Source organism: Lepisma saccharinum, unplaced genomic scaffold (assembly GCF_977018435.1).
Source record: "Lepisma saccharinum unplaced genomic scaffold, izLepSacc3.1 HAP1_SCAFFOLD_677, whole genome shotgun sequence".
Taxonomy (NCBI): domain Eukaryota; kingdom Metazoa; phylum Arthropoda; class Insecta; order Zygentoma; family Lepismatidae; genus Lepisma; species Lepisma saccharinum.
The window spans coordinates 11,676-83,764 of NW_028143348.1; the positions used below are offsets into that span (position 1 = coordinate 11,676).

Genomic DNA, 72,089 nt, shown 5'->3' on the forward strand with positions numbered 1-72,089 from the left:
ATATAATCCCGATTTAAAAACTGCACTATTACACAAAATAAACATATCCCTTCTAATAGCACATTAAATCATTACCAGAATATTAAGTTTATTCCTGTATAGAGGAGTCCATTTTTACTTTTCAAATATTTACAGCAAAAATTAATCAATTTTCATAATTGATAACAATTGCATAACACACAGGATACTTCAGACTTCAGAAACTGTCGCGTAGGTATATAAACGGTAAATTTCGTGTTTAAGAGTCTATTTCGCATTTTACAGTTCATTTCGCATCATTTCGTGACAAAACAGGGTAGGAAAATGCACCTCACACCTTTCAGAAACCTTAAAAATTAACATTGCAATGTGTTATTTCAAATTTCGTTTTCTTTTTGTCAAAAACGAAATATGCATGCCTCTACCGATGATGCTACAGCCCCTACCAAAATTTTGAGAAAATCAGAATTTTCAAATAAACATCCGTTAAGAACTTTAAAAAATCAAAATGTGTAAATACGAAACCTCTTTTAAAGTGAGTCCCGATTACCATTTTTGTCTTTGAACACAATTTTAATAGACTGAAAAGCTCCAAAAATACGAAATATTTTATTATGCATCCTGCCCTCCAAAACGAAACCATGTGTTATCCACATTTACTATTCCGGCCCCTCCCCCCAAATAAAACTGCGTACACCAGAGTATTGAACATTGTTGCAACTGAAATACAAAACATTTTATTTCTCTTTTAAATCATAGTTACCCTCATATTTCACTTTCAAGGCAAGGCATCACTCTGAAAGACGCGTGTGCTTGGAATGCTGTGCTTTTCTCCATGCTACATGGAAATAATAATTCAAATTATTATTATTATTATTAGTGGTGGTAGTAGTAGTAGTAGTAGATGTAGTAATAGTAATAGTATTGTCCCAGATCTTTGACTGTGGTAAATTGGCCATTGAAATTTTTTCCACGGCATTTTTCATAATATTTCACAAGCTCAAGGGGGGGGTTTAAACCCCGTAACCCCCCCCCTTGCGTACGCCACTGTGCCGGACATGCAGAAGTCCCTGTAGGAAAGGGTGAGAATCTGATAATGGAATCGGGACTTACAGTGTGAGGTGCAGTCTGGCATTCGGAAAAGTTCGGAACCATTCGTGAACCTCCACGGATGACGTCAGCCACGGGACATCTGAAAGACCAGCAAAGGCATAGGAATTCACACTTCTTCGGTGTTTTCGGAAATAAATTTGTTTTAAAAATCGAATGAATGTTCTGGCGTGTATACCAGGTGTAGAAGTTTAAATCTGCTGTTTCGTAGTCAGAAAAACACATGGTTTGTTCCAGTGGCGTACGCAAGGGGGGGTTACGGGGTTTAAACCCCCCCTTGAGCTTGTGAAATATTATGAAAAATGCTGTGAAAAAATAATTTAAATGGCCAATTTACCACAGTCAGAGATCTGGGACAATACTATTACTATTACTACATCTACTACTACTACTACTACCACTAATAATAATAATAATAATAATAATAATAATAATAATTTGAATTATTATTTCCATGTAGCATGGAGAAAAGCACAGCATTCCAAGCACACGCGTCTTTCAGAGTGATGCCTTGAAAATAAGCACACGTTCTTGAAAGTGAAATATGAGGGTAACTATGATTTAAAAGAGAAATAAAATGTTTTGTATTTCAGTTGCAACAATGTTCAATACTCTGGCGTACGCAGTTTTTTTTTGGGGGGGAGGGGCCGGAATAGTAAATGTGGATAACACATGGCTTTGTTTTGGAGGGCAGGATGCATAATAAAATATTTCGTATTTTTGGAGCTTTTCAGTCTATTAAAATTGTATTCAAAGACAAAAATGGTAATCGGGACTCACTTTATAAGAGGTTTCGTATTTACACATTTTGATTTTTTAAAGTTCTTAACGGATTTTTATTTTAAAATTCTGATTTTCTCAAAATTTTGGTAGGGGCTGTAGCATCATCGGTAGAGGCATGCATATTTCGTTTTTGACAAAAAGAAAACGAAATTTGAAATAACACATTGCAATGTTAATTTTTAAGGTTTCTGAAAGGTGTGAGGTGCATTTTCCTACCCTGTTTTGTCACGAAATGATGCGAAATGAACTACAAAATGCGAAATAGACTCTTAAACACGAAATTTACCGTTTATATACCTACGCGACACTTTCTGAAGTCTGAAGTATCCTGTGTGTTATGCAATTAACGGAAAATTGATTAATTTTGCTGTAAATATTTGAAAAACAAAAATGGACTCCTCTATACAGGAATAAACTTAATATTCTGGTAATGATTTAATGTGCTATTAGAAGGGATGTGTTTATTTTGTGTAATAGTGCAGTTTTTAAATCAAATTTGGGATTATTTTCACATTTTTATAACCAAAATGTAATTTTATATACCGCTTTTTCACCGCTATAACAGCGAAATTTCATTTTATTTACAGCTTTTGAACCCGAAATTGACTCTGTTTTTATACTGAAATTTTGCTTTTTTATATACCAATTATTCAAATGACAAGAAGCTTAACTATTGTAAAATGTTTTGTTGGTAAGAACAGCGAGACAATCCAGATGTGAATTATCGGGGACATTTATGCGGGGAAGAAGCCGGAAAAATTTCAACCAATTTCGGGAATCTAATCCGGATCTCCCGCGTGATTGTCAGACGCTCTACCGACCAGACCACCGCAGCTCCTTGGATGAGTTCCATACTTTCATTATTTCAATTTATTTTAATATATTTTCTTGTTTTATGGATTTTTTCACCCTTAAAATGTCTCACCTCGTTGACCAGACAAAAAACAAAAAAAAAAAAAATGCACCCAGGATTTGATAAAAATGTAATGATTAGAAAGTAATTTCTTTCTATTGTTTTCATAAATGGTATATTTATGTAGATCTCTACTACATAATAGTAGTAGTGGTATTAGTAGTAATTCAGCTAATTAATTAATTATAAGTATTATTAATTAATTGTGATTATTATTATTTAATTAAAGTATAATAAATCAAAGGTAATGTGAATTTGGAGAAAGTTTTAGAAATAACCCCCCCCTTGACGAAATCCTGCGTACGCTACTGATTTGTTCATAGAAAGCAACAAGAAATTTATTCAAAGTACTTGCCCTTGCGAGCTACACATTTTGCCCACCTCTCGGGCAATTTGTGGATACCACGCCAAAAAAAGTCCCTCTCTTTCGAGGCAAACCACTCATCAAGCCATTTTCGAAAGTCTGCATACGAATCGAAGTGCTGCTCAGCAAGGGCTTGGTCAATTGACGAAAACAGATGGTAGTCGGAAGGGGCCAGGTCTGGTGAATAGGCAGGATGGGGTAGCACCTCCCAGTTGCGTCTCTCCAAGTAGTTTTGGACCAGTCTTGACGTGTGCGATGGGGTTTGTCGTGGAGGAAAATCAGCTTGTCATGTCTTTGTTGATAATCCGGCCTTTTGTCACACAGAGCACGGTGCAATTTGATCAGTTGTTGGTGGTAGCGGTGGGCAGTGACGGTTTCAACAGCTCAAACTAGACGATACCCTGTTGATCCCACCAAACAGACAGCATCGTCTTCCGGCCGAAGCGATTTGATCTCGAGGAAGATGTTGATGGTTGGCTGGGATCAACCCACGATTTCTTGCATTTAGGATTCTCGAAATATATCCACTTTTCATCGCCAGCCACAATCCGATGCAGGAAAGATTTTCTTTCTTGTATGGCAAGCAAGATTTCGCATCTCTCGAGCTGCCGATCGGTCAATTAATGCGGCACCCATTTTCCGATCTTTTGACAGGCGCGGTTGGCCCTATAGCGCACAGGATCAGTGAACCCCCAGTAATATACGATAATCACCTCGAGAATGAACAATGTCTTTAAATTTTCACATTATTTCGCTAAAAATTCTACACAATAAGTCATGTATTTGTGCCCGTAACACGGCGAACTCTCTTGCTGAGAAGAAGAAACCGCGAATCGGCCGCCCTGATACAGACCCTCAGCTGAACCCCCACAGGACAGCTCGTGCCATTGTGAAAGCTTCGTGCGGGAGCAGAAGCGCGAGGAGGGTATAGGACAAAATACATGGGAGATGAGATTTGCAGAACCTATGTTCAACCCAACGGTCATGCGCAGTTCGTTCTCTCGCAGAAGGCGCGGGACAAGGCTCCTTTCTCGCTGCTTCCTCCCTTCCAGTGTTGCTGCGTGCGGTTCAAGTTTGAAGCGCACACATTACATATTCAATCTTCTCTTGTATCATTTTTGCACCGAACTTCTTGGAATAAATGCAAGATTGTGTCAGAGATGGATGAGTGGAAACAAATAGAAGCTGGAATTAGATGCGATGAATTAAAATAAAGGAGATACATTACCAAAATACCTTGTGCATGCATTCAGAGGTTTTTCCTTAAAGGTGGAAACACTTCGGGTTCGCGAAAGAGAATGGCGCGAAGACGTGACTCGCTGTCGCTCGGTGTCAGTCTCAAGTTTTTTAGTTTTTGAAGTGCTTGGATACTTGTTGGAAAGTATTAAGTGATGCTGCGAGTGAAACGAGGGATGGACTTTACCTAGGTTATGTCATTTGATGCAGTGTAGGCGTTGCTGTCCGCGCAGGTAAGAAATGACCGATAGAAATGCACATAATTAACGTAAACAAACTTCCTTGTCCACTGAAAAAAAGCGTGTGCTGGTCGACCAGCCCCAAATTTGAACAAACCTGTCGCGTATAAATGAAAGGGTCTCAGGTTCGATTTCTAGTATGCGCATGCCATTAGTTGCCATTTCCCTTTAACAAATGTAGGACCAGTTCTGATTAGTCAGCATGCACGTCCGGAAGGGGAAAAGGGGGCCGCCCCCACCCATGGAAATTGAATGTAAACCAAAAATTATATATTACACGCATATAATTTAATTTCAGTCACAGTAATTTTTGGTAATTATTATAAAAGCGTTGCAGTAACTTTAAGACTGAAGGAGTGTTTTTTGCTCCTCTTAGGGAAAAAATATATTACTTGCCCCTACTTGAGGATGTCCATGATATTCCAACAAAACTCAACTTTTTTCATAAAGCACAATTTATTGTAGTTTCAGCCCTAAATTTATTCGCACACCCCTACAACAAAACCTTATACTCCCAGATAAAAAGAATTCTTGACAAAGCTTTTAAACCCTCCCCCATCCTTTTGTTGGGCGAAGGAAGTATATTTTGCGAAAAGTGAATATATGTCACATCACTTCAGTGAACCCCCGGGTAAATAATGCACGAGCCGCGCCTACTTTTGAACCTTTCCCATGGCACGTAGAGGCATGGAAATGGCTGCTTGAGTAACACCCAATTGCTCGGTAAGCATGTTGTGCATTTGGGTATCGTCCTCGTGCAAAAGAGCCTCCTGCAATTGATGGTCCTCATTCAACCTTCCTGGGCCGATTTTCACGCTTCTTGTCGCTCAGGTCAAAATTGCAGTCTTTGAACCGACGAAACCAATCCCTGCACGTTGTTTCCGATACAGCACTGCCTCCACAAGCATTGGATGCGATTCGGCAGAAGATTTCTTCAAATGGAAGCAGAAAAGCAGAGCTTCCCGCATATGCTCTTTTCTGGCACAAAACTAGACATGCTTACCACAGGAACACTGTCTGTTCTTGTCTGCACGTGCTGACGATGTGCACCGATTCGTGTTGATAGATGTCCAACTCATACAAACACCAGGTACGGCATGCCCATTGTGGCTTCATACGCTCACTAACACAATCTATGAGCAAACAGCAGATCGGGGGTTGAGCAAAGGTTTATTCAGAATTTTTTATTTGAGGGGTGTAAGTTTGTGTTTATGGGTGTGAAAAGGTATACTTAAAGAGCCAAAATGACCATAAATTTATCCTTTTATAAAAATTGTGTGGGGGTGTTAGGGCATAGTTGGTGGATAAATCACTGGGGCCCCGAGACATTACAACTTCATGTTCCATAATCCAAAAGTTTCACAAAAGCGATGCTACATACCAAAATGTAAATACAAATGAGAGATAAAATGTACTACTTTGCATAAGTTCAAATTAATTGATCCATGTCCAGGAAAGAAGCATTAACAAGACTCTAGGAAATACACAAAAAGTACGAACACACCCTTACTTTCTTAGTCACATTGGATGCAGATTGATTTGATTTGTGAAATTTTACTCCATTATTAGTATTGCTTTCACTTGTTACTATGTAATATGTTGCATTCATTTGCAATGCGTTTTCGTACCATGCCGCTGCCACCCTGAAAGGAAGACGAGTTGGCTGCACATGGCGACAACAGGCAGGTCAGTTTCGCATTCCTCAGCCTAGCAGTCTTCTCAGCTCCCTACTGCAGGCACTTCTGTAACCCCTGCAATGTTCTCTACGTTGTCCTGAAATTTTGTATAATCCTAGTAATTCATAATACGTACCTAATTTATTCAGTCTAAAAAATCAAGAAGCAGATACAGTATTACCTCAATTTTACTTTTATCAGAGAATGCTGAAAGAATTAAAATGCGAAATAAAGGAACAAAATCTGGGTTCCATTGCATTACGAGTCGACAATGACAATTCTAACTGGAAATTCTTCGAGACAAGCAATGAAAAGGAAGAACCACTATTTCTTTACTTTCCGTAAAGTTAAGACAAGGTGTGCAGTAATCTTTCACCATGGTTAAAACCTATAATTTTCCCACATTCATGCTTGTGGTGCATTACACATTATTCTTGGTATAGTTACACTGAGCCAAGGTACTTGCTTATACATTAACTGTTGAATACATCAAACTGAGTTAACACTTAATACAGGGTAGAGTTCAGGAGACAATTGTCCCCAATTGTGGTAACACTAGTACACCACTGAAAAAGTCATACATTCCAAGTTCCAAAAAAGCATGACAAACCGGAATAAATAATTTATGTTACATTATGCTACACATATGTGTATATTTATTCACCGCACAATTAGCTATGTAGTCGGGGAAAGTGTTTTTTTGCAATAAATTGAAATACAGTATGTTGCTCTTTTCTCAGACAAAAACAGTGTCAATTTCTTTGGAACTTTAGATTCACTTGGATTTGTCTATTTCACATTCTGTAACATGAATAACTGTAATTACTTTCAGTTCAACATAAAAAGGCCATTGCAACATAGTCCAACAATTGGTTGAATTTTTAGTCCTAGAAATGATCATGTAATTACTAGGGGTATGCATATTTAGTTTTTTACAAAAACACAAAATGTGAAAAAAAAAAAAACATTGCCATGTAAATTTTTCATGTTTTTGAAAGATGTGATGTGCATTCTGATACCATTTGTCACGAAATGAACTGCAAAATAAACTCAAACATGATATTTAGAGGTTATTTACCAATATGTAGAGGCACATATTTTTGGTAATTAAAAAAGCAAAATTTTGATACAAAAACAGTCAATTTCGGGTTAAAAAGCGGTAAATAAAATAAAATTTTGCTGTTATAGTGGTGAAAAAGTGCCATATAAATTGACATTTTGGTTTTAAAAATGTGAATCCCAAATTTGATTTAAAAACTGCACTATTACACAAAATAAACATATCCCTTCTAATAGCTAGAGGTATGCAAATTTAGTTTTTGACGAAAACACGAAATATGAAATAACATGCTGTAATGTTCATTTTTCATGTTTCTGAAAGGTGTGAGGTGCATTTTTCTACCCTGCTTTGTCACGAAATAATGCAAAATGAACTGCAAAATGCAAAATATACTCCTAAACACGAAATTTAGTTTATATACAGACGTGACACTTTCTGAAGTCTGAAGTATCCTGTGAGTTATGCAATTCATGGAAAATTGATTAATTCTGATGTAAATATTTGAGAAGCAAAAATGGACTGCTTTACACAGGAATAAAGTTAATACTCTGGTAACTACATAAATGTGCTATTAGAAGGGGTAAGTTTATTTGGTGTAAATATTAAATCAAATTTAGGATTATCTTCACAATTTTAAAACCAAAATGTCATTTTATATAGCACTTTTGATGTGATTATTCACCGCTGTAATACCGAAATGTTATTTTATTTACCGCTTTTTAACCTGAAATCAACTCCGTTTTTGTACCGAAATTTTGATTTTTTATTTACCAAAAATATGTGCCTCTACTAATAGCACATTAATATCCTGAGTGTTACGCAAATCACGAAAAATTGATTCATTCTTATGCAAATATTTCAGAAGCAAAAAATTAATTCCTTTACACAGGAAAAACTTAGTACTGTATTAAATGTGCTATTATAAATAAAATGTTAATTTTGTGTAACAAGTACGGTTTTTTAAAATCAAATTTAGGTTTTTATTCACCATTTTAAACAGCAAAATGCCATTTAATTTACCACTTTGGATCCCAAAACATAGCATTTTTGTGCTGATATCTTCATCTTTTATTTACCATAAATACCATATGTGGCTCTAGTAATTACACATTATTAATGTGAATATCCACCACCACCTGGTTAACTTCTTGGCTTCACAAGCTATTTTTTTTCTAGTGGCAGGTTTTATGACCTACAGTTTGACAAGAGTTCCGCTCAAGGACATGAACAACGACTACCAGGTAATGGTGTTAAACAACAAGGCTACTGGGTAGGCTCACAACACCACACTGATACCCAAGCCTTACCTGGGATTTCATAAAAGGATCTCCGTTGCACGGCATGTACTATAACCACTAACTCACTGAAGCTGGTGTTAAGACCATTTAGGTGACCATTTAAAACTTCCATATGAATTAACAACCACTTTTAAAATAAAAAAATGAAAAGACATTAGGATGAGTTATGTATTAAATGTATTTTTTCATAAGACAATGTATTACTATACATTAATCACAGTTTTAAAGATACTACAAACTATGCTATGAATACAATTTAAAACTATCACAATTTTCTGACACTTACAGTAACGTCGAAGAGAGGTAAATGTGAGATATTCAATTACCAAAGTTAGCAAGCAGATTTCTTTACTCGCCAACTATCAAATGAAAATATATATTTCTTTGTCCTACATAAAATACTTGCACAGGTTGGCACCAGATTACATTTTAAAAAAATCACTGTATGATCCACGCACACACACACAAACAGGTATCTTGTTTATTTATGAAATTTGGTGATGCTACAGAAATGCACGTCTCTGGAACAATTAAAAGAGTTCAGTACCAATGTCTATTTCTTGCTGACAGTGAAACATCCAACACTCATCACTTGGAACTTGCAAAATTAAGTCAAAAATCTGAATGCTTGAAGACAAATCAACGGCCTTCAACTGTAAAGAGAGAATGAAAAACATTGAAAAATATAGCAACATTTTCACATGAATCCATAAGTAATATCTATATTTCCAGTCTCATCTTTATCAGGTGGCATGAGGATCACAAATTTGATGTTTTCATATAAATTACTACATTTACGCTAGAAGCACATCAGAAAGAGAGTTCAAAACATTTTTGTTTCACAAGTTATCAAACATACAAAATCATCATTGTGCTTCTTCACTAAAAACTAAACTAGAATTCACACAGCATACGTCAACACAATCTCATGTTATCTTTTGAGCTATAAGGAAGGGATTACTTAAAAGAACTCTTCTACTCTTAATTACAGTGAATCTTTAATTTTACATTCTCCTGCATTATAAGTTGAATGTTGATGGTCCCAACGTAGCAAAATGTTTTAAAACTTCCATCAATTTCACATTTTCCAGCATTTCTTTCAGCTTATCCCCTGAGAACGTAAAATCGAGGTCCAACTGTATTTCCTTTTTTTTAAATAGATATCTTTTTTTGTTAATTTATATACATTTAAAGGTATTGCAGACTGGAATCACTAAACACTATATCAACTTGTTACACTATTATCAACAAATTCAATTGTTATTTTCTAAAGTTTTGCATATTTCAGTTCCTTTTTCCAAAATTGGGGGACAGGCATTTGCATGTCCTCCAGAATGGTCTTTTGTGATGTTTCCCTGCAATTTTGTCCCATTTAGTGTGCATAGAGCTGATGCTACAAGCATTTTTCAGGATTTTTTCTGAAAGATAGCAACACTGTTTCACATACACACTTATCCCCCCCCCCCCCGCAAGAAATATCAGCCTATTTCCAATGCAGCTTTGCATGGTTGTAGGAATGTACTACTGCTACATACTATGTATTTTCTGTTGACTGATCTATTGTGGTGGCCACAGGGTCATACTGAATATGAAATTTTGGGTAAAATTTTAAGATTTTCTTCGTTCTTTAACTTTCATTGTTAAATGTATAAATTTCACTCCACTAAAAGCTCTGTCCTGTCATTAGTCCTGGAGCTATATTTTTTTTGTACATAGCGGAAAGTTTGAAAAGCAAAAGGTCTGCACATTCTTCATAAGCTAAATACAATGAAACCCTGATTTTTATATTCAATCTTGATGGTCCCAACATATCAAAATGTTAAATCGAGATTGCAACATATTGAACTGTTTATTTAGCAAATATATAACAAAAAGAAATTAACATGATCAATGAAACTGATACTGGGATGGTCTTGTATGAAAAGACTAAATTTACACTAGAAGCACATCAGAAAGAGAGAGTTCAAAACATTTTCCTTTCACAAGTTATCAAACATACAAAATCATCATTGTGCTTCTTCACTAAAAACCAGACTGAAGAATTCACACAGCTTAAGTCAACAAAATATCATGTTATCCTTTTGAGTTAAACCAAATGGGTATTTAAAGAAACATTATTATTATTGTGATGGTTGACATACATTCTGAAATACTGACAAAGTTCACCAAAATTTTAAATTTCTAGATAAAACTATCACACTGAGGCATAAGCTAAATATTGAACTATGTACTTTTCTAGTTAAGAAATGGTAACAAAAAGGAACATGATAAAAGCTAGAATTCTTTGACTTAATACATGAATATTTCTGACACTAATTTTCACCTATCCTGGCACTGACATCCATCCACTGCTATGCGTGGAAACCCAGATTCATATCCCATGTCATAACAGGTGCTTGCTGTATGACTGCAAGGGTAAGCATGTTTGGCCATTGGTGGACCTCAACTACAGGCTCACTCTTGACTGTGATGACGTGTCCACAAACATTACTTGATCATTAGTAGTGGTTTCAAGTGTACGGACAACTTTACTTATGTTACAATATCAATGTTTTGGTGAACATGAATGACACTTCTATCACCATGCTTATCGAAAGTCTACACATAATAGTACGCAATTCGATCAAAAATATAACCATATTTTCAGGCAGAAGGGGTTGTTGTGGGTTGCATTCTCATGATAAATTTTTGGGTTGCATTTTATAATGGTATAAATACAAAATATGTCTGTTGTACCCCACAAATTCTTCACACTAGCATTACACACAAATTACTGTAAAGTATCATTCTGCATTTTAAACTGGGGTTAATAGGAAGGTTTCTACAATGTGAATTGTGCACAATTCCGAAATTGAAGGTTGGCAATTCTGTTCATGCATTACTGCCAAGTTAGGTTGCCACCTATAGAAGCACATCAGAGAGAGAGTTCAAAGAATTTTGTTTCATAATTTATCAAACACACATATCATCATCGTGCTTCTTCCACTAAAAACTGAACTGGAGAATTCGGACATATCTTGGCCAACAAAAGGACACATTCTTTTGAGTTAAAAAAAGAACATTCAGAAATAGTGACAAGTTGCAATAGGCACATCAGAGAAAGAGTTTTAAAAAAATGCGCACCATCCAGTGCATCTTCACAAGAAATTAAACTACAGAACAGTCAAAAGAAAACTTTTATCTTTTCGGATCTAACTTACTGGTAGCAACAGTAATCTGTACTGATACAGCCAAGTACTTACACACACACACACACACACACACACACACACACACACACACACACACACACACACACACACACACACACACACACACACACACACACACACACACACACACACACACACACACACACACACACACACACACACACACACACACACACACACACACACACACACACACACACACACACACACACACACACACACAAAAAACTGTACTTACTGTAAGATGATAAATCAATCTCATCTGGTAATTCTGTTATGTTTACATCAAATCTGTCTTGTACTTCATTCAATGTTTTAGCATCACTTTCATCACTCACAAATGTTATGGCCAGACCCTGAAATAGTAACAAGAAGAAATTAGCATTAAAAATAAATGCCTTAACTCATCATAATATGAATATTTACACCAGAAACACGTCAGAGAGAGAGTTCAAAAAATTTGTTTCACGAGTTATCAAACACACAAAATCATCATGGTGCTTCTTCAGAAGACAACTACTAGCTAGAGAATACATAGACAATCGTGCCAATCAAAACTTCTCTTGGATTTAAAAGGTAAAATGCACTTACTTTTGTACCAAAGCGACCAGCCCGGGCAACTCTATGCAGGTATGTATCTGAATCCTCTGGCATGTCATAGTTGAACACTATGTTCACTCGTTCTATGTCCATTCCCCTGCCAAACAAATTTGTGGCCACCAATATCCTCTGGAAAAAGAAGTGGTTTATCATGATTATTTTGTCTACAGACCATTTAAATCATATTGGGAACAATTATCAGTAGGGGCACGCATATTTAGTTTTTGACAACGAAATGTCAAAAAAAACACTGTAGTGTTAATATTTCATGTTTTTGAAAGGTATGAGATGCATTTTGCTACCATGTTTTGTCATGAAATAATGCGTAATGAACTGCAAAATGTGAAATAAACTAGTAGGGTTTATTTACTGACACGACACCTTCTGAGGTTTCAATTATTCTGAGAGTTATGCAATTCGTGCGAAATTTATTAATTCTACTGTTAATATTGGAGAAGCAAAAATGGACTCCTTTACACAGAATAAACTTAATACTCTGATAACTACATAAATGTGATACAAGTGAAATGTTAATTTTGTGTAATAAGAGTAGTTTTTATATCAAATTTAGGATTATATTCACAATTTTAAAACCAAAATATATTATTTTTATTTACAAATTTTCATCCGATTTTTCACTGTTATAACACCGAAATTTTATTTTATTTACTACTTTAGAACTCGAAATTGACCATTTTTGTACCGAAATTTTGCTTTTTTAATTATGCCTCTAATTATCAGGAAAAAAAATAGTGGGGAAAACTAGACTAGACAAGTGTTTCTTCTAGTTAGAATTTGTATCTTCAGTCTCTCCACATAACTACAACACAGGTAGAATTTTCACAAATAGAAACAAATATATGCAATATAATTGGTATGGAGTAAGGTGATAGTTTTGCTGATCTAATGCAATTTCAAATGTTCCTTGGTTCATTAACCTTCTTAGTGATGTGTGCAACAAGGTAACCCACCTTCTATTTGCCTTTGAGGGGAGAAAACCTGTATTGAGACATACAATTCGCAAACCAGAACATGTACATGGGACATTCCACAAATGAATTAATCTGAAAATTATTATTGCTTTGAACTGCATGAAGGCTTAAAAAGTTTGTGAATGCATATAATTTGCATATTTCACCAACAAAAATTAGTAGCATCTGCAGCCTATATGTTTCAGAGACAAACTAAGTCAAATTTTGCTACATTTATAAAGCATCACACACATTAACATATTTTCATTAATTCTTTTCATGCATTTAGGCTGTCATCATTTATTAAGAGACACCCTAAAGTACTTCATAATTTTATGAAATGACTTCATTATGAATATTTCAATCCAACTGAATGTCTAGAATCTGCATCATCAGCACCATAGTCCCAACTTAGTCCCACCACAGCTAGTGCTCACATGTAACAGTAAAATTCCCACTAATTCTTTTGCCCATTATTGGCTGATAAGAGCACCATTGATTTGCTTTTGGAACATTTGCAACTTTACATGTTTTTTCAGTTGCCAGTAAAAATCAGTCCAAAACTAATACACTGCATTCTAAATTTGTTAAGACAAAAATATTACCCTCCAAAATATATTCAAACATTGTTTTATCAATGAAATTTTTAGCATTATAACACACAGGAAGAGTGGTTTCAGATAACAGAGTGGTTTGAAATGTTAACATGAAATGTGCACACCAGATCTAAATTGAAGTAACCCTGCATTAAACTAACCTTCTGAAAGTCCTTGAACTGCTGATACTTTGCAAGTCTCTCCTCTTGCACCATTCCTCTGTGGATTCCAATGGCTGGAAAATTCTGTTCCAACAGCAATGTTGCCAATGCCATACACCTCTGGATAGACTTCACAAAAATAACAACCTAAAGAATGAAGATTAAAAAATGTTAGTATTAAATGCTTATTACACACACCTTTACTTGTGTCGATATAAAAGTTGGCTCTGACCAAGCAAACAATTAGTACTTCATTAGGGTGACTAGATTTTCTACACAACATGTGCAACCCCACCCCTGTCTCTCTGGCAAAGGAAAAGTTATGCTGCTTACAAGCACCCTGACATATTAGAAAATTTCATGTTTTCTTCTTAATTTTATTTGATTGTTGTTTAACATCTCTTTTCTGTCACTTTTGGCTAATTGCGACAATAAGGAAGTGATGATATGATTAGACACTCACAAACAACATCCATGCCCAGGTTGGAATTCGAACGAAAGACACCCGATATTCAACCACTGCCTTCTCATATATTTATTTCCTTTCTCATTTCTCTTTTTTGTTCCTACTTTTGCTTATTTTTTTCATTTTATAGATTAACCTTCCTATCTGCCTCATTCTTTATTTTTTTTGTTCCCTTACTTTCTTACCATAAAACATCCGTACATTGTGAAATAATATTAAAAATATTAGTCAATACTGATAATATATTTGTGTCTTGCTGCAGCTTTAGTAATCATCTCATCAATGCATCAAACATGTAAATCCCCAGAACTGTGCTATTTTCAATTTTCAAAGCACCCCTGCATATACTTTCAGTTATCACTCTGAACCTTGCGTATCATGAACAGACTGCATGCAATATCTGCTTCTAAGCAATAAATATAAGCTTTACAGTAAGAAGAGCGAAGCCAATGGGACAATTTTTAGATCTACAAGTATTTCTGTGCAAACTAAGTATACTATTAATTTAAGAGACCCTAACAGTTTAAAGGAAGGAAATAATTCATCTGGATGTTCTGCAGGATGCTGTTGGAAAATAGGATATTTGGTTTTTTGGTGTAGCATCGCAGACCGCAGGACCTTAAAAAAAGGACTGTTCTGCAAAAATCAAGATATCTGGTCAACCTATACTTTATGCTTGTTAAGTATTATTAAAGTTTGCATTGTCACATTTCTTTTTTTCAAAACAGGTTCCTGTATTCTTCCCAGCAATTTAATACACACAAAATGAGGGAAAATTTCATGACTACAGTTGGGGATGGTCCTTTCTCACAGGATGAGAAAATATTACAGAAAGGCAAAACCACTGTCATAATAATGAATGTGCAAACATGGAGCCTTTGGATAATTATGGCTTATATCGAAGAAGAGAATCTTAAAATTCATATAAATTGTCAATAAATAATACTGGATACTCGTTATTTTAGTTTCTTATAGGGATAATAGGACCTTATGGCTACCCTGAAGAATATCATCACTGAAAATTGGTTTTCAGTCCCAAATTCTGGCCAGTACAAACAGTGCAGGAGTTCCAAAGGTTGCTGAGGTTTACTTTTAAAATTCCCAAGATCTTTTCACTAAGGTTGATCATCCATTGTTTAATCATTAGATGGAATTTCATGGTCACCCTTTTGTTCATCACAAACTCCTTCCTCAGGTAATGACAAAAAAAAAAAAAAAACCCTCTTCCACAGTAATATTTCTTATTTTAAGTTGGCAGTCTCATGCAAAATTTACGTTAATTTCAGATATCTCTCATTCCTAGGTTGTACAGCAGAACAAACCCATTTTTTAAAGATAAAAATACCATCATTCAAACTTATCTACACACATTGAGAGAACCTGTATGATGGAATGAAAACTGACAACTTCAATAGCTACTGTACTGTTCAAAAAGCTCAAAACCAAACATGTAGATATATGTCATCAATAGGGGCATGCATATTTAGTTTTTGACGAAAAAACGAAATGTCAAAACACACATTGTAGTGTTAATTTTTCATGTTTTTGAAAGGTGTGAGATGCAATTTGCTACCATGTTTTGTCACGAGATAATGCGAAATGAACTGCAAATAAACTCTTGCACACGAAATTTAAGGTTTATTTACTGATGTGACACCTTCTGAGGTCTGAATTATATTGAGTATGGAATTTACAGAAAATTGATTAATTCCACTTAATATTGGAGAAGCAAAAATGGGGCTTCTTTACACAGAAATAAACTTAATACTCTGATAACTACATAAATGTGCTAGTAGAAGTCAAATGTTAATTTTTGTGTAATAAGTATAGTCAACTCTCGATTCTATGACCCCGGGTATAACGATCCCCTCGAAGTAACGACCCTTTTCCCAGGAACCGTGAAAAATTCAGAAAAAAGTTGAAAAATTTCGAAAAAAAGTTGAAAAATTGAAGGAAATGGGCCGAAAAATGCATTGTTTGTTTTCCACTCATTCCCTTCACGAGCACTCTACCGCTCACAATTGGGTCTGAACTAAAAAAAGACACCAGCACACCATGCTTGAGTGATATCCAATAGCACTTTACCTCTGCCCTCCCCTCCCTCAAGCACACCAATGTTACCCCGCACCCGACGGCCACTACCCAACGTGCCAGGCTTGTTTTGCCACGCTTGCTCTTGGATACGTGAGAAGAGAAGATCGAATGTGCTTGGATGTTATTTTAAATCGACCTTGACTTGTTTCCTTGTCCTAAGAGCTGCTGAAAACTCGCAGGTGAGGGGGAAGGGGGGGGGGGAGCAGCCCAAAATGACTGCTGGACTTGCAGTCTTTGCCAATGTGTATGGCAGGTCAAGCTCTTTCATCGATAAATACACCACCTTGAGAGATAAGATCGCCGGTATGTTCCAAAATACATAGTCTGGCCCATCAGTCCAGCTCTGAGCTATAGTTCAGTAGGTTCCCGTGAGTGAGCAACTCTCGGCCTTGTTATAGCCGACAACTTCCAGTACCCGCTTCATTAAAAACGTGTTCTTTGTTCCCTGCAACACTTCATAAAAAAAGCGAAACTGTTAGAGATAATCAAAACCACATAGGCAAACTAAAGATCGTCAACCCACTTAATGCGTTGTCATCCAGGTTCCCACAAAAGTTTACTTCGATCTTACGTGCATCATAACTCCCGTTTCCCACTTCATACATTTTCCTAATTGTGTCGATGTCGTAATATCTGCCAAAAAAGTGTTTTGTTGGCTGACTGACTTCTCCCTTTTTTCGTCAGCAAACATTGGGGGGGGGGGGGGGGGGGCAGGGGCAATGCCGATTGTTTCGGCTGCGATTTTCTTGCTCGTGTGTGCATACGGGCTGATTACAGGCGAGGGTGGAAGTGGACCACCCCTCTTCCTTTCCTTTGACGTCTAAAATGGGGCAACCAGTTTTGGATATATTCTTGAAAACTAACAAAAACCATAGCAGTAAAAAAGAAAGTAACCCTCCCCCCCTTTTCCCAGCTTATTCTCCGCCACTGGTGTGCACGGCAATGTTGATAATTGCAGAATTCAGTCTTTTTTTTTTTTTAATGCTGTCGTCTGCATAGGAAATATTACCCGTATTATTGTCTGTTGAATGGTAAAACGTAAAGCAAGGGTTATTTCTTTCTTCTTTACACTGCTGTTAAAAGTTCCATCTTCGACAGTTGCGTTATCTTTAAAATGCTGGGATTTTTCACTTCCGCCAGAAAACGTGACTTTTTTTTTGCGATGTATTTTACACAGCTGAACCGGAACTAAAATTACAGCTCCGCCTTTTTTTTTTGCCTAGAAAGGTTGTGTTGTTTCTCCGGAGAGATCTAATCTTACCAGTTAATCTTGTAACAGACAATGCTCCAGTAGACCCGTATAAAATCCAACATTCATTCTGCCCAATTATCTCCAGACTTTGGCTGGTGCCAGTGTGACTGGTGTCAATATTCTTAGAGTTTCTCTTGCAAAAGCAAAAGATTGTTTTCCTTTCCATAGGTCTCGGTGCAAACGGGTTTCTCATGAACTAGAATTGTAAGAATTTCCTGGAAAAGCAACGACTGTGCATAATTGAAAGAAAGTAACAATATTTTTAAATTATTTTTTCTGAAAATGTTTTCATGTTCTATTTTCCTTCTCACAACATGCATCCTGTGCATAACAGGTTGTATAACTACCAGGATACATGGTGTTACCATCTCCTAGGCATCTTTGTGTCCGTTTACGTTGAAAATTGGTGCAAATTCCAATAACAACCCTTTTCCCGGGAACTGTGAAAGGTCGTTGAATTGAGAATTGACTAGTTTTCAAATCAAATTTAAGATTATATTCAAAATTTTAAAACAAAAATGTCTTTTTATATACTACTTTTCATCCGATATTTCACTGCTATAACACCGAAATTTTATTTACCGCTTTAGAACCCGAAATTGACTCAATTTTTGTACCGAAATTTTGCTTTTTTATTTACCAAAATTATGTGCCTCATCATCAACTGCAATGATGGTCAACGGACAGCCTTGCAGTGGTTTTATTACCTATAGCGACAAATTTTATATTGCATGCAACCTATCCCATGCACATTGCAACATGCCAGGAAGGCACATGGGGGAATGTGGCACTTTCCTGTGATAAGTACCACACTTCGGCCACCTTCAATCTCACTCCAGTGTCGATTTATTAGAGGCTGGGTGAACCCCATGTATAACACCTGGGAAAATTCCTAACAGAAATCACCCGCATGGATGTCAGATGCCCTACTGCTGGAGAACTGCAGCCCTGTATAATGTAAAATTTGTAATTTGGTTGTGAAATATGAATCTGAATCAGAATATGAATCAACTGTTCCAGCAGTTTAAGGCACCTAAGAGTGGGGTTCGAGGTTATAGAGGAACCACACGTAAAAAAGCCTACGCATACCCATGGCTCCTGTGCACTGTACACCACATGGAGGGGAAGGGCAGATTGGAGCATGCTTCCTCATTGCCAGAGTTGAATGGAAGGAGAGAAAGCTGCACGGAGACTTTACGTCGAAGGTTCTTTTGTTTGTGGTCGCTCTATAGAAGAAGTCGTAAGAACAGATGAGAAAACAAATGGGTGGGATAATGAATCTGCAGGACAGAATATACAAGTGGAGATGAGATGAAAATGGGATGAGAACAAGCATGTGATAAGTGGGAAAGGTTTGACCACTACACCACACAAACTTTAAAAAAAAAGGATAATCACACTGCTGTCAACTAAAATCAAATGAACGATTGAATGAATCCTCCGAAGAATCTGCATTAATTAACTAGATGCATTGTGACACCATCACATTCAAAACACCAGGAATCCAATGCCAATGAGATCAACCTTCACACCCCTAATTAGCAAACCATATATTACTAACCTGATTGAATTCCAGAACATCCAACAACTCAAACAGTTTCTTATTCTTTTCGTTCTCCTTCAACTTCACATAATGCTGCTGCAAGCCATGCAATGTGAGTTTTGCCTCATCGTCAACATACACTTCCATTGGCTGCAACGAGAAAATCAACACAAATAAAGCATCTTCCCTTCCCACCCACAATTTCTATTCCCAATACTTTCTCCATTCCACTACTTGTCACTTCCAATCTGAAATAAAGATTTCAGTGCTATTGTATGTGTATATGTAAATATTTGAAGCACATCAGGATAAAAGAATCAGCATTCTTAATCAGTTGTCCCTTACATAAATTATGAAAAAAAAAAAAAAAAATTGGCACATAATTTAACAGCTTTAAGTTAAATTTCTTTAATTTTTTTTTTTCAATTTCTAGGGCAGAACAGTTGTCTCCCAACATTGTCAGAAGTTACAAGGAAGAATACAATATAAAAATTATCAGACGAAGCCTATTTAAAGTAGGTCTTGAAAGTTTTGTAGCACAAGATAGCTGATTTATTAAACTGGATTAGCTAAATGAATTATCTTACGATAATGTAACCAAAAAAAAAGGCAGTCAACTGGCATCAGACCTCTATGTCCATATGCAACAATGCTTTACCACTGAGCTACACAGTCAACATTCCCCTTACCTCACTACAATTTCCACAACTTTGATCTCTGTACAGGCTTACAGTGTCCATTACAGGTATACTGCAACCACTTGTCACTATTAACCTTTAAACCGCCGGGCAGGTTTACGGAAGTAACCCCTGTTTCGCAGAGGCTTTTCGACGCGATTTTTAAATGTGTACTTATTTCGAAAAAATGTTATAACTTGTAGACTATTGGACCAATCGGCTTCGGGTAAGTTTTGTTTTCAAGCTAAGACACCAGGGCATGCAACTGTGTACAATTCAGAACACCAAAGTGAAAAAGACTGGCTGGGGTGGGTCGTGCCCACCAAATTTCCATGAAAAAATCTGGACTTTGCCCCATCTTTCCCCACTCCTATGGGAAAAGGGTGGAAAATTTAGCTTTCTTTTCATAGTACGGACCTTTCGTAATGAAATGAGAGTTGTTTCATGTTCCTAACTGGCACAAAATGTAATATGAGCCAATATGTTGAAGTCTGCATGCTCAGCTCAAAAAACAAGGTTAACAAGGACTCCAACACGTGACCTGGGCATGTTGAAAGGGGGGAAAAAGTGCTCCAACCTTGATGTCAGCTTTTCCCAGAAAGCCTGTTAGTGTTTCCACCACAATATAAAAGTATCAAGGTGCAAATAGCGTGGGAATTTTAACTAATTCATCTTGTCACATATATGAGACAACGGCGACAAGAGCCTTACTTTGCGTGCCACATATATATGACAATGGCGGTTTAAAGGTTAAGACTCTTGGATGGACCCAACCGAGGGAACTAATTTACCAGGACTTACTACAAGACAGTTTGTGGTATACAGAGGACACATTTCACTTCTGTGACACGAACAATTTCATGTTGCTAGCTCAATTAGTTCCCTCAATTGCCGGGAAATTAAATTTCCAAATTTAATTAAACTTTCCACAAATCAAAATTTAATTATCTTGTAATAGTAATAAATATTGGCCCCTTTTTAAGTATGTCATGCTGGAAATACACAAAGCATTGGTTTTATTAAGTACAGTGAAACCTCGATTTTACATTTTTCAGGGGACCAAGCTGAAAAAAACTTCAATTACGGGAAAATGTAAAATCTAGGAAAATTTCGTAACATTTTACTAAGTTGGGACCATAAAAATTGAATGTATAATACGGAAAAATGTAAAATCGGGGTTCCACTGCAACTATTAATGTGCAATAAACTCTTATGCTTAACAGAAAAACCACTTGTTGAGATTCTGTACTTCAGTTTTCTTCAAAACAAATGTAAAAATTCGGTTCAATTTACAGACGAGTTGGAGAAATCTATTCCCTTCCCACTTCTCTACTGTATCCTCTTACAAGCATTCGAAATACCTTAGACACTAGGTGTGGTCTTACGATGTGCTTCAATACAGTGGAACCCTGATTTTACATTCTCTCTCATTATACATTCAATTTTCATGATCCCAATAGAGCAAAATGTTATATTTTTTTCCTACATTTTAGGTTTTTCTGGTTTCATTCCCATGAAAAGTGTTAAATCGAGGTTCTACTGCATGTATATATACTCCCAGACCCACATTAAATTTGCAAAAGAGAATTTAAAAAAATATTCCTTAATATATTACTGCACAAAGAATATAACAAGCCATTTCTAAGAATATATTCTCTAGTCAAATAAGCAAAGAAAATGTGTACACTACCTATTACCTGCACACAATACCAATTGTAAATTTCTACCTACGGTTCATCGAGATGCCTCCAAGAGAGCCACACTTAGACCAGCTTCTCATCAAGAGACGAAGCAGCATTGTACATGCTCGCTTGGGTACCAACATGCCCCATGAAATCACCCATGCTGGAGAAATGCTCCACCATTCCAGGTAGATTCGTTGCACGATTCACTTCTAGTCCTTTGAATTTCTTCAGATGCATTAACTACCTAACAAATTTGAATGCACTGCAGTAGTCCAAACTAATAAAAAAAAATGCCCAAACGCTACAATAAAACCCACCCACACGTATATACCCTCTTCTGTTCTTCCATCTTCTTTCTTGTATCTTCTTTCTTCAAATCTTCTTTTCTTCTCCGAAAACCCACCCCTATTTCATGTTTCCCTCCCTTGTAAGACCAATTAACTGCAGATGCTACAGTGCTGCATTACAACAGAGAAGGGTGGGATTTGAAAGCGGGTCGTGGCAATGGCACCATTGGTACTTCTTGCCAGGAAGTAAGATGGGATTTGTAAAGGAAACAAGAATGGTACTTCATGGAATAATCAGGATATGTATCCTCATTGTTGCTCACTCGACTCACCCCACCGAACAACTACTGAGATGGGGAACGATAGATTGGAAGTGAGATCGGGAACAGGAACTGGGTAGAAACTTTGTGACACATATTGGATACAAAATTAAGTGTACAAAAATAAATACGACAAATCTCACATCTTGCATGAACTTCTTGCATACAGGTCGAATATCCTTGCTGAGAGTTGCGCTAAACATCATAACCTGCTTTTCATGAGGAGTGCTTCGAAATATTTCCTGAACATCTCTTCTCATGTCTGGAAAAACAAATAACAATTTCATGTAATGAAAACTAGGTTATTAAAATTATATTTCTAAAATATGCAGATAACTACATCAACATTCAACAGAAATACAAAAATTTCAGTTACGAATCCTCCAATATAATGTAATCATTCTCAGTTGCAATTGGTGATCACTAACACAATAACATGGTACATTTTAGGGTACTTGATCAACAAAGCTGAAAAATGGAACATCACACCTGTGTGTCAGCTTTCGATACTTCAGTAACTACCAGACAGTAGGTCTTTCGTAGGCTTGTTCACAGCTACAAAATGCACATTCAAGGCAACAAATGAACTGGTTGTGGACACAACAGGGTTGCCACAATTGTTTTCATTATGAAATTAGACATTTCCAGGTTTTCCAGTCCAAAAATGGATTTCTTCCACATGTGGTGTTAATCATATTTGCTTTTGAACCTTGCCTTTTTTCAATTACATATGTAGGTCCAATAATTATTATGAATATTTACTTTCACCACATTTCATTCTACATGCACAAAACACGTAAAAATTTTATATCATCAAAATTACAATCAAATGTGCAAGGTGCTTTCATCATTTGGATATAGACTTCAGGTTAAAGGTAACAGAGGTGCATTATTAAAGCAAAACACATCCCCGTGATACAAACTCAGAAAACATTCTTAAACCACAATCTTCATAAACAATATAATTTTTTCCACTCTAGCACATTTGCTATACGATTCCTACATGCAAAATAACATGCTGTGAGATTATCAACATAAACAATAAAGCCAGCCTTTTATAAAACCCTATATTCACTTCCTGCACTATTCATGTACTTACTACTAGTACACACCATCAACAGGTAACAGGCCGTACAAGACAACAAGACCAAGACCTATAAAAATTATTATTCACCAACCATTCTAATAATTATGATCATATTGTCAAACTTCTTTATTTATGAATCAGTATAGCTGGACTATAACTTTTACTTTGATATTCTTTCTAAAAACTAGAATGAAGAAGTGAAAATTAAATATATTACCTAAGAGTCTATGTAGAATCAAAATCCAAAGGAACCATAATATTGTACCAGACAATCATAAGGATGAGAGGAACATGTTTGTGAACTGAATCCTTTTGAAGAGTGGAATCACAAGCACCAAATCCTTAATTGAAAATGAATTGTTCATTTTGCACTTTTTCTCTTGCAGACTCCAAAATGCACATGAATTCCAGATGATATGCAAAAATTCCCCGACATTTCCGTTTTCCAGATGCACAGCAACTTTATATCAAACTGGTAAATGTGAGGACTTGCAGCAACCCTGAGTAATCAATCTAGTGATGTGTTGGTATATTAAACTGATAACGAAGGATTAAAATATTCTAAAATTAAAAACAATTCTTTTATTGACCTATTCAGAGCCAAGGTGTCTACGAAGCAAGAAATTATTACAAATTCAATCCACCATTTGTAACTCAATGGCTAAGAGGTATGATCACATTGTATCCAGTTTCAGAGAAACTTCAAGCATGGAGACATGACATGCTTCACCACTCACCAAATCATTTTTTCAGTCAAATTTGCCACAAGTGTAGTGTCACGTGCTCATCAAACTACCAGCACACACATGATTTTCCGGATGCAAAGTGACCACCTAATCAGCAGAACAAACATCAGTTGAACATAGCAGACTACTACAACTTCAGCGAAAACCTTCCAACCTGACCATAAGCTGACCTCTGCCCTACATTAAAACCATAAAGTTCAAATACTCACCTAACTGTTCCAGCATCTTGTCACACTCATCAAGGATAAAATGTTTCAAATGTTTGAGATTCAACTTCTTGGAACGAATAAGAGCCAAAATACGTCCTGGTGTACCAACAACGATGTGAGGGCAGCTGTTCTTCAGTACTTCTTCATCTTTCTGTATGGGAAGTCCTCCAAAAAAGACTCCAACCTAAAAAGAAAAGACATTTTTCTTCATTCAAGTTTATAATATTACTCAACTATATGATCAAACATCAAAGTCTTGAATTAAATTAGCAACAGAAGTTTCCATGATTACCTTACATTAGTGCTTAACCACCGAGCGACGAGGTTCTCCTTGTGTAATTTTTCTATGTTAACAAGTGTAGATATAAACTATTACCCTTACATCATGTATTAGAGAGAATTTACTGTGTGTTTCCCAAAGGGCAAAATCAGTTTTTTAATCTATTCTACAAATAGATAAAAATACATTTTTACAAATATTGAATATACATTTAGTTCTGTCAACATTTGTCCCTTGAATAGGCAAGGACACCTTGCTCACTTTTACACTCACGCTAAGATAAAATGCAATCAATTTTAACTACGTTCACTTTCTCCTGTTTCCAAAGGTTGGTCCAAAAAATTCAGGAGACCAACAAGCTACACGTGTTTTGAGTTATTAAAACTAGATAAAAATTGTGCATCATAAGTAAAGGATACAAATGAAGGAAATAGAAATTATACAATGATGTAACATATATACTGAAACTTGAACCTTCCACGGAAAGACTGGTAGACTCCCGCAGAGTATTGGTTGTCCAGCGAAAAGAATAGACTGTTGCTTCAAATGGGCTTTTACTTTCCCTACCTCCTCCCTCTTTTTAAATTTTATTTTCACTACTGAGCGCAAAGGTGAACACACTTGCTTTTGTTTCGAATGTAAAACTCTATTCTGGAACTGGTTAAGCTTTCAGACCAGCAGCGAGTGTTTTTAATTTTATTTGTGCAGGGGAATGTGCACGGAGGGGAGGGGAAGGGTGAGCCCAGAGTTGTCCACTGCTTTCCACCCCACCCCCTCAGCCAGTACCGCGGTAGACAACATTTCTCAGGAGAGGGTAAGGTGACTGACTGTGGCAGATCTGTGCGTTGGGTTGTGTTGTGTTGTGCTGTAAATAACAGTTGGTTTTAATACTGAAATATGAGCGAAAGTAGTATAAAAAAAGAGAAGGTCAGGTTCTCAAAAGTAAAGGAAGGCAAATAGTAATGAATATTTTTGTTCATTTACAACAGAAAAATCCGGATCACAGTGTAAGTTGGTTAGCCAGCGAGACAGTGAAAGCAACTGGAGTTTCACGGGCTACTGTGTATAAAGTTCGGGGTGAGGTTTCTCAAGGTTCTCTTGAAACACCAGGTAAGAAACGACCCAGGAAAAGAACGCCAATTACAAGTAGAAATGTAAAATATAATGATTTCGTCAGAAGTGCTGTGCGACGTCAAGTTCCCGAATTTTTTTTTAAAAACAAACCCCCAACACTTAATTTGGTTTTTTTATGCTGCTAATTCTGACTCCACATTACCGAATTTTAAAAGATCAACGTTTCATGTCTTTCTCAAAGAACTTTGCTTTTCGTATGAGAAAAGGGGCAACCAATCCATGTTAATGGAAAGAGATTTAATTTCTCTTCACCATAAATATTCAAGAGAAATTAGGAAGTTTAGGAATGAAAATAGAAATATTGTTTACACCGATGAATCCTGGGTGACCACCGGAACCTCAGTCAATTATGAATGGAAAGAAAACAAATACAACTGCAAAACAAGCGTTTCTGGCAAGTCTTTCCACTGGATTAAAAAATCCAACTTCTCAAAGAGCGCAATACACTTTAGTCCATGCGGGTAATGAATGTGGTTTTCTGCAAAATGGCCAACTTGTGTTTCAGTGCAAAAAGAATACAGCAGATGCCCATGATGAAATGGACAGAGAAATGTATGAGATGTATTTTCAGGAACAGTTGCTTGCCGACCTCCCTCCAGGATCTGTTATTGTTGTTGACAATGCCTCTTATCATAGCCGCAAGCAAGAGCCAATGCCGACAACCTCGTGGAGGAAGAATGATTTAAGAGAATAGTTGAAATCTCATGGCATTCGTTATGACGACGACATGTTACGGAGAGATCTTTCTGGAACTTACAAATATTCATAAAATTAAGTACGATAATAAATAAGATCGATAAGATGGCAAAACAGATGGGGCATACAGTGCTTCGTTTGCCCCCATACTATTGCGAACTGAACCCGATTGAACTTGTGTGGTCACAGGTTAAACATTATGTGCGGTGTAACACTACATTCAAAACTAAAGACATCGAAAATTTAATTACTGAATCATTTAAGACAGTTGAAAACTGGCAAAATTACGTAAAACATGTCACGGACATAGAAAAGGAAATGTGGAATGCAGATGAATTGCAGGATGATGTTGATCAGATAATCCACTTGGGTGAAGATTCCAGCGAGAGTGATGATCTGACAGAAGAAAATGATTCTGGTGATGATTCTGCAATGGAAGGAATTAACCCTCTGGAGTGACATGTGAGAGAAAAGTAAGTTCATTAAGAATTAATCTTTCAGTTTATGTAATTTTGTGAATTTGTTTCTTGTTTTAATAATAGCTAACAGTGAACTTATTCCTTCAATTTGTACGTACCCGTGATTCAAGCACCACACACGTTTGTTTAGTCTTGTACTTTCACTGCCAGAAAGTCAGTTACTCGCCCCTGCAGCAACGCTGTTCTCATATACCCAACAGTCTATTCTTTTCACTGGACAGATAGCATATACCAGCCATACAAAATGTCATTTACAACTTCATAAAGCATATACTGTGTCATGTGACACCAAAAAAAAAAAGTATAAATTTTCATTACAATTAGTAATTACAAACACAAGGCTAAGTTATAGAATTGATATTTCGATTTCCAAAGTGGCATGATTTTTCAGTGCCAAAATTAGTAAAATCTCAAATTTGATTTGAAAATCACATTTACGTATTGCACAACGTAGAAATTCCATTTGAACCCCATTCGTATCTTTCACAAAGACAAGTTGTGGAAAATTCCCTGCAAATACTATGCAAATCGAAAATTCAGTTTTCTTAAATGAGAGAATAAATAAATCTATTTATGAAGATGATGCCAATGAATATTGTTTTATTACTTCCTAAGATGAATACTTCGGTATTGAATTTGAATCCGGTTAGAACAGAGCACTAACTATAAAAATATAGAAGCCTTGTTACGAAATATGATTACATGGAATGAATTCCTGCTTGATACTACATTTGCGACTGAATTAATGAATATTCCATAATTTCATATACGAACCTCACAATTCCCCTAACTCTAGAAAGCATTGTAATAGTAAAACTAAAGAGTTTTTCACATTATGCACTTGACTTCTTACCATTTTCTGCAATTCAGCAAAAAATTATTTCAAACCATTAAGAACTACTAAAATGAACTTCATTGTTCACGTTCTGCTTTTCGGACAAAAATTAAATATACCAATCTCTAAAAAAACATGATGAAGTTTCATATCTTACACAAATAACAGCACAAACTATACCATTAAAGACTACTAGACAAATGCAAAATACAACACATACGGTACAGATGATAACTATACCAATGCAGATACTTTTCCCGAAATAAAAATGGTAACAATTGAGAGTATTTATAAATATAGAGCACTTCAAAATTTTAAGGAAACAGTTTAACTAACCTTTATGAGTGGCATATACTTGGAGAATCTTTCATACTCCTTACTGATCTGAAATGCCAATTCTCTTGTGTGACACATAACTAACACATATACTTGGTTTTCAGTAGGTTCCAATTGTTGCAAGGTAGCCAAAACAAACACAGCCGTTTTTCCCATTCCAGATTTAGCCTGGCATAGAATATCCATTCCCAAGACAGCCTGAGGGATGCACTCATGCTGAACTGAAAGGAGAAAACAATTGTTTGAAATGTTCGAAATTCTACAAAATGCACCAAAAACAAATACAGTGAAATCTCAGTTATACATTTTATGGAGGACAGAAGGGAAAAAACGTATAACTGAGAAAACATATTATTAAAACATAATTAAAATGATAAAATTAAGTACACAAAGAAAAAAAGGAGTACTACATATCCCCCAAAGTTTGCTGTATTGCATGGATCTTCTATATTGTTATTGTAAATTCACAAAATCACGAGAAATATACAGTGAAGGTGCCGGGGGGTTGCAAGCAAGGTTTACCTGCTTAATCTGTTCAGCCAATTCCCTGCAAAAAACCATATTGAACATTAGGACGTTTATCTCGATCTTATGTTTACTGTAACTCTTGTGTCCTGCTGTATATTTTTTCCTAACTCTCGTTTCCCGCTTTATACATTTTCCAAACTCTGCCGATAATAAAATTTGCCAGAAACCTGCTCTGTATGCCAGGCGACCTCTCCCTTGCTTTTGCAGCAGTCTCATTCATTCACCATGCAATCTTGAACTCCTACCTTACGATCGGGGAACAAGCACACAATTGCCAAAACGATAAGTCACTAAATGCTGCTTTCTCTAAGAGTTTTAACACATTCTAAAAGTGTGATTGAGGCATCTTTCTTCTCCCATCCTCCACAAAAACGAATGTGGTCAACTGAGAACATAGCTCAATCACTATTCACACTTCTTTAGAGGTGCTTTTACGTAATCCTTCCTATAGAGCGACCACAAGGGGAAAAAAACCTTGGACGAAAAGTCCCCGGTCAGCTTTCCCTTCTTCCGCTCAGCTCAGGCCATAAGGAAGCATGGTCCACTCTCCCCCTCCACTCATCATGCAAGTATGGTACACAGGAGTCCCGGGTCTGTGCAGGTTGTTTTGCTTGTGGTTCCACTATAGTATACGGGAGAGGGAGGGAAGGGGGGGGGGGGGGCATTGCTTGGAAAACTTTCCTTTCTTCTTGTTTGCCGGGAAAGACGTACGAAGAATTTGCCAATCCCAGTTATCCGATATTGGTTTAGGAAAGAGTTGAAAAAAAAAAGGCTGATCTCCTCTCAAGAGATAATTAATCTTCAACTGCTATACAGGGCTATGAAATAATTTCATGAAGCAGCCTTCTTTTTAATGCAGCTATCTGCATACAAAATATTACTTGTATGTCCCTTACAATACAATAATCCTTCCCCCTTTCTTTCTGCAACTTGGTTCGGGAATAAGCAAGCTGCTAAAAAAAAAAATGAATGCTGTAGTCCAGCTTTTCTTGGCTTCAACAAGTGCTTCATTTTTCAAACGTGTAGGACCTTCTATTCCACCACCTGTGCGTAGGTGCCAGCCTGTCTGGAGGGAGGCTGCTACCAGTGCCAGTGTTATGTCTAGCTCTTCCAACGCAGTCCCTTGCTGATATCGTTTTTGACATCAATGACTCGTCCAACATAAAGGATTCATGTTTTCATTATTGTGCTGTCTTCTGATAAACAAAGCGGTAACTCTTATCTTGCAGATAACACAAGATTAATCCTTTTGAACACTAGACACAGTGGCGTGCATAGAATTTTCAAGGGGGAGCCTATACATTTATAATTTCCTCCCCGATGGCATCCTGGTAACGTCATCGCCTTGTAATCAAGGGGATCCGGTGGAGGCACATAGTGGTTCGGTTCCCACTTTAAACTGTAGGCCCAGTCCAGATTAGCCTTCTGTGCATAAACCTTTAGCTGGCGGCGCTTTGAGTGCCTACATTACCGTTGAATCCAGCACCTTTTCAAACTTTGCCCCAAGTACAAAAAAATCGTAGCTCGAGAACTAATTGTCCCTAGAGAGAAGTAAATTTTGTTTTGTTTTCTTAAAGACAGGGCTTTTGGCAGAGGTAAAATTTATACACTGTCTCTCCCAATAATTAGGGTTAACCACATTTGGAGGGAAGCGCGACAAAAGACCACACCCTACGAGGATATATAAAGCTCGTGCCATAACTTAGGAAAAAAAATTAATGAAATTACGGCATTCGTAAATTTTGTGTAATTAAGGAATTTCACTTCTAGTGTCAACCCTATGGACCAACTTTGAGGGAAGCATGACAAAAGACCATTTTATGAGGATATGTAATGCTTGTATGCAAGGGAAACAAAGTGCTTTTTCAAATAGAGCTTGCAGAAAGAAGATGCACACTGTGTTTCGTATAATCACTGCTTTTCTTCAGAACCATTCACAGTGTTCAATAACTTGTTTATCTGGGATTTTGTTTTGCACAAAAAAAAAATAATTGTATTATCTTTAAATATGAGGGTAATAAGACAGCAGAACTCTGCAGGTTGCTCTTGACTCGACCTCCCTTTCTTCAGCTTCTTTGTAATGTTTAGGACAGGCTGCAAACTGGCATCAGTGACTTGTGTGACAGCTTGGGAGATATCACTTTCCAATCCACTTTAGGCAGATACGACTTGCCCACCGCAATGCAAAGAACAAAAGTAGGATTATTTAGCACAGGCAAATCTGGCATAATCAGTTAGCTCTTGCTAAAGCTTTGTGCCTACTAATTTAAAAATTTTGAAGGCTACCCATTACCCCAATGGCACATGGCTGCTCCCTTTACAGAAAAAAATGTTAAGCGCAACTCCACCAATAGGATTTCAATGCTAAGCACACAAAAATTGATACTCTCTTGAATTCTGCCTCATTGCAGAAACACTTTTCATATTGCAAGGCTTCTTCAAATGGTGCTTTTTCTATTTCCATACCAGCAGTCCCTCCCTATGGATGTCATCATTTGTACTCTTCAATCTACTGTCTTCCTGCATTTTTATACCAGGGTGGTTATGACTGCTGTCGGAACACCCTCTTCTAATATCTGTGTGTGTGTGTGTGTCCTAGTGGAACCTAACTGAGCACATCAGGATAGGTGATATCAGCATCATCATCAGCTGTCCCTACCTATGGATGTCATCATTTGTACTCTTCAATCTACTGTCTTCCTGCATTTTTATACCAGGGTGGTTATGACTGCTGTCGGAACACTCTCTTCTAATACCTGTGTGTGTGTGTGTCCTAGTGGAACCTAACTGAGCACATCAGGATAGGTGATATCAGCATCATCATCAGCTGTCCCCACCTATGGATGTCATCATTTGTACTCTTCAATCTACTGTCTTCCTGCATTTTTATACCAGGGTGGTTATGACTGCTGTCGGAACACCCTCTTCTAATATCTGTGTGTGTGTGTGTGTCCTAGTGGAACCTAACTGAGCACATCAGGATAGGTGATATCAGCATCATCATCAGCTGTCCCTACCTATGGATGTCATCATTTGTACTCTTCAATCTACTGTCTGCCTGAATTTTATACAAGGTTGTAACCATATATGACTGCTGTCGGGACAGACTCTTCCCTTTTCTGTGTGTGTGTGTGTGTGTCCTACTGAAACCTGAGCACATCAGGATAGGTGATATCATCATTATCAGCTGTCCCTACCTATGGATGTCATCATTTGTACTCTTCAATCTACTGTCTCCCTGCATTTTATACAAGGGTGTAACCATATATGACTGCTGTTGGGACAGACTCTTCCTATATCTGCGTGTGTGTGTGTGTATCCTAGTGGAACCTAACTGAGCACATCAGGATAGGTGATATCAGCTGTCCCTACCTATGAATGTCATAACTTGTACTCTTCAATCTACTGTCTTCCTGCATTTTGTACAAAGGTGTAACCAAATATGACTGCTGTCGGGACAGACTCTTCCTATATCTGCGTGTGTGTATCCTAGTGGTACCTAGCTGAGCATTTCGAATGCCATAATTTCAGTTTTTTTAATTTTTTATTTCACATTTGCAGCACGAGCATAACATATCCTAGACTTGTCTGTTGTAGTGCTTCCCTCCAAATATTGCTCATCCAGTATTCATAAGGCCAGGGCTAGATGCGAAATTCCGGACATACTTCTGAAGCTGGCAACACTGCCACTTGTATATTTTTTTCTACTCAAAGTATCAGTCTGATTTCAATAAACCTTAACTTGATTGTAGGAATGTACAACTGCAAGGTATTACGTTTTTTCATTAAGTTTGCTCTATTGAGGGTGGACGGAGGGGCATAGCCCAATTAATTATGCCATTTTTTTTAAAAAAAAAATTCAATTTTCTTCAACTTATTGGTATAAATTTTATCTCTTAAGAAAAAACATTTCATCTCCCTGGGACAATTAGGTCTCCAATTATTTTTTTTTTGTACTTCGCAGCAAGTTAGAAAAAAATGTGCACTTGAAAAGGCACAGTCTTCGATGGAAATAATCTCTTCGTGAGGCTTCATTGGCACTCAATTCCCTCTGCAAATGCTTACCAAGTCTTTTGCAGAAAAGGAAAGATATTACAAACTTAAGCAGACACTTAATGTGACTATGCCATCCACCCTGCGCGTGTGCATACATCCACGCCACGAAGTGACCACTTCTGAGGTTATGAAATACTTTAAAATTTAAAACATTTGAGGCATAATCAGTTCTCCTTGCTAAACCTTTATGCATACTAAAGGTCTTGCAGAAGAGAAGGAAAACTTACAAAATTTAGCACACACACCCAATACGATTTCAATGATCAATAAAAGCACATCAGAATAGGTGGATATCAGCATCACCATCAGATGTCCCTACCTATGGATGTCTTCAGTTGTGCTCTTCAAATTATTTGTTCAGGATTGTTTGTCCAATTATTTGTGATTAGTGTAAACATGAGTAACTGATTCTGCTACATTGAAAGTTGATTAATTTCTGCATATATCACAATGGTTAGGATTAGATTGTGATTACGTATGCAGCTTTGCATTAGCAGGTGTCTGCGAGAATGTGTGTGTGTTCCACTACCAATTATAATCAGGGGTCTAGGAATTCTTATAATGTTCTTTCATGGATTTTCAAAGAATCATTTTGTTTTTCAATTCTGAACACTAAAACAAGATTTTTACAATTATTGCAACATAGAAAAATTGTATCGGACCATAAGCTTTTAGTGCAATCTGTACTGCAACAGAGAACGTATGGTTCGTTAACATATTGTTATCAGTTTCAGATATAATATTTTCAAATACTTACTTTTGTTCACAAACAAGGTGTGTTGAATTACTTTGGAATTTCTTTTCTCTGAACGTATCAATATCAATTAGCTAATTTTTGCAGTGAGTGGAACATGTATATAGCAATATGTCGTTAACTTCTTTAACTATCAAGTTAGGATAATAAAAAGTAATGCATAACACCTAAGAACATCACCTAATGTTGTTACCTAACAAAAAATACATCACTAAAATAATCATGGTACTAAATTCCATCTGTCATTTACTCTATATAAAGCAGGGTCCTCACTTTACTTAATGAACCATTTCTTGAAAACCATACAAGACAATTCCCGTATGTACAAATGCCAAACGCTAGACTATGCAAGACTCAACAAAATTTTAAACATAATGGAATGAGATTATTCAATTCGCTACCAGCTTCCATACGTAACTTAGAAAACAAGCAGTTTACTAAACATATTAATAATATATTAGTACGATATTGTATATATAGTGTCATGGAATTTGAAGAACACTTCCATCAGGACCTGTAAAATGTAAATGTCTACTCATAATGCATCACAGAGCTGTAAAATGGGTTCTTGTACATGGCTTGTATTGTAATCAAAATAGAGTACTATTTTCCAATTGCTTTCGCTGTTTTAATATGTATTTTTAATTTTCTTTTCTTTTGTATTTTTTTATATTAACATTTATATACTTATTATGACGAAGTCTATTGCAATCATGTAGTTTAATGACTAATAAAGTATTCTATTCTATTCTAATTTGTCTTTTTTTATCTTTAGTATACATATGAAGACATAATTTACTCGAATTACAAAACAATACATCCATTGTTACTAATATGAAATCAAACTAGTGAAAATTAATATTGAAATTACATTCAAGCCATGAAGATTGAATGTGTCAGAAAATTAAAAATCATTGTTTCACTATCTAAAGTTGATTATTTCTGGCAGATTGTTTCAGATACTTATTTGAATCACATTCAATCATACGGAGGAAAAGAATCCATCATTAAGCAATCAGCCGAATGCAATCACAAAGGAGAAAGGTAATAGTACTATGCTAAGAACACCCATTGTTTTAAACATTCAGTTTAATGCATCAAAATGCATTATGTACTGATACAGCATATTTTTTTTTTTTTAATGAAATATCATAGACCTAGAAAATTAACTTCTATACATTCATTATATATAAATCGGTTCCAACCATTACCACTAAATCATACTCACCTTCTGACGGATGCTCAAAACCACAATCTACTATGGCTCGCAGAATTTCTGGTTTCAGAAGAAAATCACGGAAACCAGAACTGTGTATAGAAACATAAGTTCCCTTAACTTCTTTCTTTGAAGGAGCATCTCCAGACCCATCAACTACTCCCTGTTCTGTCTGATCCTCATCTTCGTAATCCAGAAGGTCATCATTGTCTGCCATCTTTCAATTTCCTGCTGAAATAAATTTGCATATCACACAGTAGTCCTATTACGAATGCAAAGTGTTAATTTTCTTCCCCACAATGTCAATATCTACAAACATAGATCAATGCATATTTCTATTCAGATGATAAAAGTGGCACACTTAAAGCAATTGAGGGTGCTTTAAAAAAAAATACAAAGAGTACAACTTAATTTGCTGAATGGTTTTGTTTGCTCAAGACATGTAATGGCATCACTGAATATTACCAATAGTTTAATAGACTTAGGTAATCACGAAACTGTTGAGAATATCTAGGCAACAGCGAAAGCAAACCACATGAAGATTCACATAAATGCTCTAGAAGGAATTCTACGCAGATGTAATTTTTCAGATATTGGAATATTGTTAACGTTTCTTTAAAGGAGAGGAAAATTCGAAAAAAAGATGCCCTGGTGTTGGCCAAAGATCCAGCCGAGCCTTCATGTGAGGCTGGTTTTATGGTGTACCTCAGCAAGGCAGTTACCTTCTCCTCAAAAGGAAAAAGTCAGTGCTGGTGAGAATCTATGCTGTCACTTCCATTAAGAATGCCATAATTTATTCTCGTTTGAGTCTGTTGGGCCAAGCAGCTATAAAAACATTAACAGCAGAAGTATGGCTATGTGACAAAAATGTAACAGCTCAACTTTGAGCAAGTGATGAAAAGTTTGCATAAATTGGTCTGAGATCAAGGTAAATGCTGAAATTTAATTCCAAAAAAAAGTTTTATTAACAGGGTGGCTACAAACAAGCAGAAATGAAATTCCCTGACTTTTCCAGGTTTTCCAGGACAAAATTTACATTTTTCCCTGACAATTACAAACTAAACTAAATTGATGTTTTTACAAATGGAAATAATAAACTCATACAGATCCACATATGGTTTTGCTAAGTATGAATATTATCTTCTATTAAATTGACTTAATTTCTCTATTCTCTATGACTTGAATTCAAACTGCAAAATAGTGAATTTGGAAAATTATTACAATTCACAAGCTAAGGAAGGATTATGGAATTTTGTCATATGCAGTAAGTTTAAAATAACATACTTGCTTATTGTAAAGTTACGACTAAATGAGATAAGAGTGACTGATTAAGAAATACAATTTGTAATTTATCAGTCTCCTTATACATTCTCGGTATTATATGTTGATATTTCCACTGAGGTTTGGAACCCTCTGCTTGCAAAAACTATGAGTGCGGACTCATTTTTCAATGCATAAAGCTACTTCTCTCTTCTCTGTAAAACAAACAACTTAACTCTTGCATATAAGTGAAACAACTGAATCAAACAAAAGAAAGTGTCATATTTCCTTACATTATCGATGGGATATCAAGGAATTTATAGAATTGCATTGTATAGGTACCTGATTTAGCTAACCAACACATTAAAACAGGAACACACTAATAATAAAAGCTTCTGAAAGTTCATATACGAGGGGCATCCTGGAAAAGCTCCAATGGTACCTATACGCAGCACTAGTGGTCAGAGAGCGACACACACATACAGGCAGGAAGAAGTGGCATGCAGCTGTAATCTGGTACAGTTGCAATGTAGCCGGTTTAGGACAGTTCTAGGTTAAAGATTGCAGCTCTCATACAGTCTCCCACCGACTGCGATGTAGCCTACATTGCACACTCAGAATTTGGCACAGAGCAATCGTGTGAGTTGTGCAGACCGGACGTCGTGAGTGATAGGATGGTCAGATGATGGTGCAGACAATTCACGGAAGGCCAATCGAATGTGCACAACCCCATAGAGCTGAGTACACACGGGCCCTTTGCATCACTTCAGGTGAGAGAACTTGGACCACTCCCTGTACAGCCCTGGCCTTGAATGTACCTACTTTCATCTCTTTGTTTAACTGAAGAGGTTTCTGGCAAGGCAAGGATTTGACAGCTACATTGCGGTAGAGATTGTTCCACTCTTTGGTGTCACACACATATACCATGGGCATACAAAATTTAGTGCCATGGTGCGACACATGCCAGAACAACGGTGGTGATTATGCCGAAAATTTTTCCCAAAATTCACATTTTCATTTTAGCGCATTTTCTGGCAAATATCTGAAATTATACCTTCATGGTGTTTTTAAACTACTGTTTCAAATTGTAAGTCACATGGCTTATGCCTCTTCGCGAGAGTTTGATATCTTGAAAGTTATTTTCCATACCCCTTTATTAATTTTAAGGGAAGGATTTTAGATAATGAAATTTTGGTGTGGGGTTATGGCCCCACACTTTCTTGATCACGGCTGAACGTGGGGATGATGTGATCAGCACCACACTCTTGGCTGCCTTTATTCCTCAAAGTTTCCTCAAGGTACCAGCTTCGTATGATGCTGGGTGGGCGCCGGAGCAGTTTGAATAGGTGGAAAACATCCCGGTTCTCCCCCGCTGGGGATCGAACCCGGGTCTCTCGCATAGTAGTCAGATGCCCTAACGACTGAGCTCCATTATTACTCAATCGAGAAATGCCGATAGAACGCACTTAGCGTGGTAATTCAAAACATATCTCGTGCGACAAATACGAAGATGTGGCTCCCGTGTGACGGTAGATAAGCACTCAATCTCCTGTTATAACCTTGCCACTTTGCTCTGTGATGCAAATGGTTTTGATAGAAGTTGAAAAAATCGTGGGAAATATATGATTTAATGTGGCTGTCGGAATCATTTCACGTACGTATAACTCTATAGTTTACTCTTGAGTAAAATGTTGGAAAACTTGAATGTTCTTTGTACACAAACATGGCCTAGAAAAGACAAGGATGTTGGATTTCATGGTTTTAGGACATTTCTTTTAAAAAAATCGCTAAAAATGCCTACAATTCGCATTTTTTGCCAAATTCGCATTATTTCGATATTTCGAACGGGCGAAAAATGTGTCTAGACATCACTGCACATTCCTAAACATAATTTCGCAGCAATTACCATTTTTAACGGTTTTGGCGTTTGCAAAAAATCAATGTACCTACTAATTGGAAATTACTTTCTGGCCACCCCTCGTATAAATCAGTAGATGGAAAGTGAAAATTTAGCAGGGCTGGCAGAGAAAAGTCAATTCTTGAAGGAAGTGATTTGCTGTTATGATTGAATGATTCGAGTAAATATGATATTAAAATATTTATGTATTTATTATTAGTATTTTATTTCATAATATTGGACATTAACTTCACTCAGTGAGAAATTTAAGACCATCTCTCACGAGATTAAACAGACAGGACAGAGAGTGGCATTAATTTCATTTCAATACTAGTGTTGCAGTAAATTTGATGTTGGGAGCATGCACTTGCCAATTTTTATAACGTTCACCAATGTAGATTTATGTTTAACTTTTTCGTGATAGTATTCAATATATATCCCATTTGGTTGGGTTCTTCTTGATATGTAAGAATAGTGCAATGTCATTGTAAACGTATGTTAACTTGTGCGAAACCAGTAATGCGTCAGGATGATGAAAGAAAACCTTCGTAAGCACTGCTACATTAAATAATGTGAAGTGAGCCAGAAGAGTAATAAAATTCCAGCAGCATATTTGCAGTCTAAAGCTCTTCTTGTTTATGCATGCGATTTTTGTTGGATGTTTCAGTCCATGCAATTTCTGTCGCATGGTGTAGTGAGATACTTTGTCGGGTGGTGATACTCGACAAAAATCGTATGTATCAATGGAACATATTTGTTTCCATGTTCCTTCAGTTTGCCCAACAAAATGCCTAACTACGACGTCTGACAACTATCGGACGGCGCCACCGGCTCTTATCCCCTCCATCTGTTGACAAGTTCCCTTACTACTCCCATACGGACAAGAAAAAATGATAATTCAATGCATTTTTCACCACATAATATTTAGAGGCTTAACCTTTACTCCTCCAATGATACCAACCATTATGGTATCATCAGGGTAAGGTCGTACTGGTCCGATGATACCATATGGTATCATGGTGCTGATTACGAAATGAATGTGCGTTTTGGACCTTCATACTCTTATGTTTGGGTGGAAACTCTGACACAGGTCTGGAGCAAGCCTGGGAAATTCATATTGATGGCCAAGCTCTCCGCCCCCCCCCCCTCCGCAACATATCCATGCCACATTTCCGAACAGAGTTTCTTTCACATTTTGGCTCATAATTCAACTTGTATGGCACCAAAGAACATGAAACATGTTTCATTCTCTTGAGAAATATCCATTCTTTGAAAAGAATACTAAAGTTCCCACCGTCTTCCCAAATAGTGGGAGAAGAGGGGGTAAACTCCAGATGTTTTTTTTTTGTTGTTTTTTTTCATTGAAACTCGGTAGTCGCTCCCCCCAAACCCCCTTTCCTCGGTTCGACATTCTGAATTGTACACCGTTGCATGCTCTGATGTTTTAGCTGCAAAACAAAACTTATCCGAAGTAGATTGCTCCCATAGTGCCCAAGTTATAACAATTTTCCTCCAAAAATGCAAATTACCTATTTTTCGTAAAAAACAGTTTCACATTTTGGCATATTATTCAACTTGTATGGCACCCGAGAACATGAAACATGTTTCATTCTCTTGAGAAATGTCCCTTCTTTGAAAAGAATGTAGCAAACTCCAGATATTTGTCTTTTCCATTGAAATTCGGGGGTTCCACCCCCAACCCCCTTCCTCGGTTCGGCGTTCTGAATTGTACACTGTTGCATGCTCTGATGTTTTATCTGCAAAACAAAACATATCCGAAGTAGATTGCTCCCGTAGTGCCAGAGTTATAACAATTTTCCTCCAAAAATGCAAATTACCTATTTTTCGTAAAAAAAAGAAAAATCACATTTTGGCATATTATTCAACTTGTATGGCACCAAAGAACATGAAACATATTTCAATCTCTTTGGAAACGTCCATTCTTTGAAGAGAATACTAAGGTTTGCGCCTTCTCCCCAAAATAGAGGGAGAAGAGGAGGTAAACTCCAGATTTTTTTTTTCATTGAAATTCGGTAGTTGCGCCCCCAAACCCCCCTTCTTCGGTTCGGTGTTCTGCATTGTACACAGTTGCATGCTATGATGTTTTAGCTGCAAACCAAAACTTATCCGAAGTAGATTGCCCCCATAGTACCCGAGTTATAACAATTTTCCTCCAAACATGCATATTACCTATTTTTCGTAAAAAAATAAAAATCACATTTTGGCATATTATTCAACTTGTATGGCACCAAAGAACATGAAACATGTTTCATTCTCTTGAGAAATGTCCATTCTTCGAAAAGAATACTAAAGTTCGCACCTTCTTTCCAAATAACGGGAGAATAGTGGGTAAACTCCATATTTTTGTTGTTTTTTTTTTCATTGAAATTCGGTAGTCGCTCCCCCCAAACCCCCTTTACTTGGTTCGGCGTTCTGAATTATACACCGCTGCATGCTCTGATGTTTTAGCTGCAAAACAAAACTTATCCGAAGTAGATTGCTCCCTTAGTGCCCGAGTTATAACAATTTTCCTCCAAAAATGTAAATTACCTATTTTTCGAAGAAACAGTTTCACATTTTGGCATATTATTCAACTTGTATGGCACCAAAGAACATGAAACATGTTTCATTCTCTTGAGAAATGTCCATTCTTCGAAAAGAATACTAAAGTTCGCACCTTCTTTCCAAATAACGGGAGAATAGTGGGTAAACTCCATATTTTTGTTGTTTTTTTTTTCATTGAAATTCGGTAGTCGCTCCCCCCAAACCCCCTTTACTTGGTTCGGCGTTCTGAATTATACACCGCTGCATGCTCTGATGTTTTAGCTGCAAAACAAAACTTATCCGAAGTAGATTGCTCCCTTAGTGCCCGAGTTATAACAATTTTCCTCCAAAAATGTAAATTACTTATACATTTCGTAAAAAAAATAATAATCACATTTTGGCTTATTATTCAACTTGTATGGCACCCAAGAACATAAAACATGTTTCATTCTGTTGAGAAATGTCCATTCTTTGAAAAGAATACTAAAGTTTGCGCCTTCTCCCCAAAATAGCGGGAGAAGAGGGGGCAAACTCCAGATTTTTGTTTTTTCCATTGAAATTCGGGGGACGTGCCCCCCCAAGCCCCCTTCCTCGGTCCGGTGTTGTAAATTGTACACCGTTGCATGCGCTGATGTTTTAGCTGCAAAACAAAAGTTATCCGAAGTAGATTGCTCCCATAGTGCCCGAGTTATAACAATTTTCGTCAAAAGACTGTTCGAAGTCAATCAAGACGAAATTCCCTGACATTTCCCTGACTTTTTTTGACACCTCAAATTCCCTGACTTTTCCCGGTTTTCCAGGTCTGTCGCCACCCTGATTAAATACCTACGTAAATAAGAAAAATTTAGAAATACTAGGGTAACCAAATGAAAATTGCCTAAGGGAGATTTCAGACCAAAGTGACATCAATTGGGAACCTGCCAATTACAAGAGGGGCATTCCACAAAGTGGTCTTACTCCATGTAAACAACAAAATGAATTAATCTGAAAATTATCAGTTTTTAATTGCATTAAGGTTTAAATATTTGCGAATGCATGTATTTTGGATATTTCACCAACAAAAATTAAAAGCATCTGTAGCTTATAAGCTTCACACACAAATGAAGTTACATTTTCCTACATTTTTAAAGTGTCATACACGTTAACACATTCTTGTTAATGCTTTTCCTGTATTCAAGTTGTCATCATACTCAAGATTTCTATGGAGTCAGTTCATTATCAATATTTTAGGTCAATCTCATGTCTAACTTCATATATATATATAGCTGGAATGTCCCAAGACATTTCTTTCAGATTATAAACAGTGAAAATGTCTAGCAGGAGCGGGCAATTTAAGTCAAACGACAAGCATTTTTGTGGAAAGAAAATATTTCACAGGGGAAGAGACTAAATATAACTATGTATAAAGAGCCAGAAAACCGAAAATGCAAATCCAAGCATAACGCTAATGCTTTTAAGATGGTATCACTATTTTATTACACACAAAAAATAGTTTACTAATGGCCACTCCATAGAATACTGTGCAACTAATCATGATGTACAGAGCAGTATAATGCAATATTGTGTTTTCTATACATGGTGTTTGGCACGTGGTCACATACATCAGAAGGGTCTTTTTATTTTGTGTGGTGTTTTTACCTTTACAACATCTGTGGATTTCAGAGTGCTTGGAGTGATGCATCAGTGGTACTGTTTATGTTGGTGAAAAGTTGGTACAAATGCATTTAAGAAATAATGAATATGTCTACATTTCTAAAATTTTAAAAACCACTTACATTACAACCGTTCACTTTGATTCACTGTAGCCAAACTTCAAACACTATTTATGGATATCAAATTGCAACTGAGAATTTTCAATAGTTCATAGACACCGTAATAAAATTAGTTAACCATACATAACTTCAGAAGATATTTGAAAAGAGGTCCAATCTCTATGCAGAAATATGCAATAGACATATTCAATTTATTCTGGCCCCAAAATATCCTGCTTACTTATGCATGTGGTAGATATTGGTTTCAGCTAAAACTACTGTAGGATTGAAAGTTATAGATACTGAAGTATATCCAATTAAAAATGAATCAGCAGACCTACAATAAAAAAAGTACATCAAAATCTGGCTTATTCAATTCTGCGTTAATCTGTGCTAACCAAAATGTTTTTCCAATATGGCTTATATTTTTTATCGTTGTGAGAAAAAGAGGACAGTTTTTTTTTTAGTTTTCCAAACTATCAAACTTTGAAATTCTGTAACTCAAAAACAGATTGTCCAATTGTTATGAAATGTTAGTACCATGCAGGCAGGTATATTTTAAACACAAAATTGTTCATATTCAGACTTTTAAAAATTTGTAAAAAAAAGAAAGTTCTCATCAATTTTGTGAAACAACTGCAGGCTGTCACTGTGTGCGGTGTTGCCACATTCCATGTACACCTTTACTCAGTTCAATAAAATTTGTAAAATCTGTTCGCAGTGTGAATTGACAATGATAATGGATTTTAATAATATCTGCAAAGAGCTTCAAAACAAGACCAATATTGTATTTCTAGGACTACGCAATACTAAGAAAAACTTGTTTCACAAAATTTATGAGAACTGTTTCTTGACATTTTAAAAATTTGAAAATTAACAATTGTTTAGGTACCTATTCAATCTCGGCAGAACACTTCTCACTCGTTTATTTTGTCATTTTTTACATTCGTACTTACCTATTCTCCATTGCGAAAGATTCTTTAAGGTGTAGTTTTGCTTTTTTCACGAAAATAACCAATTTTTCACATCAAGAGTAATTATTGTTCTTCCTTTTTTGCTTGCGTAACACAATATGGTGGGCGCAGCTTGAGTAGCGAGGTGGATCATGTGGGTATGCAGTGTTTCCAAACTTCGTAACTGAAAAATACCTGCATAGCCCCACAAACCATTGACGGATAGCCACAAAAACCATTCACAGATAGGCCCACGAATTATTTCCGGCAAGGTTAGGTTAGGCAAGCATAGTTAAAATTTTGTTCGTAAAACAATGCGATACACGATGGAAGAAAATACATCAACAAACTTTCAGAATGCTACAGAAACTCATTTCCATAAGTAGTTTCTTCCTTAAAAATTAAGAAATCCCTTCTGCAAAGATCATATTGTTACCCTTGTTTAAAAGCTTGGTAAGAATTTACAATATAGAGAAAGTCTCCAATTTCGTTAATTTTCGGTATACTAACTAATTTTGGCCTCCTAATCATGAATCTGTTGTAAAAAACTGGGCCACGTCTGGAAATTGTACAAAAAATGTTTGTTATAGTGGAGCCACAAGCAAAAAAACCTGTGCAGAAGCACATCGCGCTGGCGGGTGCGGGAAAGGGCAGCGGGAAGCAACATTCGCGCTGGCTCACGTCAGCGTTGCCAGGCCTATTGATTTCTCGGGAGAATTCCTGGAGCGATTTTACAATACAGGGAATTTCTCCATTTTGTTTGAAATTCGGCATACTCACTAATTTTGACCCCCTAATCACGAATCTGCAGTCAAAATTTGGCGCTCACACGTGGAAATAGCAAAATAATCGAAATTAAGTTCTTATTTCCACACCCTCGATTTCCGAATTTCCCGCCGGTTCCAGGCTCCGCCCCTGGGGTAATCGACCTACCGCCCCCAACCGCTATCGCGGCCCCGCCTATATCTATAGACTCCCTGTTAAGGGCATGTTAGAAAGTGGCTGGATTCACCTGCCCCCAAATAAGCACCAAATTTATACGTGAGCGCCAAATTTTAAGTGCAGATTCGTGATTAGGAGACCCAAATTAGTAAGTAACCGAAAATTCAAACAAATTGGAGAAATTCCCTGTATTGTTAAATTATACCGAATTCCTTAGTAAACTATTGCTATGGAACCTCCAACAGCCTGCTTAAAAACAAGTTTCCTGCTCATCTTACTTGAACATGGAGGAGACATATGGAGTAGAACTCCACTCAGCCGTGAAAAGTGCTGTTTGAACTGTGAAATTATGTCAAACGCTACTCAATTGTGCTAGGACATTATTTTATTTCTTTTACTACATTACTATTTTAGATGGCTGTATTTTATCCCACCTAAACTCTATTTCTATTTTAGTTATTTTACGTCGCTTTTGTGCCTCTATGGGTAAGTACGAAAATATGGAAAACTGATGAAATGGATGAAGTGACACGAACACAGTGAAACGTCCTTGCCTTACGAGGTAGAAACACTGACTTCGTAGCGTGGGCAAATTATGTTATACATGTATGTGTTTGTGGGTGTGTGTTTTTTTATTTTTAGCAGATGGGGAGGATGGGTGGCACCCTAGCATAAGCGTTGCTATCTTGAATTATTGTGGAAGACATGCTGTCTAATTCACCAAATATATTTCACATACGTAATGCATTTTCTCATTATGGTGTAGGACGCGTGCCCACCCCTATCGATAGCTGTACACCGAACACCAGCAGAAGGCAAATTGATTTGTTATTGTTAGCATTCGACTTGAAAAATTGTGGAAAATCGTCAACAACGAAAGGTGGCATGTTAGCTTCATCTGTGAACACAACTTTCTACCATTTCCTGTCATAAAAATTCCTCGTGATAATAGAACCATCGCTAACCCCTTGTGTCGGTACTGAGAAAGGGCAAATTTGAGGGTGTTTTCCACGCACTCTCTAACCGGAAAATGCGGAAGAGATGAAAGATGTTGGTCGGTTCCCTCGGGCAGATTACTTTCTTTTGTTTGAAACATGTCCACTCCTGAAATGGAGATCTTCGGTATATTTTCGCCAAACACGGGGTGCTGGGTTTAGCACCATTGTTACAAAAGTATCTGTGACATTTACACCGTAAACAATGTGTGCCACTCCCCTTGCCCCCCCCCCCCCAGTGCGCACGACTATGCCGCCCATCCGCCCCCAAGAACGTCGTTCATCCGCTACTATTAGATCATCGGCTTTTGTAGCAGATCTTCTGGTTTCCCAAGGAACAATCTCCTGAATTTTTCAAATGTGACCTGGCAACACTGCCCCAAACACCGATAACGGCAGGGAAGTTGCGCGAACGCTTTGGACGAAAGGTTTTTTCCTTGTGGTCGAGCTATAGTGCCAAAAGCCATCCACGGGTAGCCCCACAAACCATTGACGTTAGCCCCACAAACCATTGACGTTAGCCCCACAAACCATCCACGGGTAGCCCCACGAACCATTCACACGAGGTTAGGTTAGGTTCCATTAGCACTCATTTCACCCCTAAATTCATCGAAAAAAATAGGGATTGTACTAGAATTGAACATCATAAATCATTTTCTTGTAAAACAACAGCGTGGTTGGACACAATGACAGGAGATTACATTTTTGTTCGTAAAACTACGCATATACACCTATATATAAAAAAAATTCAATCAGCTTTTTTTCAATTTTTCAGACGTGACCCCCATTTTTTTTCAACAGATTCGTGATTAGGTCAAAATTAGTTAGTGTACCAAAAATTAACAAAATTGGAGACTTTCTCTATATTGTAAATTCGCTACAAAAGCTTTCTGCCTGCACAGTACTAACATTTCATAACGATCGGACAACCCATTTTTTATTTTCAGAATTTCCAAGAGAGTGATCATTTGCAAAACTCACCGCAAAAAAAAAAAGAAGGCATATCGAAAAAAAATTGGTCTGCGTAGATTAAGGCAGAATTGATGATATTCAATGTGACGTCAATGGTGGAGAACATCATGGGAAATCTGTCCACACCGCACGTGCTCCGGCACGGCCACACCGCACATTCATAATTTCAAATCTGGGCACGAAAGTATTATTTCACCTTAGGAAATGTTCCGCATTCCAAAATAGAACGTTAGCAATGTAAAAAAAGTGCGAAATATATGATTTATAGGTGTCAACCCCATACTATAATAGTACCAAAAAATTCAATCGGCTTCTTTTTTCAAATTTCCAGACGTGACCCCCGGATTTTTACAACATATTTGTGATTAGGAGGCTAAAATTAGTTAGTATACCGAAAATTAACAAAATTGGAGACTTTCTCTATATTGTCAATTAAGTTATTTCGCACTTATATTAAGTAATGACACATTTATTAATCTATGCGCAGAAAGAACTTCTAAAATTTTGTTTCAGGAGACAAAAAGAAAATACATTCCGCTTGACATGCATGCAGGTTTTGATGTGATGTGCGGTTGGCACTACTGTGGATTTTCTCAGTGTCTATGATGTAAGCAGCTCGGCGGTTGAGGCAAAACTGGCACGGAAGATTCTGAGCTCAGTTCTCGCGCGGATTGATACATAAAACTGCTGCAAACTTAGCTTGACGCTTTCCTTAGTTTTTTTGTAGGCATACTGGCTAATTTTTTATTGGGTCTATAATTTTTAGTCCGATAGTAGGGGACATCATTTCCATCCCTGTCAACTTGTTGCCCCGAACGAAAGTAGATAAATGTTTAAAGCATGATTAAGATTCAGCCACGAATCAATGGCGTCAAATATTTACCCAGCTTGATACAACCACTTTTACGTGCACGTGCTACAAAACATTAAAAATAAGATTCCTCAACAAAATAATTTACAACGTTCTTAGTTCTTAAATCTATGCTAAAAGAATTTACTAAAGGCATTTCTATATTCCAATTCTCCATATTGAAGAATTACCCAACGTGGGTTATATAAAACCTTTCTTCACTGTTGTTGCGCCCGTAAACACACCAATAACAAGTACTTACTACTAAGATTATTTGACAACATTAAAGTAACTAACAATCTCTGGTGTACTTCAATGGATTTTATCATAAACATTGGATTCAAAATTCATATCACTCACCAAGTTTGTTGATTTACCCCAAAAATGCAACAACGACGTGTTTAGGTTAACTGCTTGGTGCCGGAAATGATGAAATGGAATGGCGCTCACGCTGACGACGAGCACGCAAGAACAAGACGACTATTATTACTTATCACACAACGCGAGAGCAACCTTGCGTTCTGACGTCACTATGAAAAGCTTTGATTGTTTCGCTAAATGCGCAGCGCACATTGTAGGTTAGATTTGTTAGGTTTAGTTTTATTAGCATACATAATACATTTTCTATGAATTTATGCTAAAAGAACCAAACATAACAGACCTAACATAACAACCTGGTCTGTCATTATATGACGTCAGGACGAAATGTTGCTAAAGACTTGTTCAATAAGGGATACACGCAGAACAAGTAGAAAGAGAAGCTAAATTCTATGCTTTTATACAGTATATTGTCACATAACTAGAATCATGACTTTCAGAATAAAGTTCTGCTTACATTTGTTTCAGATTGTCACACATATTTAAAGAACCTTTTTAAGGACATAAATATAAGTTAAACAATTCAAATTAAAATTCATTGGCATTATCACGATGTATAAAATATATTTTTAGGTGGACATGGACGACGCTTCGCGAGTGGGATTATTTGGCGGCGCTCATCAACAAAGAACCAAATAGAAATGCATCATAAATTTCATGCATGTTTGCATTTTTCCTACGGGTCCCAACCAAAATTTACAGCGATCAAGAGTTTACATAATTTTAATTTCCAGGAATAATCTCTCTCTCTCTCTCTCTCACACACACACACACACAAACACGCCATGATCCACAATGATCTGCGTGTTCTGTGTTGGATAATGAGATAATAGCCCCGTTCGGCGGGCCAGAAAACTGCAAGATGCATCTGAGAGGAAACACGTGACTACCCAGTCAACAAAGTACTGTTACCACAACGTTGTGGCAACGTTAGCCCCTAACATACCTAACGTTGTTACAACGTTGACTGTATGTTGATACAACGTTGTGTCAACGTTTAAGGGTCATTTTTTTCAACGTTGGTTGACAACGTTGTCACAACATATACTGAACATTATGTAGCAACGTTAGGTATGTCAGGGGTTAACGTTGCCACAACTTTTTTGCAACATTACCTTCCTGCCTGTGTAATTTATGAATATAACAATGCATATTTAAAATATGGTTATCTTGCCAAGCCATTTTTGTATATAATACATATGCGTAACAGGAAAAACTCATGTTTGTAACGTCACAGTTTCTCTTTACATATTATAAAAACTTTTCCTGCTCCTCCAAAATAGGCAATTGTTAGTCTGGAGACTGTGATGAATTGACCAATCTCTAACTACACCTGGGGTGCGTTCCGAAAGTCTTAACGAAACGAACGCATTCAACGAAAATAACTGGGCTCGTGAATCTGGTGAAACCAGTTATTTTACGGACTTATGGGACACACTAGGCGAAAGCGCAGGCGCAGCGTGCATATTTACGCAAGGAATATAGAGATTAGGTAAAGCCATCCGAAGATTGCCGATCTTGCACGAACGCGTGACGTCACCGGAGAAGCAGTGAGCTCGGCTGAAGCAGACGGCCCCTAGCATTTATATGGGAGATTCAGAGAGCGAAAGTATATTAGAGTAGAGGCGGCAAATGTGGAATACCGTTTTTGTTTTGAACTATAATGACTTTATTTGTGCACATTTTGATATGAAAATTCAACAAAAAAATACAATACACATTCCTTTTTCAAAAAAACACTCAGAATATTTGAAAAAATTAATGTGCTTTTGAAGAAAAAAACATTAGTGAATAAAGTGCGAAATGTCAACAAAATGAAAGTGGGGGGTAATGTGGAATACAGTATTCCACATTACCCTCATAATTAGAGATTACACAACTTTGACACTTAGCCTTATTGATCTGTTCATTTATGTTAATTCGACATTCGTTATGCAGTTAAATGAAAAACTACAAATTTACTTGCAAAAATAGCAAATAAGCACATCTCCCTCTGATGCACTACAGAGCTCATGGGCTCACAATTCACACAATAAACACTGGATTCACTTACTGCCTGGAACATCAGTCGACCAATTCTCTCCACAGAACAAGCACTCAGTGTCTGGGTTCCTCGGACCTACACTTTCACCAATCACACTACAATGATCAGAGGTGATTCCATCACTTTCAATGGTCGATTCACTTGTTGTACTTGCAATGTCTTCCTGCTTCTTGCCACGCTGCGTTCTGGATTTTGCCATTTCATATTTTCCTTTCCCTTCACACTGATTTGATTCTTTGAAGATACATCTCTTGCACGAGTTGCTTTTCTTTGACTTCTTCTTTTCTGATGCATGAAGAGAGTGTTGTAGAGAATGTTTATAAGGTGTTCCTGTGAGTACAGTTGACGAAGTGGTTTTGCTTCCACTCTTCGATTGTGCATTACTTGTAGTTGGAACTGGAGATATATCCCATGGTGTTACTGCATGGTTGGGTTGAGTTGATCGGCGAGTGTAGACAGCATTTCTAGACTTTTCACATGGTGAAGTTGTTTCCTGTACAGGCGGTGTGGGATTTTCAGTTGGCGAAGATGTGGATGGTTGTGGATTAACACTATCAGGAGGTAGAGAGACGTCATTATTGTCTGTGTTGGTAGCTCCAATGAAATCACTATCCCTAAAAACGTTTGGATTCAGGGGATGAATCCCTGTGCATTTGAATCCAGTAACAGCAATCTCGCCCGACTGAGCACGTAGGTAAGCTCTGGAAAAGAGTTCTCCTACGTCAAAATGAGTTTCTCTTCTCCCATGGTTACGGAGAAACAATCTCAACTCCTCGTTGTAATATCCCTTCAGAGGGCCCAAGAATGTTCTATCAAGAGGTTGTAGCTTATGTGTCGAGTGTGGAGGCAAATAAATTATAACAACAGATTCTTCCCGAGCTAGGTCAATATCCTCAATATTCCTGGTGTGGCTGTAGTGGCCATCAAGTATGAGGACTACTGGGTCATCTTTGCTTGGCTTCACTTTACTGATGAAGTGACGAAACCAGTTAGTGAATATTGAGAGTTGAATCCAGCCTGGGGGATGGTACGCTGCGATGGAACCTGGAGGTGCATATTTCATCAGTTGAACATTTTCATTTTTCCTTGGAAAAATTAACATGGGAGGGACAAATGAACCACCCGCACTCATACATGTTACTACAGTTATTAGTGATCCTCGCTCAGCAGATGTCAGAGTACCTACCTGTATTTTCCCCTTTAATGCAATGATTTTGTCCTGTTGGGTTTGCACCACAGTAAGTCCACTCTCATCTACGTTACACACACGGTCAGGGGGGAAATTGAACTTCTTGTAGGCATCTTCCAAGTTGTTGAAAATTTAGCCACGTTTTCGCGACTGAAGCCATTTATTCTCGCAAATGAGGTTCCAGTGGGATTTCGAAGAGTCACTACGTCTTTAGGTCTTTGCATAAAAAAGCTAAACCAGTCTTTACCAGCACATTCTCTTACCACAGAGAATGGGTGCTTCACATTGTTTCGAACAGCTAATTGATAAGCAACTGAAAAAATGTCACGTTTTGTGAGTCCATAGTAACGAGATTCCATTTCTAAGACATAACTGACAAGATCATTTTCTATGGCTGGAGAGAAGATTGGCTTTCGACCTACACATATTCTTACAGCGTCATCTTCAGATTTGTCAGAATGTTCTCTAACTAATCGAAATAATGTGGTCCGTGGAACATCATATGTTTTGCTGGCACGCAGAAATCCCATTTCTTTTTCCCTGACTCCTGTCACTGCCTGCGTCATTTTCTCTGGGTCCCACTTCTTCTGCTGTACTCCTCCTTTCGGCATTCTGGGAGGGTCTGTGAATCTGCAAAATATAAAGAGACCATTTTGAGCATTAAATATGCAGATTAAATATAGGATTTTTTGTCATAATACATTTACAGTAATTCTTCTATCTTAACATGGGCACAATTTCAATTTTTTTTCTGCAAGGGTTTAGGAAAATCTAATTTCGTAATAAGAACAGTAATAAGGGCTGAATAAGGAATGGCTGCCGCATAATAAGATCAATGTCGAGGGAATATTTGCCAAAAATGTTCTCATTAACAAGTTGCAGAAATTTTGAGGGTGTCTTGAACCCCCCCCCCATGATAAACATTATCTGCCATTTAGCTGTACCTTATAACTGCATGCAGGAAGTCATAAAACTATAAAAATGTGATTTTAACAAATTGTATCAAGGCCTGAAAAAGATAGGGTAATGTGGAATAGTATTCCACATTAACCACCCTCACCTATTCCACATTACCCGCTAATTACTTTTCTTTTTTAATCTTAAATTAGATAATAACGAAAATTTCCAGGACACCTAATTGACAATGCTTATTTAGCTACGACATTGGTGAACAATGTCACATAGAACACTTGCAGAATTCTTACCTTGTGTTTGCTTTGTGTGTACAAAACGACGGTAACGAAAAAAAGTCCGCTCTCTCCAAAACAGCTTTATGTGCTCTGTCAGCAAACATTCACAGTGGATGGCGGGGGTTGCTTCAGTGCTGCCATCTGTACATACCGTCTGATGGTTCTAAACTACCCCGATAGATGATAGACGTATGTAGTTGTAAATATCATGGTATTCCACTTTTGCCGACCATTCCACATTCGCCGCCTCTACTCTATTACTTTTAGGAGGGGGAAAATAATAATTGTCATCCTCCAAGATGGTATCGAGGCATCATTTTAATGATTAGTAACATAATTGAAAACGCGCTACTTTTAAAGGGGGGCAAAGTACATGTGAAAAAATGTATTTTGAAAATCCATATTCCTGAAACTTTCTGACCGATGCGCTACAAAGAAAGTTGCGTGTTCTCCTTTAGAATTTCGTCATTTTACAAATCGTAATATAATTTTAACAAAAACGTGGCATGCTAAAGAACAATTAAAGAGTTTAAAAAAATAATTTATTAATAGACTTAGTTTATTTTACTTCGCTTATCTGTCACATATGGCTAATCGCAAAGATGAGGATGCGTGATGATATGATGAAATTGAAGAAAGGAAAGTAGACCCATGCCCGGGCGGGGATTCGAACCTGGGGGCCCTTGGCATCTTTAAGCGTTGTGCTAACCACTTCCCCACGGAGGTCAGCATTACAAGGAAATAAACAGAAAATGACGATCATATGGCATCTATGTTTTAATATGCGAGAAACATTTGCGAGGAGGTTATTGAAGTAACAAATAATTATTACAAGACGTTGTGATGAAAATTATTAATATATCTGAAATATCGAGAGTTGACCTTGCAGTCTCTAAATGTACTTTTAGGGTTACGCAAAACCTTTACTCAAAATTGATAGTGTAAATTTATAAGCTATTAAAATTTAAAACTTATTCCTGTTCGAAAAGAGAAACTGCCAAGTCAAATTAATATTTCGTATAAATACATATATTTGTTTTTCATGAGGCCAAGAGAGTATTTGGAGGGGACGCTGGCTTGGGAAGGCTATAGCCCCGGATCTCGATCTGCAAAGGGGCTTCCAGTGGGAAAACATTCCTATGAAATAGTCCAAAAGAAGGGTCGAAATGATTTTTTTTTAAATGGCTCAAGAATACAAAGATAAAAGTGGATATTTAACAAGCTTAGTCTAAAACTTACAACTGAAGTCGTACGTGTGTGTGTGTGGGGGGGGGGGGGGTGGCTACGTGAGGTGACACAGTGGAATATGATTCACAATACTAAAATTAAAATAAATATGTGGGAACAATAGAAATCAAAATATGTTGTAGCTAGTGACAGCGCAATAGTAAAGATGGAGGGTAAATCATATTTTCCCGGGGCAATCATTTTTATTATTCCGTTACATACGACACAAAAATGCATATTTTGGCTAAAAGAGCATTCATTCATTTATTTATTTTGTCGTTTTACTGGGGGCAGATAAGAAAGAGAGAGAGAGAGAGAGAGAGAGAGAGAGAGAGAGAGAAATTGTCGAACGAGAATAGGGAGGCGTTCCTGCCCCCCCCCCCCCACCCCCTGTAGTGTGGTCATTGCCTATAGCTATGATGGAGAAGAATGCACCAATTACTACGCTATTAAATGAAACAGATACTTTTAAAACTTTTAATCAAATTATTTGTGAACTATGATTTAAATTTAGAGAGAGCACATACCTGTTTAATTTAATTTGGATGAGTTAACTTCTGAAGCCTGCCATTTCCGAGCCTTCTTCCGGTGTAACTACACTGCCCTTTGAGCCGTAGCTGCTGCGTTCAGGTGGCGGAACGAGCAGAATACTAATTAAAACAAATATGTGACAAATATATATAAAGAAAACAACGTGTTGAAGCTATTGACGGCGCCAAAGAAAAGACAGAAGAAGAACGTGGAGAGTGCAGTGATATTTTACGGGAAGCAGCAGGCACGTATCCAGGAATTCCTTTCGGGACGGCGGCTGAACACCATTTTTTAAAGGGGTATCACAATTGTATGTTTAAGGCCAGTGATGGCAATTGGGTTCCAAAATGTGGGGGGGGGGGGGGGGTGGACAAGGAGACAAGCATTAAGAGGCCATAGTGTGATAGTGTGGAGGCAAAAGAATGGGGAGCAACTATCTCCTAAATCGTCGCCACTGTTTAAGGCTGTCATTTTAATCAGAACGTGAAATCGGGACATTTTCTACCACTCAACTCCTCTGTCTCCATGCATTAATATTGTGTGCCGGAACCATCTCAGTATGTATGTTTGTCCATTTCTTCTCATCAGGCATCAAAACATCTATGTACCAGAAGTGTTTTTACGAAGGTGTTACACATGCACGGAATGCACAATCCACTCGACAACGCACGATTCAAACTGTGTGCAGGGAACTGGAATCAGACAGTTCACGAATATTTCTCTCTCATTCGAGCCTGAACACCACTAATGTATCTTGTCCTCCCATGTTTGCAGCTCTTATAAAAGCCGAAACCCACCAAATTGTTCATATTCATGCCTAAGCACTCGCAAGTGTCCAAAATTGTCTGTTGAGTGTGTGTCGAACCCAGTAGCCTTAAACAAAAGTATTTTTTTATGCCATGAAATTCTCGGACTGCATACACAAAATTTGGTCCTGGCACAACCAAATCATCACTCAAAACTTTGATTTTCAGTTGACCTGTGCAGCTTATTTCTTTTTTAATAAATCGCTCCAATGCCAAGCCCGATACTGCTGAAATATTCACTTTAGAGAGAGAGACCTTCGATCTCTTCGTCTTTCGACCCGAACTACTCGTAGCACTACTCGACGTTCCGCTGTCGTCAATGTCTTTTGCTTTGGGAGCGAACTGGAACTAGTAGTAGACTTCGTTACTTTACGGTATTTAGTCCATTTCATTTTCGAATCACTAGATCTTATAAAGCAACCAATGGACACTGGCTGATCACTAATCGACTGTATGAATTGTCACACTTACCTCTGAAGTCTCCACCTATTCTGTTGTACAGATCAACCGGGAAATTGAAGCCGCGTATTAATATCCTCATTATATTCTAGAACGTTTCGCAGATATCACGATTCGTAAATATTGCCAGTAGTTCGACTCCTTCTCTTTTTCAAGAACGTTCCCCCTCGCGCTTTCCAGAGATTAAAAAATTACAATGAATCCGAATCGCCCTACCTGCGGCGCTACCTTTGTTGTGCAGCTTCCAAATGCTGACAAGTCTCTTCTACATAGTGTTCAAGTTCGCTACGACAACACCGAAAGCGTAAGAAAAGTTTACGTGCAATATTATCAACAACAGGGTTATAAAACATTCTCCGTCTTGCCTTGATAAGTATTTCTCTCCTAAAATTATCGTCACATTATTCAAGAAGAAAAAAAAACTAAATTTATCTAGTGTAAACTGAAAAATTTCCTGGGGGAGGGGGCTCGAGACACCTGATGCCCACCTTGGATACGCACTATTAACAATAACAGGCTTATAGAACATTCTCCGTCTTGTCTCGATAATTATTCCTCTCCTTAAATTATCGTCACATTATTCAAGAAGTCAAAAACCTAATTTTATCAGTGTAAACTGAAAAATTTCCTTGGGGAGCGGGGGGGGGGGGCTCGAACCACCTGATCCCTACCTTGGATACGCGCTATTAACAATAACAGGCTTATAGAACATTCTCCGTCTTGCCTAGATAATTATCTCTCTCAAATTATCACCATATTATTCAAGAAGCCAAAAACCTAATTTTATCTAGCGTAAACTGAAAATTTTCTGAAGGGGGGCTTGAGCCCCCTGATTCCCACCTTGGATACGAGCTATTACCAATAACAGGGTTATAGAATATTCTCCGTCTTGCCTCGATAATTATTTCTCTCCTTAAATTAACGTCACATTATTTTATTTGACACCACAAGAAACAAAAAATCTCATTTTATCTAGTTTAAACCGAAAACTTTCGGGGGGCTTGAGCCCCTTAAGCCCCCCCTTGGATACGTGCCTGGGAAGCAGTCACGTTTATTACACCCTTACATTTACATACAATATATAAAGTTCTGCTTTTAGATCTCGCACATTGCCTTTTTCACAAAAATGGGCAATCTCGCATTTTTTTATATCAATCAAGCTGTGATATTTTAGTTTTCTTCCGTCAGTTTTCTGATAATAGTTTTCACAGGTTTCCATAGCATTTAGGCATGATTTCAGTTGACAAGAACAAAATAATCTTAATTCAAAACATAGAGCAAAAAGAAATCCAACGCGCCTAAGTTAAAACTCTCTTATATAGGAAGCCTGGAGAGAACATAACAGGGGTTCCTTCGTAAAACGATTTCTTGAAAACCATTTTACACATTTGAATCAACTTTGTGATGAATTGATTAGAAAGGATGAATCTTAACAGTAAAAGTTGTAACTTTTCCCTTGCTACTATATTTTAGAAGATATTCGTTGTCAAATTTCTCAATATTTGCATAAGGAACCAGCCTTTTCCGTGCCGAGTGTTTCGATGGTGACGTCATGCATCCACGGACAACTGCGCATACGATCTGCGCCGCCGAACGAGCACTCCCTGTATTTACGGATCCCACTCAGTTCAGCATAGGAGGAACAATTCTTGCTCCTGATTGGTCAACTTGGCGGAAGTGACCTAACACTTGTCTTCTGCTGGTATTTTGAAAGCAAGATACGTATGCTGTAGACACACGATATATTTGTTGAAAATGTAGCCTAATGAGAATTGTAAAATGTACACTATTTTCTAAAAAAAATAATGAAAATAAGTATTTTTATTCTGATGGTACGTTCATCGGAAGGTAACTGTAGCTAGTAGAAAATAAAATCCATTCATTTAAATCGTAAAATGAATCTTTAAATTTTTCCAACTTAGTGAAGCTTTGAAAGCAAAATAATTCTTGTACGTCCTTTGATTTGCGTTTCATTTTTTTATCTGCGAGAGGGAAAGCAACATAGATATACTTGGAATATTTTATCAATGAGTAGTACTGTAAATTACTGGAATAATGCCTGCTTCTGGCAAATTTGAATAATTTGCAATTCCCATGCCAAGACACCTAAAGGAAATCAATTGATTACAAGTTTCAATGTAAATCGTGAGATGGTACATAATTATTTGTACATTTATTCAGGAAAAATATCAGTGGCTTCAAAATATTTATAGAAACCTTGTATAAAAAAGTTCCTGAAATTTAATGAAGTTTATTTAGTGAATTCTTATTCAGAATTTGTACACAATGGATAAAAACTATCAAATGCAAATGAACATAGCTCATAAGTTGTATGTTTCATTTGCAGCAGAAATCTTGCACATGCATCTGACTACTTATATTTCTCCTTGAAAGTGATATATGTAATATATGTAAAACAACAAATTCAAAATGAATAAAAAATGAGCATGTCAAAGGAAGGCGACATATTAGTGTTAATAATAAAATTACAAAGATGCTAGTAAATTTAAAACCTTTTCTTGGTAATAAATGAGAAAGATCAGCCTGTTAGACGTATGACCTGAACGCTAATAAATAAATAAATACGAAAATTCAGTGTGAATATTTTCAAGATGTTATCTACATGATTTCACTTTTCAGTTTGTGTTTTTTCACAACTTTGTATTAATTAAAAACTTGCACCAACCCTAAGAGCTCTTGAGTGTCTTTTTCAAACGTTGATTTTATGCTCAGACAGGCTAATCGGCACTGAAATTACCGTTCCTTTTCGAACCTTTAAGTACTAGTGTGCAATGTATCTAGTACATTGAATTGAATTGTTGTTTTAAGTCCACTTTATGCACAGTAAGGCTAATCGGGACTGGACCTACAGTTTAAAGTGGAATCCGAACCACTATGTGCCTCCACTGGGTATCGAAATCGGGACCCCTTTATTACCATGTGGCGACGCTACCACTGCACCATCAGGGAGGTCCTGTACCTAGTACAGGAATCTTACCTGGGATTACTACACATATCTATTAGTTGTCCTAAGTATGACATAGCATAATATGTTCGCAAACACAAACATTATTTATTTCATGTTATCAGTTCTTTGAAGATGTAAACAAAAATAATTATGGTTTCCAACATGAAATAATAGCCTGCCCAAATATCAAGTAATTAGGGACGTGCCGAAGCCGATTACAGATGTATGAAAATCGGCAGAAATTGACATATCGGCATCGGCAAAAATCCGATATTTAAACCGGTACAGATTATACTAGAGTTTTACCTTGTAATAAGTTTTATATTCTAGTTTTGTAAGATTTATTGAAAATTTGGATATGATTCGTCATTATTGTAGAGTTTTTGTAATAAAACTATTTATTTATTTTTGTCATGCAGAAAATAACATCCCATTTTTGTTTAAAAATCTTATGTATCGGAATCGGTTAAATATCGGCATTGGTATCGATTCCAAAAATTATCGGTGAGTACATCGGCATCAGTAAATTTTCAGCTTCGTCACATCCCTACAAGTAATGATATTCCTGTCCACTGAGATATTATCGTTCAGTATCCAAATCAGAATATCAATAATAATTAATCATGATATGGCATGTACACTTCATAGAAAACAAAATTTAAAAAAGAAAATGTGTCTTAAAACAAACATATGTGGAAGAATTTTTGTATTAATACTTTGTAATTACTTGTAGAGGGTTTTTAAGTAAACTAATTTGTTCATATGTGAACAAGCACATTGAACAGTGCTCTTAGAATGAATAATTTTTGTTACACCTTTGCTTCATGTGCAATGACGATCATGTCAGGCATCTTCCTCCAAATATGTAATGATGATACGTTAACATCTCAGCATCATGTGCTACCCCCCACAATCTTTTGAATCGATTCACTTTTATGTAGCTATAGTTCGTTACAGGGTTCCCTCATTACACAATCTTTCAACACTGCATCTCTTCTTGTGTTTAAACTTAGAGACTCCCTATCAGCACCATTTGCGGAATGACATCAATTATCTATACAAAATTGTTAATGGCAAAATTCCTTGCAACACACACCTTCAGGAATTCCACTTTCGAGTGCCTATGCACATAGGACGTATCACAATATATTTTACACAGAAACACATACACTAGGTATACCTTTTGGTCTTCCATCACATGACATGCTTGTAAATAATCAAGTAGTGTTACTTAATTTTTGATAATTTGTCGATCATTTTTATGATATTCTTAATTTTGCTCTTTAAATTGTTGACAATTTCAGCGTAAAATGGCTATCCATGCTGTATCTAAAATTTAGTCAGTAAATAAATAAATATGTATTAAATAGCATTTCCCACACAATTGCAAACAAATTTAACATTTCACAATGGTGCAGTGGTAAATTATGCACCTTAAATTATTTTAAATGTATATACACAATTTAATTGAATTAGACTTTTTGGATAAGTTTGAATCACATGGACTCTTTGTATATATGTGTGGATGGTGAGAGGCAGTAATACGTAAGATGGAAATACCTGTATATCCCTACATTTTTTGAAAGTTCGTCTTGAAAACTGGCAATTATAATTGAATTTTATCATGTACCTAGAGTAGCCACCCTGTAAATGTATCCATGTTATTTATTTATTTTTATTGTTCAACATACCAGTGACCATTACCTTACATACCAAGATTTGAGAACGGTTTCTTCAGTGTCTGACATGCCACTGTTGATTTCTAGTTTGCAACTGCAACTATATAATTTCAGTGTCCACAAGTACTGGAGGTTTATTACCTTCGCACTTCATAAAATTTTGTTCGTGAATGAAAAAACTGATATGGAGTCTTATACAGAATCTAATTGGTGAACAAATAATACCATGGAAAGAAGTATGCTAATGGTAACGAATGTTAATATTCAAATATCCTGCTTCATAGATGTGAACTTAGAAATGATTCTTATCTTGGATAAAAATGATTGATTTTAATGCAATACTTCAAGTGGTTCTGCTGTCTTCACTTTATTTTATTTTTTATACTTGTTCATTAACTGAAAAACTCCCACCTAAAGTTTAAAAAAGATAATAGCAAAGAAATTGCATTTTTTCGATGGTAATATAATGTGTGTGTTAATGATGAACATCTTGAAATACTAAGCCATGCAGAACAGGCATGAGGATGGAGAGCACAGAAGATTTTATATAAAGAAACCTCAAAAGATAACATGCTGTACAGACCAATAAACTTCATTATACAATCTTCATGAAGCAAAGTTAAGTTGACTCATGATCTCACCACCAAACGTTCCAGTCAAGCGGTCAGGAGTGGCATGTTGAATTGTTTCTACATGTAACCACTAGTGTTCGTATGTGCCTATGTTTCAGAGACTGGTTCTGTCTCACTCTTACGTGGGACAACATGGAAGCAAATACAGTACACTACCCAGAAAACGGGAGCAGAACCAGTTTCTGAAACATTGGTACATATGGAAACTAAAGAGACACTTCACACTAAAATGATGTGTCACTTGGAATGAATAGCAACAATTCACACTGATCCACTGCACAAGCCACCATTGGATTGTCTCATCCTCAATTGACACATGTTGCTTCGGTGTAAAAAATATCCCTAAAAAAACAAGCAATGCAAAGTCACAACCAACTTTGTCTTGGTTGTTTTTATGGTGTTAATATGTGATGTAAAATACAACCTTTCTGAAATAAATTCCCCATACCAGTCCGTAGCTTCCATCACAAGGAACAATGCCTATCCATCCTGAATGCCCTTTTCCACAGGGCAGTAACATAAAAGCCAATAGTGCCCATCTCAAAGCACATCATCTCCTAAACTCTGGTGCAACCTATCTTGACAGTGACGTAGTACCAGCATTGCAAACTTCCATCGTTGATACTTTCACTGTCTGCACTAAGAAAAAAGACAAACAAGGGAAAGAATTTCAATAGTTTGAAATGCAAGGGAAGGAAGTCCAACATGTCGCAATGCGAGGTTTCTTTTAGAATGGAATCATGTAAAATAAAGAGCAATTAAAACGAGCACGATGTATAAATACAAGAAAATGAACGGAATCGGATAAAGAATACGAGATGGCAACGCGCCTTTGAACGGAAAGTTCGCGAGGCTTGAGCACAAAAATATAGTTCCTTAATGAAAACACGTTACAGCGTAAACAGAGCATATAAATGTGTTAAAAATATTAGATACTTAAAATCTTGTTGAAATGTAGAGTATTCGGCACGATTATTTTGTTACAAGTCAAAGTTAAAATTATATATACTGCTCAGCAAAGAAGAAAAAAAAACTGAAAATATGCGAACTAAAATCCACCCCCACTTGTTTCTGTCGCGGTAAACGGCAGCAGGCCAGAATCTGGGGGAAGTCCTTCTCTTCCTCTGCTCTCAAATGGCACGCTGTTGCCACGATGCCTCACAGCTGTTCTCTGACAGATGAAATTCTGGCGGACCTGCCGCAAAACGCGATGTTCAGTGTGGCGCGGTCAGTGGTTGAAGAAGAATGGATAACGTTCGTGACGATTCCCGATTTAAATAATTAATGACAATAAAATCTATTGTCATGGTTGTGATTCTTACTATGCGATAGTAAATATTACCATCTAAGAAACGGATTTTATCTTCAATTTAATTAATAATTACAATTATATCCTCAGAGACAGTGGCGGCGATTGGGTATACCAGGCCAGAGGCGCTAACTTGTTTCGCCTTTACTTTTCGCAAGACCCTTTCCATTCTTCTTTGGTAAAGTTCTGAAATTCTTCTCTTGCAACTTCCAGTACTCTGCCCAAATTACGATCCACATTTTGTGATGCAATACGACCCTTTATGATACCCCAAACATACTCAATAGGCTTTAGATCGCAATGATAAGGTGGAAGACGAAGTACGGTGTGGCCGTTTTCTGCTGCACGAGTATCGACCCGATATTGCGGGGGCTTTTGTTGGTTTTGATTATCTGATATAACTAATATATAATACTATATATTAGTATATAGTATTAGTACTATATAGTACTATATAATCCTAAGTCATTACAAATAATGTTGCGAAGAGTTTCACGACTACCCCGAAAATTAATTTATTTCTTTAATTTCGAAAGCACTTTTTTTTTACTGTTGGCACTTCATGTTCAACCGTATAAAAATTACCAATAGTTCTTCTAATCAAACACTTGTCAAAGTCGTCTACAACAATTCTACGCTTTTCGGCAGATCTGTGCTTACCTGGTGTCGTAAATTTCCCCCCCGAATTTCCTTCCTTTCTAATTTTCTTAATGAAAGTGTCCGACATTTGAACTGCAGCCGCCGCACGCTTTGTAGTTTCATTTACCGGAAACGTGTAACATCCTTCTCTTCTTTCTTTGTCAAAAAATTTAACAACATTGGAAATCATCTCTCGGCTCTCACTATGTACGGTTTTGCCCTTCATTTCGGTATAAACAACATACACAACAGACGCACTCGAACTCAGTTGACCTTTTGTCCATGTAAGTTTGGCAACATTGAAAGGGTGTCAGAAGTCGAGCAGTCCTTGCTACCCCCCACCTCCCACCCGACCCAACCCTCGATCAGCTGTACACAAAAGCGTTCCGTTCCTCCTGTGTGTTTTCTCTGCGGACTCTGAGATACAACTGTGACGGAGAGAATCTTGCATGCTTTGCGCGGAGTGATACAATGGTTTCGCATCAACCTGTAGTGCGGTCCCAGCTGACGTCACTGTCAAGATAGCTTGCACTTTAGTATAGTCGTGAATATTCTCGCCCGCAAGGTCGACACACACACACACACAGAAAGTTGGTATCTATATTTATTTTCTACATCTCCTGCAAACCAGAAGAAACATGCATGCCTTGTCCAGGATTGAAAGTCAGCATCCCTGGTTTCACAGTGCAGAATTGAAGAAACAGCATGCCAAATACAATTTGTTGGTATTACAAACTTATGTATTGTTTAACTGCTTACTCTCTTAATGCACTGATTTCTAGTGCTGCTTGTAGACATACCTTCATGACCAGTGCTTTAAGTGGTTTCAGTCAGTAGCCACAATGTCAACCACAAATGAATCAACATGAGTACTGCTACTAATGATGACAATCATAATGGTGATTGGCATTATTATTATTATTGCATACAAAGTAAATATAAACATAAACTATCACATCTGTTATTTCAGAAGGCTAGAGTCTAGTTTACATCCTTCTTGCCTTTTGGTGGTAACCGATGGGAGTTAACAACACTGCATGCTCGTCTTTGTGTCTGCGTTGTGAATGCGTGTTAAAGAACAACAGGTTCCAAAAACTTCTAGATAGTGTAAAATACGTTTATCCCCAGTGATAATTCAGTGCAACGTTCAAAACCGTGCTAGCAGACAGCCGGCACTCCGGCATCTCTTAGGGTAGCAGACAACCATTCACGGGAACGAGGTATGCCTACGAGGTTAGGTTAGGTTCCATTAGCACTCATTTCTAGGACAAGGACGTAAACTAGACTCTTACCATTTCAGAAAATTTAAGTTGTCATTTGGATTATAAAAGAGAGCACTTGCCCAAGTATAGTATTTTTTTTTCAAAATTTCCGCACTGCTCACTGACGAGAGACAAATTTTGTACAAGAACTTTCTCTTCATCTATTGTTTGCAAAAAATAATGTAACAATGGACAGACTTTTGTAGTGTAGTAAATAAAATGGATGACCGGCAGGAACTGAGTTCCGGCACAAAAGTACCAGAATGGAGTTCCAGCTCACTTTGAGCCCTGTTCATGACATGGCATTGTAAAGGACTTTCTAGATTTGTATGCATCCATCATTGGTTTCAAATTTGAAGCATTATGCTTAAGTAAGAAAAACACATGTTTCTGTAACTCAATACAAAAGAGGAGCATTTGCACTAGTTTCATTTACAACCTAACAAGACTGTTGCATGGGTATATTTAATCCAGGATAACTTGTGTATATAATTGTTACAAGTGCTCAAAGTGACGGGTAACATGGAAAATTTTCCATAAAGCATCCCTCAGTTTGTATAATTTGCACAGGCATCTTCCCACCTACTGCATTGTTTCCATGTTGGTTCATACAAGCACCCTCCTACCCCCAAGCATTCCACCAGCCCAGCTAGGAATTTCCACTTCAAGCATTGATGATAGGGAGACTCGGGAGGACCACTAGTGGCAAGATATTTTCTATCTTATTTTCCATCAATCTTTGTTTCTATGATTACAATTATTATGAATTAGAATGAACGGCAATTTATAGTCGATTTGATTGCTGAATATATTAGGTGATCATATTTCAAAAGTGTCACTGAAATTCCCAGGTTTGAGTCCCAACCTGTTCATAAATGTTCTTCGTTGGTGTATCTCCATCAATTTCATCCAATAATCATTTATCCTCATCATGATTAGCCAAAATGACACAAGAAGAGAAATTAAATAACAATACAACAATAATTTGAAGATAATAAAGGGTGTTCCGTATAGGATGCCGAATTTGAATCGAGTGCTATTGTTTTGTTCCGATGTTGTCAGACCTGTTCTTACCAATGTTGGTATCTGTTGTTATGCAGATTAATGTAGCCTCAATGTTCTGACTCGTTTCTTCTGGTTACGATATGGAACTCCATGAAAAATTCCCGCAACGAGTGATCTCTTTGCACGGTGCCCAGGAATGGCCGGCAAAGTCATGTGATTTCTTCTTATGACGGTTTGTGAAATCACAGGTGTACGCCAACAAACCACAAAACCTTTTGGAACTGAAGGCGGAAATCGTATGGGTGATTGGTGGCATCAGGACAGACATCTGCGAGAGGGTTATCAATAATTTTGTGGAGAGTATAAATGCATCCATACTCAGTAGGGGTGGACATATGCCCTACATTGTTTTTCATACATAAATGAGAAATACACTAGACTTCTCGCTAATTCGGCCATTCCTTGCACATATGGGTGCCTGATTGGCGGAAGTGCCGGATTATTGAGAGGGTCGGAAATTCCATACTACTATATAGTTTAAACACATAGGGACTATACCGGCTGTACTTTACGTGTTTCCTTTTAGAAGCCATAGTATGTACTGACCTATTGAACTTTACTGTAAGAAAGTCACAATTTCAAATACTGTAGGTATGTATAGCATTGTTTAACATTTTTAACTAACAACATTGTTGAACATGATAATTCATTGTTGTGGGTGTCATTTCTGCTTGAGTGACTACAGGCCGGATGTGGGCCGGACTACTGAGAGGGCGGTCTATTGAGGGCCGGATTAGCGAGAGTCTAGTGTATAACTATTTTCATGATATTTTCCCTATTTTTATTTAATTTTCTAATTCGGCATCCTATACAGAACATACATACATACATACATATATATATATATATATATATATATATATATATATATATATATACACACACACACACACACACCCAACGGCGAAAGAAACAGTAGGCGAATTGTCCACCATCATTTTCATTCGGTCTGAATTACACAATGTGATGAAGACGAATTGAAATAATGACTTCAATAAGCAGAGAACAATGCCTGCTTCGAACCAACGTAGTTTCATTCCTTCAAACAACACAGGATGTAGAATAAAGAAGAAAATGAAAATGGAAGTGGACAATTTGCCTAGCATTATCTTTGCCGTTGACTGTACATGTAATGTATATGAATCGCTAGTAACAATCTACCAGCTGCGACCACATACTATATAAGCAAAGAACAAAAAGATGTAGAACTAAGTAAACTTTTCCCCAAAAATATTATAATGTTTAAGAAGAGTGGATGTACATTTTATGCATAAGTGAAAGTCTCAAGAGTAGCACACTTTAGGTTGCACTTATTTTTGGTTGTTTTTTTATTTTTGTTAGTGTAAATTGGAATAAGGGTATGGGGAATTAATTATTTTATTGGGTTATATTTATCAAAGTGCGAACGTAAGAAATTTCAAGGTGGCAAAAATAAGCATTTTAAGTTAGATATACATTTATACTAAAATTCTAACAGACATAGACACAATCACCAAAGCAGCTGAAATATTAACATTTTATCCACCCCTTGACAAATTACCATCCTAATTAACACACCCAAAGAACACAAGATGGAACCCTTTAACTGGTTTATTGGACTTTGCATACATGACCCCCTGTAGTTTATCTTTATTTCCTGATTTGGTTTCATTTTACGACACTTTTATCCGCAACTTTGGCTAATCACGAAGATGGACATGAATGATGATAATATGAGAGTGATGAAGGGATCATCACAAACACATATGCATGACACAAAAACAAACTCCTGGAAATACATACCTGTTCTAACATATTGTGAAGTTTAATTGTTTGGTTTGCAATAACAAATTTCTTCTCGGCAAATGCATACCAAATGAAATCAGAAAAAAAAATCAGAAGTTTATTGAAAATTAAAGTTCTTGTCTTTGTTAATTTAAAAATACTGGATTTAATGAGATCTGTCAAATGTAGTTTGTATATATTTGGAAATAGATTAGTTTTTCCAATGACTGCTTTTTTATTTGCACAATTTATGACATCGTTTGTAAACAAAATACCATTCTTGTTCTATTGTTAGTTTGGTATGATATATTTAACCATAATATTCAAAATTAATAGCATGCCTAATTTAGAAATTGAAATCAGACTTGAATACCACAGTGTTAAAACAGATAATGGATAGAATAAATATATCCTTTGCGGCAGTTTATCTGGCAATGGCCATGGAAACATGAATGGAATGCTGTTTAAACCTTAAACCTATTTTATACTTTGTACTTTATATTTCCTACCACCTAGGTGGCTATGCATGGTGAGCAGTCAAATCACAGCCTCGCTACCAAACTTCCCTTGCTCGAGATCTAGCCTGCAAATGGAAGTTACTTTGTATTCCTTAATCTATTTCATGTCATCACCATTTCATCTTCATCACCACTATTAGCCAAAAGCGACAGAAAATCATTGTCAAGTGAGAAAAATAAAACTACAATGCATTTATGTTCCCTATCTGTATTGTGACTGTGACCAATAAATGTTAAATACTGAAATATACAATGAACACACATTAAGAAACAATCATGTCTTATATTTGTTGAGAATTGTAAGGAAGAATTCCTGGCTTCACAGCCCACAGTGAAAGAAACAACTCGCCTAATGCGATTTGGTAGTGCACCATTAAACTTAAACTCTTATTATGCACCATTTCATGGTGTTTCACATAGTAGACATGCACACAACATGAATGGGCATTGTCTAGGCATAAAAATATAACATTTTTTAGTGGTTTTTATTTTTCATGCAATGTTTCGTCTGGTTTCCCCGAACTTTTTCAAGCTAACATCAAAATTAAATAAACACACACACATGGCTAGCCATTCTACACTTCTACATAGTGTGCTACACTGCGCATCAGAAGAACTTTCCATGTACAATGTTTTCACATCAAAACACAACAGTGATGTTTATTTTTTTTACTTAGAATTAAATTTTTTAGTGGTTTTTATTTTTCCTGCAATGTTTCATCTAGCTTCCCTGAATGTTTTCAAGCTTACATCAAAATTTAATAAACACACATACATGGCTAGCCATTCTACACTTCTACATAGTGTGCTACACTGTGTATCAGAAGAACTTTCCATGTACAATTTTTTCACATCAAAACACAACAGTGATGTTTATTTTTTTTACTTAGAATTAAATAACAAAGCTCCCAACACACATGCATGAACTGAAGCTAAAACCACCTATCAGTTAAACAGGCATATACTGAACAAATTAGCAAATTGCTTTTTCCAAACTTGAAGCTTACTTCTGCACACGGTAACACTTTACTATACCAGAGACGGATTTCTTCAAATTTACAGGAGAAAGTACTTACGCAAATCATTTTCTGTAGCGTTGTTGATGTTCGGGAATGTAGTTTTGATCCATTTTAATGCGAATGCATGTGGTTTTCTACGAAAATCTATTTCCGACGCGCTATTGCTGCTGCCGCAATTTGCTTTCTGCAGGAAAGCACAATACGCGCTATTGCTTCTGCTAACAGCCAATGTTGTCTGTATATGCTAAATTGAACGAAAGGAGTGCTAATGGAACCTAACCTAACAGGCCTAACCTAACCTAGTAGGCATACCTCGTCCCTGTGATGGTTCGTGGGGCTATCGTGAATTTTTGGGCTAACATCAATGGTTTTTGGGGCTACCCATGGATGGTTTGTGGGAAATAACGAACAACAGTAAGTACTCGTTAATGTAAGAAACAGACATTATTTTCGTTAGAAATTCATTATTTCACCTAAAGAAATGTTCCGCAATGCAGAATAGTACGTTAGCAATGTAAAAAATTGTGAAATAAATCATTGATAGGTGTCTCTGGTATAGTAAAGTAGTACCGTGCACACATTTCCAATATTCTAAATGAAGTGACCAGGTTTCTAAGCTGCACATGTGCATAATCTACCTAACCTGGCCTGTTATATGCATAAGTGTGACAAGTAATACTACTTCTGCACACCATGGGTTTGGAAAAATTACCACAAGGTGTTCCAACATTCACTGCTACTGCTGTCACTTGACATAGGTATGAACGTGTACTTAACACATTCCCAAATGCTTTTGTTGTTAGGTTAGACAGGTCAGGTTTAGAGTTAAAAATACTTCCAGTAACTGATAATCATAATGTGATTTGTGGTATTCAAATTCAGCACTTTCCACTGTCCCATATGTTATTCTCAGAAACTGGTGAAAATAGCTCCACATGCTATCCTCACAACCTGGTGACAGTAGCTTCTTATACTATTCTCACCACCTGGTGAAAATAGTCGCGACCTATGCAAATGCATTTTCCACCCTTCTATATAAATTGTTAAAGTGATTACACAGTCAAAACTTGGGCGCATTTTAGTGTAAAAATAGCACGAAGGAAATATTTAAAGGATAAAATTAAAGTTATCAAGAATACTGCTTCGTACTTAACAACGTGTTTTTATTTTCTGCAAATTACAATATTTCTCTGCTGTACGAAACTAAAACTTAGCAGGTGATAAAGAATATCATGGTTCACTTCAAATGTCTAAGATTTCGCTTGTGTTGATTTTCTTTTAAATACATACAGATATCCTTTGATTTCTCTTAACTCAACTAGCATTATAGTTAATTATATCTCCTGTTTACAGTACGAAAGTGCCTTTTCTGTTGCACACACTACACACAATTTCCACCGTTGTTACATTAATATTATAATATATTTTTAATGCACACACTTACGCATGTTCGTTGTTTATCAATTCGGATTATCCATTCAATTGTTTTTTGTGTTGGTGTGACGTCACATCCGCAAAATCAGCCAATCGGGGAGGAGAATCAAATCGCCTATGCTGAACTGAGTGGGATTGGCATATATGCGCGCAGCGTGTTGTTTCAGGGGGTGCTCGTTCGGCGGCGCAGATCGTATGCGCAGTTGTCCGTGGATGCATGACGTCATCATCGAAACACTCGGCAGGGAAAAGGCTGGTTCCTTATGCAAATATTGAGAAATTTGACAACGAATATCTTCTAAAATATAGTAGCAGGGGAAAAGTTACAACTTTTACTGTTAAGATTCATCCTTTCTAATCAATTTATCACAAAGTTGATTCAAATGTGTAAAATAGTTTTCAAGAAATCGTGTTACGAAGGAACCCCTGTTTTGTTCTCTCCAGGCTTCGAATGTAAGGGAGTTTTAACTTAAGCGCGTTGGATTTATTTTTGCTCTATGTTTTGAATTAAGATTATTTTGTTCTTGTCAACTGAAATCATGCCTAAATACTATGGAAAGCTGTGAAAACTATTATCAGAAAACTAACGGAATTAATCTAAAATATCACAGCTTGACTGATATAAAAAATGCGATATTGCCCATTTTTGTGAAAAACGCATTGTGCGAGATCTAAAAGCAGAACTTTTTAATATTGTATATAAATGTAAGGGTGTAATAAACGTGACTGCTTCCCAGGCAAGTATCCAAGGGGGGGCTTAGGGGGACTAGATAAAATGAGATTTTTTGTTTCTTGTGGTGTCAAATAAAATAATGTGACGTTAATTTAAGGAGAGAAATAATTATCGAGGCAAGACGGAGAATATTCCATAACCCTGTTATTGGTATCAGCTCGTATCCAAGGTGGGAATCAGGGGGCTCAAACCCCCCTTTAGAAAATTTTCAGTTTACGCTAGATAAAATTAGTTTTTGGCTTCTTGAATAATATGGTGATAATTTGAGAGATAATTATCTAGGCAAGACGGAGAATGTTCTATAAGCCTGTTATTAATAATAGCGCGTATCCAAGGTAGGGATCAGGTGGGTCGAGCCCCCCCCCCCGCTCCCCAAGGAAATTTTTCAGTTTACACTGATAAAATTAGGTTTTTGACTTCTTGAATAATGTGACGATAATTTAAGGAGAGGAATAATTATTGAGACAAGACGGAGAATGTTCTATAACCCTATTATTGTTAATGGCACGTATCTAAGGTGGGGATCAGGGGTTCGAGCCCTCCCCCTCCTATAGGAAATTGTTTTGTTTACACTAGATAAAATTACGTAGGTTTTTTGGCTTCTTGAATAATGTGATAATAATTTGAGATATATAATTATCGACGCGAGACGGAGAATGTTCTATAACCCTGTTATTGTTAATAGTGCGTATCCAAGGTGGGCATCAGGTGTCTCGAGCTCCCTCCCTCAAATTTTTCAGTTTGTACGAGATAAAATTAGGTTTTTGTCTTCTTCAATAATGTGACGATAATTTAAGGAGATAAATAATTATCGAGGCAAGACGGAGAATGTTCTATAACCCTGTTATTGTTTATAGCGCGTATCCAAGGTGGGGATCGTAACTCGTGCCCCCCCCCCACCAGGAAATTTTTCAGTTTACACTAGATAAAATTAGGTTGTTGTCTTCTCGAATAATGTGACGATAATTTTAGGAGAGAAATACTTATCAAGGCTAGACGGAGAATGTTCTATAACCGTGCTGTTGATAACATTGCACGTAAACTTTTCTTACGCTTTCGGTGTTGTCGTAGCGAACTTGAACTCTATGTACAGACTTGTCAGCATTTGCAAGCTGCACAACAAATGTAACGCCACACGTAGGGCGATTCGGATTCATTGTAATTTTTTAATCTCTATAAAGCGCGAGAGGGAACGTTCTTGAAAAAGAGAAGGAGTTGAACTACTGGCAATATTTACGAATCGTTTTATCTGCGGAACGTTCTAGAATATAATGAGGATATTAATACGCGGCTTCAATTTCCCGGTTGATCTGTACAACAGAATAGGTGGAGACTTCTGAGGTAAGTATGACAATTCATACAGTCGATTAGTAGTGATCAGTCAGTGTCCATTGGTTGCTTTATAAGTTCTAGTGATTCGAAAATGAAATGGACTAAATACCGTTAAGTAACGATGTCTACTACTAGTTCCAGTTCGGTCCCAAAGCTAAAAACATTGACGACAGCGGAACGTCGAATAGTGCTACGAGTAGTTCGGGTCGAAAGACGAAGAGATCGAAGGTCTCTCTCTCTCTAAAGTGAATATTTCGGCAGTATCGGGCTGGGCATTGGAGCGATTTATTAAAAAAGAAATAAGCTGCACAGATCAACTAAAAATTAAAGTTTTGAGTGATTTGGTTGTTCCAAGACCAAATTTTGTGTATGCAGTCCGAGAATTTCATGGCATAAAAAAAATACTTTTGTTTAAGGCTACTGGGTTCGACACACACTCAACAGACAATTTTGAACACTTGCGAGTGCTTAGGCCTGAATATGAACAATTTGGTGGGTTTCAGCTTTTATAAGAGCTGCAAACATGGGTGGACAAGACACATCTCGAGTTGTCGAGTGGATTGTGCATTCCGTGCATGTGTAACACCTTCGTAAAAATACTTCTGGTACATAGATGTTTTGATGCCTGAGGAGAAGAAATGGACAAACACACACACTGAGATGGTTCCGGCACACAGTGTTAATGCATGGAAACAGAGGAGTTGAGTGGTAGAAAATGTCCTGATTTCACGTTCTGATTAAAATGACAGCCTTAAACAGTGGCGACGATTTAGGATATAGTTGCTCCCCATTATTTTGCCTCCGCACTATCACACTATGGCCTCTTAATGCTTGTCCACTTGTCCCCCCCCCCCCACATTTTGGAACCC

The 72,089-nt window shown here is 37.0% G+C and overlaps 1 protein-coding gene across 2 annotated transcripts; it reads right to left on the reverse strand.

Annotated features, from left to right (window-relative positions):
* Positions 1-8,816: 8,816 nt before the first annotated feature.
* Hel25E (ATP-dependent RNA helicase 25E) lies at positions 8,817-47,516 on the reverse strand. 2 transcript variants are annotated; one of them, XM_083116406.1, is made up of 10 exons: positions 47,403-47,516; positions 34,891-35,109; positions 28,325-28,545; positions 24,565-24,748; positions 22,666-22,784; positions 19,572-19,703; positions 14,199-14,345; positions 12,462-12,599; positions 12,109-12,226; positions 8,817-9,311 (listed from the first exon to the last, which is right to left on the reverse strand). In XM_083116406.1, exons 2-10 carry the CDS (start codon positions 35,093-35,095, stop codon positions 9,298-9,300), a joined length of 1,278 nt encoding a protein of 425 aa, XP_082972532.1. In that variant the 5' UTR covers positions 35,096-35,109; positions 47,403-47,516; the 3' UTR covers positions 8,817-9,297. The 2 variants fall into 2 exon arrangements, with proteins under 2 accessions (XP_082972532.1, XP_082972533.1); XM_083116407.1 differs by having other exon boundaries at positions 34,891-35,106; positions 47,403-47,489.
* Between the last annotated feature and the right edge of the window lie 24,573 nt (positions 47,517-72,089).

Excerpts from the sequence above, each read along its gene's own strand:
- Hel25E (XM_083116406.1), bottom strand. The coding sequence starts at position 35,095 with ATGGCAGACAATGATGACCTTCTGGATTACGAAGATGAGGATCAGACA. Across the intron at positions 24,749-28,324 it reads AGTATATGCCACTCATAAAG|GTTGGAGTCTTTTTTGGAGG; the intron begins GTTAGTTAAACT and ends TTTTCTTTTTAG. Across the intron at positions 12,600-14,198 it reads AGTTCAAGGACTTTCAGAAG|AGGATATTGGTGGCCACAAA; the intron begins GTTAGTTTAATG and ends TTCTTTTTCCAG.